The 72,089-nt window shown below is 28.4% G+C and overlaps 4 protein-coding genes across 7 annotated transcripts; 1 reads left to right on the top strand and 3 right to left on the bottom strand.

Moving 5' to 3' along the window:
* Positions 1-20,197: 20,197 nt before the first annotated feature.
* LOC101249633 (probable trehalose-phosphate phosphatase J) lies at positions 20,198-23,782 on the bottom strand. The gene is made up of 9 exons (XM_004237846.5): positions 22,040-23,782; positions 21,809-21,949; positions 21,555-21,719; positions 21,387-21,446; positions 21,197-21,298; positions 21,030-21,107; positions 20,796-20,936; positions 20,594-20,686; positions 20,198-20,481 (listed from the first exon to the last, which is right to left on the bottom strand). The coding sequence occupies exons 1-9, from the start codon at positions 22,283-22,285 to the stop codon at positions 20,410-20,412; spliced, it is 1,098 nt and encodes a 365-aa protein (XP_004237894.1). The 5' UTR covers positions 22,286-23,782; the 3' UTR covers positions 20,198-20,409.
* Positions 23,783-23,841: 59 nt separating this feature from the next.
* LOC138348217 (uncharacterized) lies at positions 23,842-24,249 on the bottom strand. The gene has a single exon (XM_069296845.1). It carries the CDS (start codon positions 24,247-24,249, stop codon positions 23,842-23,844), a length of 408 nt encoding a protein of 135 aa, XP_069152946.1.
* An 18,357-nt stretch (positions 24,250-42,606) lies between these two features.
* Positions 42,607-54,395, top strand: LOC101249351 (uncharacterized). 4 transcript variants are annotated; one of them, XR_002027660.3, is made up of 14 exons: positions 42,617-43,188; positions 44,348-44,421; positions 44,668-44,751; positions 46,152-46,232; positions 46,463-46,543; positions 46,746-46,838; positions 49,911-50,090; positions 50,177-50,244; positions 50,355-50,406; positions 52,176-52,229; positions 52,312-52,404; positions 52,668-52,734; positions 53,880-54,060; positions 54,146-54,395. XR_002027660.3 is itself a non-coding variant. In XM_004237845.5 (13 exons), exons 1-13 carry the CDS (start codon positions 43,047-43,049, stop codon positions 53,969-53,971), a joined length of 1,161 nt encoding a protein of 386 aa, XP_004237893.1. In that variant the 5' UTR covers positions 42,607-43,046; the 3' UTR covers positions 53,972-54,395. The 4 variants fall into 4 exon arrangements, 2 of the variants coding, with proteins under 2 accessions (XP_004237893.1, XP_069153432.1); XM_004237845.5 differs by having other exon boundaries at positions 42,607-43,188; positions 53,880-54,395; XR_011220874.1 differs by lacking the exon at positions 44,668-44,751.
* Positions 54,396-61,820: 7,425 nt separating this feature from the next.
* Positions 61,821-63,831, bottom strand: DREB3 (dehydration-responsive element binding protein 3). Its single transcript, NM_001247778.2, is given in 1 exon segment — positions 61,821-63,831. A coding segment is annotated over 1 exon segment (1,101 nt). The 5' UTR covers positions 63,266-63,831; the 3' UTR covers positions 61,821-62,164.
* Between the last annotated feature and the right edge of the window lie 8,258 nt (positions 63,832-72,089).

Raw genomic sequence — 72,089 nt, 5'->3', positions numbered from 1 at the left:
TTTGAAAAATCATAAAATGAAGACTAGTACTGAATTTGATCAAGTCATAAGTTCTTTAGGCTTTACATGGGTGTTGTCGTGTTGATATTCTTATAGCACATTTCGAAATAAGTAAATTTTAGAAATAACAAATACTCATTAAATTTATATTAGCACTTACTAATTATAATTTTATTATTTGTACTTTATAAGCAAACATAATTTGTTATAGGATATTTAATTTGTACAAATTATAGCGATTTGTATAAATTGGACATCTGTGTCCATGATAAATGTGTTTATATATATATATATATATATATATATATCCATTGTATTTTATGATTTGTGTTTGTATAAAATTTGTGAGAGAGAAAGACAAAAAATAACTGGGCAAAAGAAAATTTGTATTAACGTAACTATAACTTTACAAGTGTACAGGACACAAAGATGTGTATTTTTATTTGTATATATTGTCTCTCTCGATTTATACAAACACAAACACAATTTATACATTTGTCTTTGTATAAAAGTGATAGAGATGAGAGGGAGAGAATTAAAAACGGCGAACGAGATTCACGGGAGAGGCGAGAATGTCAATGTATTTACTACGAAATACAATTAAATGAAACTTTAACTATAATATATTTTGCATAAATAGTTTGCTTTAATGTACAATTTTACCGTTTGAAATTAGGTTTTGATGTCATTAATTATGTTCAATATTGTGCTTGCTTAATTATTTTCTCTATCTAGTTTTACTTGTTATTTTTTTATTTATAAAAATTAATTTAACTAATCTTTGGAATTAAATTGAATTAGATTAATTTTATTATTTTAAACTTTAAATTAAGATGAATATTCTGAATTATAATTTTTTTCATGTTAATAAGCTAATTAAAATGTATATATTTATGACAAATTTATATATTTATGACTTTTGATGAGTGAAATGAGATAAATAAAATGAATGGAGAAGACTTAGTAAATTTTGACGGTATACATCTTGACACAATAATTTGTTCTTTCGTAAATAAGATATTTCGTATCAACCCAAAGTTAATATTACGGACATAACGATCCCTAATGTTTTATTTATACCAAAATTATCCACAAGAACATGACATTGTGAATGTCACAAATGAGTACTGAAGCATAATAAGTATTTAATCACGTAGAAATACTCACTCTTATTCGTTTAACTGAAAAACTTAAAAATAAATGTACCAAATTTTAAAAAAAATAAGTAAAATTGAAAGGAGAAAATATTTTTTACTAAGCAAATCCAACATGGAAAAAAGGAATATATATTGCATCAAACCTTTAAATATACTGATCATAACATGCAATGAAATTTAATTTTTGAATTGTTAAATGCTTTTAAATTCTTTAAACATGGGCTTCTTATGATTGGAAATAGCGACAGAAGTAAGAATTTCATCAAGTGAATTAAAATATTTTATCATATTTCAATAATTTATATATTATTTTTTGGAGAATTTTTTTTACTTTTGATGTACATAACTTTATTATGATACTGAGGTAAGTACTTTCAAAAATTTTAGAGTAGTTAAAACCTTTATCAATATTTTTTTATTAAAAAAAATTATAAATATCATACTCATTATTGTCACTAAATATGATATAACGATAACTATATTATTACACGAAAATAATTACCCCAAAATCTCTTATTTATGACAGTCTATAATGAATTGTTTACTCTTTATAGAGATACAAGTCGCTGAAAGAAATTTAACAACCCAAATAAAAAGTATTATTTCTGTAAAAATATATATAAAATAAAGGTGTTCAAAGTACTAGATAGGTTGGAAGTTGTTGTAATTGGAATTTAATGTCAAGAAAATAATGAAATGTGTTTGGTAGATTGTCACAACAATTGTCTTAAGACAAAAATGAAATCATTGAGATTTGAGATTATGGTAAATTACCCAGCGGAGAATTCTTTAATATGTGTTTACAAAATCATAATTCTAATTTTATAATGTAGATAAAAAATAATACGAATTTAGAAAAAAAATAAAAAGATGAATCAATTAAAAATGCATTTCAAATTCATTTCGTAACTACACAAATATGAAATCGAGATCAAATATATGATCTGCGTTCTTCTTTTTTTCTTCTTCTAAAATTTATAAGATCTTCTTTCCCTATAATTTTTTTTTGTATTGAAGCCTTAAAAGTTTTTCAAGAAAATCAATAAATGCAAAATGATACATATATTGTGGAAAAGAATGAAAAATATTAGACTATATGAATACAAAGTGGGTGGAAGTTCCAATAGTTTTGAATTGACAATTTTGTCTTTTAAAATAATTGACATTTTTTTTGTTAGATTTAAAATTTAAAGGCTCTTAAAATTTTATTTATTTGTTTACTTATTATTTTTGAAAAAGAAGCCATCGTGTGACGAATTCAGTTTCTTATAATTGTGCAGTTTTATTGTTTTTTTTTTATTATTAAAAAGCATTTAAAACTGCATATTTCGAAAGTATTTAAAAACTGCAAAATTACATTTCAAGTGTGATTTAGAATATAAATTGCTTAGTAGTTAATAAAATTCTATCTTTATCAACATGAAAAATATGAATAAAATTTGCAGACATGTATTTTTTAAAAAAGTTATATTACTTTTTTAAATAGATTATTTGAAAACCAAACATTTAAGTATAAGTAATAGATGTAGCCTACACAAAATCAATAAAAAAAATTAAGACTGCACAGAGAGTAGAACTTCATAACAAATGAAACTTGTAACCACCACAAATGTCTTAAAAGACAGTTAAATCATTGAGATTATAATATATTCCGATATTAGTTTTAAAGTGTGCATGCATTAAAAATAATTACTAGTGACAATTAATTAATGATAATAGCTTATTTGCCTCTAAATATGTATTTCTAATATCAATAACAGTTTTTGTATATGTCCCTAACATTATATGACACTAATTTTAATGACACTTAACTAATGACGGTAAAAACTTTAACATTTTTTTTAACTATAGTGTATATCCTATCTCTATAAATATATAATTTCAAAAAATAATATAAATATTATTAAATAATATATTTGAGAGATTAATTAAAATTTTAAAAATAAAGTGAGTTTTTTTAGATTGATGGATACTGAAATGATTCTATTTAATTACAAGAAAATCTTAATTACCACAAGTGTGTCATTTGGTGACTTTGTTGTACTTTAATCAATTTAAAGTATTTGTACGTACTATATGGTATTTTCATGATTTTGATATTGTATAATTATTTTTTTGGAAATATAAAAGTATTTTATCAACAAAAGGTTTTCTAAACAGTACTTGCTTATATGTTTTAAAATTATTTCAAGTGAGAAAACTCTTGTTTCAAAATGAATCTAATTGTTCATGGTAAGGTCATAGACAAGGTAACAACAATTAAAGAAATGATGATCAACTAGACTAAAAACTCGTATGCACATGGACCTGAACACTAGAGCAAAAAATGGCTTAAGTTATTGTAATATTGTGGACTAGGCAAAAGAACTTTGAAATGTTGCATCAAAAGCCACATCTAGAATAGTCTAAATTTAGTTATTTGTAACCAACAAGAGTTCAAACATGTGTATCCAAATTGTTGACAAGTCCTACCTCCGGATTCAGCTACCAACTCTAGTCAAAATCCTTCATCAATTGCTTATTGGAACACTTGAAAGGTGACTTTATAACAACCACTCCTCTCTATTATCAAAAATAAAATCTTTTAAGCATATAAAATCTAAAAAATTGAGCAATTTTTTCTTATTCACTACATAAGGGTTTGTAATAGTGGAACAACTGGACCTCCAAGTTTCTTATTCGGTATTCATTTTGTATTTCAATCTCAATTTATAGTGAACAAGTTTGTATTTCTCTTTTGTTTTGTATTCTACCTAATTGTATACCAACAGTTTTGTATTTTATGTGCCTACTTTACCTTACAAGTTTTGTATTCACTACTTTATATTCAATCTCACTTTGTATTTATAACTCTGTATTTTCATCTCACTTTTGTATTCATATATTGTTGTCTTCAACATATAGTTCATGATCGATTAGTTTGTATTTTACCTATTAAAGTCACTTTGTATTTCAAAGGAAAAAAGTATTTCTTTTTGTATTCACAATTTTATATTCAATCTCACTTTGTATTTATAATTTTGTATTTTCATCACACTTTTGTATGCATATATTGTTGTGTTCAATATATAGTTCATGATCAATTAGTTACATTAACTTAATGGGATTCAAATTATTGTATGTATTCAAACACAAAAAAGCTACTAAACTAAAAAACAATTTCATTTGTTATACATCATAATTTGGATATAAAATATCCGAAAAAAGCTATAAGTTCCAATACATACAAAGATTTCACTGATTTAATCAGGGAAAAAAATACTCTTGTATTCGACATACATGAATGTCTCATCCAAACAAATAAAATTAAATAAATACTGGATCATTTTTCAAATATTCACTGAATTTGACAAATTTATAGTCGTCAATTTTGAAAAATTCAATTTCAAATATATGTCGTATTCAACTTGAAGAAGTAATGAAAGTTATTAGATGAATGATTCGGAAGTCAAACTAAATTATTTTAATTATTTTTTTATGTTCTCAAGAAGAACGCAAAAAACACTCGACAATAAGATGACTATTTATACTCTTTTCAAAACATAACTAATTTGTGTTTTAATTTATTATCTTTTTTACTTTTTTTGAATTTTTTGTTCCATAATTGTTATTAATTATCTATATTCTTTCAAAATAATCAAAATAGAATAAGTACACAACTAATTCCTTAACAAACTAAAATAATGACATTTTATAGTATTTTGTTTCAAAATGAATATTATCCTTTTTTTTTATAAAAACTAATTTTTTATAAACATACTATATATTATATCACGATCAACTTAACTAGTTTAATATATATAGAATATATACATATCCCTTTAACTTTTAAAGTTGTGGAACAATTGAACTGCATCAACCATGTGTTGGTACTTCTGTGTGTTGTTAATTTTTTCTTTATCGGTGTTCAATTATACATAGTTTGAAATCAAATAATTCTCCTTCTACGATCTAAAAATTAAAATAATCAAGTAAGCATATACTAAAAAAAAATTTTAAAAAGAAATGAAAACACTATATAAAATATATATATTTCTACCGTATTCGGAATTTGGTTGATGATATTCTTTTTCCATCTAAATAATCTTTTTGGATCTAGATACACAACAATTTATATGACATACTTCAAATAGTCCATGTAAATACTGAAATAACACCTGATATTATATTTATTCTTACCTTTTACTTCATATTTGTAAATAATTGGATTTTTTAAAAATTATACAAGAATATTGTTAGATATACTTACTCACAGGGCTCTGGTCTCGATCGAACTTAGGGATAAAGAATTATTGAATCTCTCAACTAAACTCTTCGTTAGACACATTTTTGTATCAAAAATGATTTAAGAAAAATGAAATGAAATACTAAAAACGTATATATATATATATATATATATATATATATATATATATATATATATATATATATATATATATATATATATATATATATATATATATAAATGAAATTGTCATACAATATTTATATATGGGGAAAATATATATATATATATATATATATATATATATATATATAAATGAAATTGTCATACAATATTTATATATGGGGGAAAAATATTCGATCGATTTGCTCTATTTATAAAAGATAATAGAAATTTTTTGCAAGTAAGATAATTTTGTATTTAAAATAATAAAAAATATATAGATATTCCTTCTAAATAATTTTTTTTACCGTTAACGTATTTAATTTGAGTCTAAAAAGAATTAGTTTCTTTTCCATCTAAAGTAGTCAGTTTGGGCCTAAAAACAGAAAATATAACAAATTTTCTAAAGTAGTCGTTTGGAGTCTAAAATTGTTCAATAACATAAATGTTTGACCATTATTAAATTAAGTGATCATAAAGGCTCGAAATTTTTTTCATCGAGTCAACCCATCAAGGCCGACGTACCATGCAAAATGATTGAAGATTGAAGAAAATTTTGAAGAAGGCGGATTAGAATATCTAATTTAATCATTATGTTGTATTGGGCATAAGCCTTGTCGTTTTATTTATTTCATTTTTGTATTTATTGCTTAGAATAGGACAGGTGAAATGGGTTAAAAACCCAAAAAAGCATGTGGGTCCAAATTTCTGGTCAAGGCTGACAGAACCCGAATTTGGACCCAATCTCCCTCTCTCTCTCCCTCCCTCTTTTATTATATTGTTTAGATGCTTTCGTTTGGTTGTCTTTAGCTTAGAGTTAGGAAAACTCCCATCCCCGTAGAAAGTCATACTATTGTATCAAATCTAAAACTGAACCAAATTTCAAAAACGATAAAATTTTGAGCTCGTAAGCTTCGCCTAATTTAAATTTTAGGAAGTTTAACTTCAAACAAAATTTGTTAATTTTAAAACAACTATTAGCCAAATAGTTAGTTGCCGTAATGCCGTAAAGCCGTATTAAGCGGAACGTCTTAGATGCCTTCAATACCTTCCTAAGACGTTAATAAGAATCCCCGAACCCTTTTGACTGTTTTCAAACGATTTTTCTGTTTAAGTTATTTGAAAACAACTTTTCTTAATTTTCATTAAAAAAATTAAGTGGCGACTCCCTAAAAGGTCGAAAATCTCTTAAAACACAATAACTTTCCAATTTTCGAAAAAACAGCCACAAAATCAAAACCAAAACCAAAATCAAACTGTTTTCAATCCCCAAACACCTCATCACCATTTAAATCAGACACCAATCCTCAGGTTTACCCACATAAATACCGGACCGCCCAAAACGATCCAAGTCACTCTATAGCTCCACCCCTGCCAAAGAGAGCCATCTTCCAAGTTTACGTTCCTGCCGAGCACAATTTGCACGGTTCTGATTTGGATCACTATGAAGAACAAGAAAGAGAATAGAAGGCAAAGAAGGATGCGAAGATCAATATAAAAGAGGAAATCAAAAGGGCCATAAAAGAGTTATAGTGCATCCCAGACATCGCTGGACTCAATTACGAAGAGTTTTGCATCCACCCAGATTTGAACCTTCTCGAAGGGTTCAAAATTCCAAAGTTTGACACATTCGGAGGAGTGGGCAACCCCATGGCTCATCTGAGAGCATATTGTGACTAGCTCGTGGGAGCTGGCAGGGATGAGGCCTTGTTGATGCGATTTTTTAGCCGAAGTCTGTGTGGGGAGACCCTCGAGTGGTTTACTTCACACGAAACCAAGCAGTGGCCCAGTTGGAATGTGTTGGCCAAAGACTTCATCGACCAATTTGTCTACAATGTCGAAATAGTTCCCGATCGGTATTCTCTAGACAATATGAAGCAAAAGTCAACTGAAAGCTGTAGGGAGTTCGCCTATAGGTGGAGGAAGGAAGCAGCAATAGTAAGGCCGCCGATAACCGAGAAAGAGATCGTGGAAGTGTTTGTGCGGGGTGCAGGATCTAGAATACTACGACCGAATCATGTTGCTCGTCGGAGCAAAATTTGCTGAGATAGTCAAAATTGGAGAGACTATCGAAGACGATTTGAAATCGGGAGAGATAGCACGTATATCCGCGTCACTTGGATCTTCAGGATTGATGAGGAAGAAAAGAGAAAAAGTTGTCGTTATCTCGTATAGGGGAAGAAAACCCCTCAGAAACTCGTCACATTCCCAAGGTCATTGTAGGCCTTCCCCAAAGCCCCACCAAGCTTACTACCCGCAATCCAGTCATCCCAATAACCATAATCTACTCCCACCTATCCAAACGCTCAAGTTCCGTTGTACCGAAGTCCACCCCTTAATCTCCAAAATCTTTCTCCCATGTACCCAAATTACCCTCAATCTTACCAGATTCCATCTCCCTATCAGAATATTGCTCCCAACTGTGCCAATGTACAGTCGAACTACCGAGCACCCCCACCCATTTATCAAGTCCACGCTCTATTATACCAAAATCCCCTTCCGAATTATCAAGCTCCATCGCCGAATTATCAAACAAACCCATATCCTAGAAACCAAGCACCTCATCCGAATACCCAAAATTATCAGCAAGTGCCTCCCCTCAGCAAAGCGGTTATGACCCTTCCCGACCCAAATTTGAAAAGAGGCCCTCAAGGAACTTTACTGCACTTGTTGAGAGCCCGACCAAATTAAGGTCCTATTACCCTTCCGAACATATTTTTTTTAATTTTGTACACCTTTTGTCTTACATAGCACACTCTGTGATTCCACGTGATTGAAGCGCATGGGATATATTTGGATGTCACGTTAGCCAAAAAGGTGCACAAAATTACAAAAAAAAATATGTTCAAAGGGGTAATAGGTAGGGGTGGACATTCGGTATTTCGGTTCGATTCGATTTTTTTTAGTTTTTTCGGTTTTCGGTTTTGTAAATTGCGTACCGAATACCGAACCAAAATATTTCGGTTCGGTTTTTGTTAATTCGGTTCGGTTTTTATTAATTCGGTTCGGTTTTTTATTTCAGTTTTTTAATGGGCCTGCTGCTGTCGCGGGCGGCTGGGCGGCTGGCTGCTGCTGCTGCTGTGTTAGGCGGCGGCTGCTGCTGCCTGCTGTGTTAGGCGGCTGCTGTGCTGTGCGGCTGCAATGCTGGGCGGCGGCTGGCGGCGCTGCTGCTGGTGGACGGCGGCTGGAGTAGAAGAGGAAGAGGAGAAAGAAGAGGAAGAGGAGAAAGAAGAGGAAGAAGAGTTGTTGAACAACTTGAACTGGTGAAGAGGAGAGGAGAAAAGAAGAGGAAGAAGAGTTGTTGAACTGCTGAAGAGGAGAAGATGAGGGAGTGAGGAAGAGTCAAAAATCAAAATGATAGGGTATCAGGGACTTAGGGTTTCTTATTTTTTTTAAAAAAATTATTTAATATTAATAATTATTAAATATAATATAATTTATAAATTATAATATAATATTTCGGTTTAAACCGAAATATCGAATTCCAAAGTAATATGTACCGAAAACCGAAATATCGAAACCGAAATTCTGAAAAACTCGGTTCGGTTCGGTGTTTCGGTTTTCCGGTGTTTATGCCCACCCCTAGTAATAGGACCTTAGTTTAGTTAAGATATGTCTCTGAGATACGGTCATAGTTTAGGGGGTTACTTGTCCATTTTCCCTTACTATTTAGTATTTTCTTTGTATTAAATTTATTTCTCTGATATTATTCTTTATTGATTATAAATTTAAAAATTATATAAGTAATACTATAAATAATAATTACAACATAAATATTTAAAAGCTATATAAAAGAAAATTTAATTGACTCTTGACATTTTATTGGTTCCACAAAAAAAAAATGAGTTAGATGATAAACATATATTATTCAAAATTAACGTAAAAATTACTATAAATCACAATAATTAACAATTTAAAAAAATATATACACAAAAATCACTTAATTTCAAAAAATCTATCAATGTCATATAAATTGAGACATTGGAAGTAACATATATTATTTGAAAATTATGTTAAGGTACTATAAATTACAAAAATTAACAATTTAATATGTTTGAAAAACATAAAAAGGTTAATTTTTGGAATCCTATATATGTCACATAAATTGAAACAAAGAGAGTAATAAAACAAGTACTCTTCCGTCCCATTTTATATGTCGTATCTTTCTATAAATAGTTGGACTACAATATTTGTCATTTTATAAAATTTATGCATAAATTACAATGTTTTACCTACTATACCCTTGATATAGTAGTTAATTTATCTTGAAAATATATTCATCATTTATTATAAAATTAACTTAAGAAAATATTAAATAAGAGTAGAAGGATAAAATTACATCATTATTTAACGCAAGTACAAGGTAAAAACGTGACATATAAAAGAATTATATAAAAGTGTCGATAACTTCTCAAGTTTCATTATATCACAAAAAATTAAAACAAGAAAATTAACATATAATGGAACTCGTGCTGACACCGGGTCCTATATCTAAATTTTTTCTAAAGAAAATAGAAGTATTTTATCTAGCTCATTTAGTGTTTAACAGAAACGCAAATTACATTTTTCCTGTGTCTTAGTAATAACAAAAGTAAATTACACTGATCTTAACAATAACCAAACCGCACTAGAAGAGTTTTCAGTGTATCAATACCAGAATCAGTTTTTTTATAAAGCTTCCAATATAAGAAAATCACATACCTAACCTTACTGATATATAGTACCCACAAAATCATTTCTATCCTCAAAATTTAGCCAGAGATAATATATTATAGAATTAAGAGTGAGTTGCTATTGGGAAGACATATAATTCGTATACATATAATATACATAAAATTTGACTTGTGAATATAAATATTTTTTGCTAACTGTTTAAAGTCGGTCCATGGTTAATGGGCAAAGATTAGCCCAGAATCCAACAGGCTTATCTATTTTAGAGCCCATGAATCTGTTCAGTGGGCTTATGTTAACTAAAGTAGGTGGATTCAAGAAAAAAATACCAAACCATCAACCCTTTTGTGTGGTCATATTCACAATTTCCACAAATTCATAATTTTAGAGCCTTAAATGAAGAAACCAGTAAACTCAAGCCACCACCTCAAGTCGAATAAATATATGTACATATGTTTAAGTTAGATAAGTTGGTGTTTTTTAATTATTAGAAATTGAAAAATTTTAAATTATATTCAGACAATATATGTCAAATTCAAAATATCCTTTGTAAAAATTATGACCAAATACTACACTAACTTCAAAAGTTTCAAATAAAGTAATTATTTTTTTATTTTCATAAATAAACGCCTATGTATTTTCACTAAATTTTTAATATTTCTGTACATAGTATAAAATGTGAATTGCATTGTATATATAATACATACACCTTATATATTTTATTGAAGAAAATCTCAAAATAGTTGAACGTAGTATTTTTAAAATAATTTTTTACTTACGTTGTCTAACCATCAAAACCTACTGCATAAATATTTGTTGTTGCAAGTTAGTTTATTTGATAATGCAAAAAACATATAAACTAACAACACCAAAATTTAAACTCTGGGAATGAAAGATCATTTCCTATTTATAATCTTATTTTTTTTAGGTAACTTTGATCTTCTCATTGCGGTCAAAGACATGACCAAATTTAATTTTCTTTTTTATTGGTTATATCAATTTCTTAATAAAAATAGACTGAAAAATGATTTATGTTATTTTTTTGAATAGTAATGATTTATGTTATTTTTTTGAATAGTATAAAGATGTTTTCTGCTCATATAAATAATATAAGGATGTACATTAAATTTGAATCATAGTTAGAAATTGAATCGAATAGCGAGTTGTGGGCTCTTATTCCATTCGGCAAAGTCTAAAGATAGAGTTTTTGGCCAAAAACATCCTTCAACTATACCTCAAACATAAACTACATCCTTAAAGTATCATTTTTAGCAGAAAAAATCATTTAACTATACTCAAAATTAAACTACATCCTTAAAGTATCATTTTTAGCAGAAAACATCTTTAAGTATTTGTAAGTGAACAACTTTCATCCTTTTGTTAGATATTGTCAAAAAATTAAGGAATCTTATGAAAAAATGGGTAGTTAACGTGACTATCAACAAAAATTATTCTGGAAAATTTCATTACTTTCTACAAGTTCTTTAAAAATAAATCTTAGACACTGTTACTCATGGAAACTAAAAATGATTAGAAGGTGTGAGTGCACATGATTTGTCTTTTTCGTAAAGAAAAGAAGTTGGAGATTAGTTATTTTTACCTTTTTCTTAACCAATTAACTGAATAGATTTTTAGGTCAATCTAATATCAAAGTGACCAAAATATTGATTGTCTCGTATTTGAGTTTCATTCTACATTATGAGAAGCGGAAGTCTCCAACATATGTGGCTTTTAGCATATTCAATTGAGAAGAAACATATTTAAAATAATAATATTTTTAATTAAAATTACATGAAAAATGAATGAAAAAAACGATCAAATTAAGATTTTGCATAATTCTTAACTCAATTACGAAAAAGTTTAGGCTCATATTCTTGGCATATTTAAGAATAATAATTAGGAAGGGACGACTTAATTTTTGTGGGATATATCGGTTAGTTTTCTGATAAATTCATGTAGAAGTATGAAAATTGTTTTACTTTAAAATACTTGAAAGATGTTTTCTGCTAAAAATTATACTTTAAGAATGTAGTTTAAGTTTAGAGTATAATTAAAGAATGTTTTCTGCTATAAATGATATTTTAATGATGTAATTTAAATTTGAGATATAATTAAAAAATATTTTTGAACAAAAACTCTAAAAAAACACAAGGGGCTATTTTGGATGTAAAAGTGACTAGTGTTGAATTTAAAAAATAGCACTTTCATTTCGATAATGTGTTGAGGATGTAGCCAAATGTAATCAATGTCTTCAATTAAATTGATTCTTGAAGTAAATGTTAGATCAATTTACTATTTAATCAATTAACTAAGCTTTTAACTTAAAAAAGTAAAATATTTCTTTCCAAATTATATTAATTATGTCGTGAACCATCTTAAATTAAACATTTGAAATGATTGTTTTTTTGTTCCACAAATTGATTTTAAAACTCAACGAAATACACGTAATTAATATGGTTAGATTGAATGTCAACATACCCTTGAGCCAAATACTGATTTTTCATATTTCAATTGCAATCCTGTTATATTATCAAAAACACTCGTCACTAGAGACATTTTCTAATGATTCAAACCTTTGAAATTTGTGAGAGTTAATATCTCACGTGGCTACTCAATTAATATTTAAAAAAAAAATAGAAAATCACTCAACGTTCATTTACAAGCCTCAAATTTACTTAATTATGTATTTTTTTTTATAGAAAGTCATTTAACTAAAAAGAATTTTCCAAAAAGTCACTCAACTTTCTTTTATAACCTCAAAGTCCCGCGATTATAAATATTTAATCTAAAGTCAATTAACTATTGATATTTCATTTAGAAAGTCACAAAATCAATTTATATATTTTTTCAATTAAATTTTGTTGAAATACAATTTTGTTAACATGCGTCATTTGGCCTGCATCTTTTATGATGCAGATACAAGAGTTCAGGGTCATTAATAGGCGCACCGTTGATACCACTTGCAGTTCCAGAGTTGCTTTGGTGAGCCTCCTTGCTTTCGGAGGATTTTCCACATTTAATATCAGTCATGTTCGTGTTAGGAAATCATGGGTCTCGTCCTAATTTCCGTCATAGTTATTAGAGGCTTCATAGATAGACAATAGTAGTTGAAGAGTCTTTTCATTTTTGTTATTAAATGTTTAACACTTTGAGCTGCCTCTTTTGACCAGTCTAATGTTCTTTAAAATATTTTGAGCATTTATTTTGAGACACTGAGTTAAATCATTACTTTTGAGGTTTATTTATTGTTGAATACTTCTTTTATTTAGAGTTGAGTTAGGTCAAAGGTCCGCTTGGAATCAATAATGATTTTCGAATGTTGCTAAACATGTATTTTTAGCGGTAATTGTCACTCTTTGTATATGTTCCTAAAATCTTTAGCGATATTGATTTTAATGGCACTTAACTAATGCCGATAAAAATGTTAATACTCTTTATTAGTGTCAATATTTAATTCCGTTTTGTCATAGTAATATCCTCTATCTAGCCTTGCAGAATTTTTAGGTTCATTCACATCTTCGAATCATATTATTTTGTAGAAAATTTCCTGCTATATCTGCCTTATAGCTAGTTCCCATTTTACAAAATCTTAAAGAAACCTCTGAAATTAAAGATTATGTAATTTTAAAATATGCTTTCAATTAGCTTTACAAACTAATTAAGTTCATTTAGTTGTTCCTTTATATTTTACTTGTATCTGTTTTTATGCTATTAGCTAATATGCTGATTCTTCTCTAAACAGGAACAAGCTGATGAAAAATAGGAAGATCACCTATTGATAAATTGACCTGTCTATTAATCTAAATCGACACATTTAAGATATGAGTTCGTATGAATTCAACCTGTTGCGTCAATTCAATAGTCGTATCATGACCCAACCCATACCTAACAGATGGATTCAGACTAAATTAAAGATAATTTATGTGTATTTTTTACATTTATCCTAATATATGTTTTCTCACATACATGTTAAATCTTATCATTGAATCAAAATAATAACTTGTTTTAAATTTGTTAAAAGTCCTGCCCCATGTAAATCCCCCGTATATCAAGATATATTTAACTTTATATATCTAAGCTAGTGATGATACAATTATATGAAGAAAAAATGAAGCTAGGGCTAGCTATCTAAGTAGCTAATTTCCATTATTATCATCTAATAAGCCTTCTTTTCTTATGCTGGAATATTACCGGCATATCTTCAATCATTCAAAATGATTTGGATACATCATATACGTCTTTCTAGAACAACTACGTAGAAAATTTAAAAAAATCATCTTTAAGAGCCCAATAATTATTTCATGTGAACAATTTAATAATAATAATAATAATCCACCCATATTGACTGGATAGCTAGTCCTATATATTTTGATAATATGAAATATTATATAGTATATATTATGTCCATAATGTTAGATTAGGTTAAAAGAATATTCATGTTCATATAACTTGTAAGAATCTTTATTTGTAGGTAGCGCCGAAAGATAGGACTAAAAACAAAAATTTTAAATAACACTCTATTATTCCCAACATCTGGATCGTCTGTTTCCTCCAGCAAAGGCATGGGAATCAAATTGTACTATACAATTATTCATCCATTTTCAGTACAAATTTTCATAATTTTTTCTATAATTAAACCAATAAAGCTCGACCATCGATGAGGGGACCAATTCATCTTTTCGACAGGTGTACATTTATGAAAAATAAAAATTATTATTATATATTTAATGGATGTGATTATTTGTTAATATTATATTTAAAAGAAAAAGGAAAGGCTGGTTAGCTAGTTAGGTGTTGCCTTATGAAAATTCTTTATTTTTTAATTATACAAATTTGAGATCTTTGGGGTTTTTTCTTTTGTTGTATTGGAGGAGATATTGTGAGAAATAAAATATGCCTAAGTTGAATCGAGAACCCACTTTAATTCATAGAGGAGATCTTAATAAATAAAATATCAGATTAATTGAGGCGGATGGAGTGTATAGTTGTTGGGTTCAACTAAATCACATTTGGTTGAAAAATAGAGATAAAAATAATTAAGTCATTTAGTGTCGTCGATATATTTTATCAGTTTAAGTTTTTAAATAAGAAGATAATTATATGCTTAATATGACACTCTTGCTTATCAATCTTACTTGTCTACTATACTAGGGGAAACATATTAATTTTTTATGTTTTACGGTGAACATGAATTACTTATTGCTCAAATCATTTTCTACTATTTATAATTATACATTAATTAATATTTGGTATTACAATAAAATACTCATAATTATCAAAAAATTTTACAAAAATATGCCGAATTCAAAGTAGACAAGTAAACTTAAAAAAGAGAAATTATCTAAGCAAACAGGAATCAGCCTCACTGCTGCTCAAGAAACAAAAGAACCTTTACACATTTGGTGACCCATAAAAAGAAAGAATCAGACCCATACTTAAAAAGATGCGTTAATAAGACAATATAATAAAGCAATTCAAAATGCATTTTCTTCAATATCGTAAATATTTAGCTAAGCCGATCATACACTTCAACATGAGATCTTAACAGATAGAAATCATGAGTAAAACGATCATACACTTCAACATGAGACCTTAACAGATAGAAATAATGAGTCCAACCCTCACGTTATCCAACAAGCAAAAAAAATAATTTTAAAGAATTTCATATATTTGATCTACAAAAATAGAATCAATCCCACGGCAAAAAGGCATGCCGAGATACAAATTATGTCTTTTGTAATACGATTTTAAACTTTTAAATAAGATGATCTCACGTTTTAAATACGGTATAAGCAATAAGTGTGTTAAAGTTTTAGAAGTTATAAGTGGTTATACCAAAGAATATGTCCCCACGCCTCTTGGTGTCCTATCAATAATTGGTGCTTATATGACTTAGTTTATTTAGAAGCACCAATGATGGGTTTGAATCTAGTGGGAAGACCATTCTTTACACGTCTAAAAAGAGAAAACAGTTTTTAGTCATGGCCTTGGAACCATATTGGATGTCCCATTTAATATCCCAGTGTCTTCTTCACATCAAGCACTTTAAGTGGATTCCAACTCTTCCTCAACAAACTACTTCTATGTTTTTTGTTTTTCTCTTTTCCATGTTATTTGAAGTGGGCTTCCTTTTCATCACCTAACACCTTAGAAAAAATAGTAGTTGCCACTAAAGTTATATTATAATGCTATTTATTTAATTATTTTTCTTATAACAAATTGGCACATATAATAAACTTAAGGGTTTCTTGAAAGAGTTTTAAGATTAACGTCGTAGTAACTGTCGATATTAAAGAATCTTTTACACTATCAGGTTATAATAAAAGATAATTTTAAAACAAGTTTCCTTTAAAAGTATGAAATCTATAATCTTGAATTTTAGATAGATAACCTAATACAAAATGTAAATAGTGTAAGAAATTCTTTATATGCTTCGACTGTTTATATATATCTTATGTTTCATAATAAGCAATGTTTTTATCCTATTTTCATATTTTTTAAAAATAAATAAATAGTGGTTACATGATTAAGAAAATGTCGATTTTCTTTTTCCAACTTAAGTCTTATTAGTAGAAATATATATATTTAAACCGAAAACATCATTTATTATGAAACAGAGGAATCTAACGTTCAAAGTTAAACCCATTAAGAAACAAAGTATGAGATTCCTCGAGTCTTTTCAAGTGGGCTCACACAAATCTATGTGCCCAATAGTGCACAGATGTTGTTATGTTTATTATGAATGGCCTCGTTCCACCCATTAAGGGTCCAATTATATTTTATACTCTATAGTCTATATATAATTGAATTAACTAAGCTAGCAGCCTCTGCAAGATCTTGTCCTAATTCTATTTTTTTTTTTAAAACACTTCCTAGGATCATTCATTTACCTTCCAATTAAATTTAGTCTTAGCTTGCTTCTTGATTTTTGTCAGTATGAAACTGTTCCTTTACCCAATAATGTGAAATCTACATACATACTTTAATAAAAGAGAAAAATAAAAGGGGAAAAAAGACAAATCTTTTTTCTCTGTCTGACACAAGTATATATGTTGAAAAATATAAAGTAATAGGAGCATGTGACAGATGTTAAAAGGAACAACAAGTATTGTCTTATAGAGAGAGTGTATATATATTAAAACTTTGTGCTATAAAGTTTATAAACTTTTTCTATGAGAAAACTACATCCTCATCTTAATTTCTGATCAATTCCCATCAATAATTGATCCATTAGTAGGTACTCTATATATAGGTTTGTAATAATTTGACAATTTTTATCTTTGATTATTGGTTATACCTAGGTCTATAACTGCCCTATAATTCAAGAAACTTCTGATCATTTAATTCTTTTTATAATTCACAACTAACACTATGGCAGATTATATAAGATTTATTTTACCCAAGGAGCTTCTTTTTTTTTTTCTGCTCTATTGCTAACTCGAACCACAATTTTTGAGTTAAAAGCTGAAAATATATTTATCACACGAACAATTTGTCTAGTCTTGACTTATTATAGTAAGAACCCGACATATGTTCTTATTATGTCTAAAATTCAAGAATGACATGCTCCGATTGCATTTACCTTGTCACTCTATATATCATAAAAGAACGTCTTATCTATATATCTTGCAGAACATATCAAGATAATCGTATTATCTTAATATAACATATACAATAGATCGATTGATATTAAAATGCATGGGCATGCCAATTGTCAAATTGTCAAAGTGTAACATTATTTGACAAGATGTGTATGTGTTACAATTCAGAGAAAAATATGCCTATTATGTAAAATATGGGACATGCCCAATATTATTATAATTAGTTTATTATATTTTACATCTCATCTGTATTTTTATATCACATGGAAGAGTTGTTATCGAACTTTGATTTGGTGTGTTGAATAGTAAAATTTAACCAGTATTTGGATAAACATCTGAAAGATATGGTATTGCTTATGAATCTCAAGTTGTTATTTTTCTAATACCTTAAAGTACTGTTGTTTCTGACACTCTTTTTAAGTTGTCTTTACAACTAATGTATACACAGATGTCTGGCTGTTATGCAATTGGTCTTCCATTATTGAATGTATTTTTTTAAGCATGTATAGTGGAAGTAAGTATGGATCAAAAATTAAAAACAATATTGGGATCAGTATATATATATATTGGAATCAAATTAATATTAAGTTCAATTTGACTGTTTAAAATACTAAAGTTTTGTGTTGGTATTAAATGTGTGTGCATGTGCGTGTCAGTTGTGGTTTATTAATCCTCCATCTAATTTGGAACTCAAAATATCCATGCAGTTACCAAAGTTGATTACTATGTGCCTCTCAATACCACTCCATTTCTCACTTTCGACCAAAAGATATGGTGAAGTGGATGAAATTATTCTTTCTTTAATCAGAATTAGGTTTACAGTTCGAGTTCTTAATATGAAAAGATTCTAGGTGAGGATTTGTTCTCCTCAAATGGAGCCTTTCATAAGCACGAATTCAAATTAGTCAGATTTCAATATGGACAACAACTAGAACTAGTAGTTTAGAGGGCTTTATTGAAACATGACTATTTTATCAAAAAAATTAAATTACCATAGAGAGTCCATATTTATTTACTTAATTATGACGTTACCATGTTTCTCACATGGTGTTTGATTCTTTTCATGGTCAAGCATGTGATAATTCTCTTTTACAATGGTGGTAGCGGAGGCTCTGTTTTCTGTTTGTTCTGATATCATATTGAAATATATATAAATAACTATCTCATCTAAAAATTTAACATTTTCGAAGCATAGAACTTTTGTTTACTTATTTATCTCATATATTTCTTTAGCAGTATTCTATTAATGCAACAAAGGGTTCTTTACTTCTTTATATGGTCAATAGAAGAATTTCCATACAGTTAACATGCAATTCATTTACATTGCCCTCCTGGATGGAGGAAGTGACATATTGATGTACTTAATACTTTATTAGACTAAGAAGTTAAATTTTGAATTATTGACGTACGTGAAATCTAATATTTGTATTTTATTTAGTAAATTTTAATATAAGAAAGAACTAGCATTATTAACATTTACAATTGATGCTACCTTATATTTGCTAGATAATTCTCGTATGATTTCTAATATATTTAATTGAACTAATTAATATATATGGAACTAGGTATATCAAAATATATATGCCCATCATAATTTCAGTGAACTTTACCCAGAAAAATGTTGGTATTAGTGTAGTGTTTCATTTACGAGACAGATCCATAATGTAAGATATGTGTATTTAGATTGAAAAGTTGGGAATGTCAGTGTGTATTATACATATACATATTCAATAAGCTTTTTCACAAATATATACTAACTCTACAGTTTAAACCAAAAAAATTAGACGAAGTCAAAATTTAAATTTTATAGTTACATGATTTTAAATCTTTTAATTTACTAGGTTTTAAAAGTGAGTAATTTACGCCAAAATTTGTATATATTTAAGTTTCTGATTTCAGAATTTTAATTCAAGATTTCTATTTGTATTTTTAATAAAGTTTTTAAGAAGATTAGAAGTTACTCAACTCAATAGAACTCGCATTAAATTTGAACTAAATTTTTTAATCATAAATTTGAATAAGAAGCTAATGAGTTTTATAGAAATCGTGACTAACCTCATGACTCTACCACCGTGAACTTGCATGCTCTATGCTAATTTTTTATTTCGAAATTATTAACTTTTTCATAATAGCTCTGCCCCGACTTAAAACGTTCCAACTACAACAAGAAACATTTGCACAAAGAAAGGCAAAGTCTCCACGTGAAAGGGTGTTGTTGTTGTCCTATTTTTGCACCATAAATACATTTGATAAGTCCATATACAAATGCATGCGCTTTTCCAAATTCACATGCACAAATTGAATTCCACGCCAACACGTGTTAACCCAGATATACATACATTATATTATACAAAAATAAATTAGAGAGAGAGAGAGAGAAGTGCACAATAATACTTTCTTATTGAACATTTTTATACTCAGAAAATTACAAAATTTTTCCATTTTCTTTTTCCAATTACAGTTGAGTCTTCCAAGAAGAAAAAGATACAAATTAAGTTCTTTTAATTAAACCCCATCCCTAATAAAACTTCCAGGGTTAAAAGGGTCAATTCCTTGTGTTAATTTAGCTAAAGTCTTCTGAGATTTAGTACTTTTATTTCTTCTGATATTTTTGTTGTAACGACGATTGTTTCCACTCCACCAAACGATTCAAAAAGTACATAACCTGCCATATTAAGAAAAACACCAACAATTAATATTACCAATAAATGAATAAATTTTAATCCTTTTTTAAAAAAATTAATAATTATTTAGTACTAAAAATATTTTATTTGTACCTCTAATGGTTCTTGCAAAGAATAAGTAGCATTAGTTTCTTTAGGTGATTTGGACACTAATATTCCAAAGCCTTGTCCTCTATCACGCAAAACCTGATAATTATTCCATAGTAAAACATTAATACAATTATTAATATTATTTTCAAAAAAATTACAAAAATATAATTCGTTAGTTGAAAAAAAATTATGACAAAAAAAATACCTTGAAAGCATCTTCATCAGTTCGATCATCGCCAATATAAATAGGCAAAACATCATTTGAGTTTGCATAGCCTAATGATTCCAACAAAAATTCGAGTGCATTTCCCTTGTCCCATTTAATACTAGGACGAATCTCCAGAACCTGTTATAAAACAAACAAAAAATGGATTTAATATGCATATTTTTTTTCCTTTTTCTTTATTAAATTACGAAGTAATTTTTCGAAAAAAAATACCTTTCTTCCTTGAGTTAATCGAAGCGTTGGGTATTCCTTAGTCACTGATTTCACTTGCTCAGCTAGTTCAGTCCATCTCTGAAATTACAAAATGAAATCGAAAATTTAATTATGACTAATTTTTTTTTAAAAAAAAAATTATAATTAAAGAGAAAAAAAATTTGTACCTTTTCTTCAACACGACGGAAATGTACGGATAAACAAAATTTGTTGTTTTCCACTTTAGCTCCTGGTATAGATTTTGTTTTCTCCACTAAAGATTTATATACCTGAAAATGTTAAGTAAACGTTTAAATTATTTTTTTCTTTTTATAATATGACAAAAACACTAGAGGTAAAAAAAAAAAAAAAACTAACCTCACTTATCATGGGTAAAAATTCTCTTGCAGGTTGGCAGAGTACAGTTTGATTATTTCCCTGAATAAGTAAAAAAAGTACCAAATTATTATAAAAGAACAAAAAATTACATGAGATTAATGTAGTAAACTAGTTGAGTTAGAAAGTAATTATTTATAATTTGCTTACTTTTCTATAATTACGCCCTTTAACAGGCGCCTTAATGTCCATTCCATGACTTCCAGCATAATATAATTCTGACAATTTCACAAAATTAAACACTTTTGCTCTGCATCTTCCACTCACTATTGCTGTTGGAAAATACTTTGATGTGTTTCTTACTGCTTCCCTCATCTAAAATTTATCATTAAAAAAAAGTAATTTAATTTTAATCGTATCGAATTATATTAACAGTAATTTTAATAGATTTTAAGTAGACCAACCTCACAAGTCATGAAGGCTTTATCAGGATCATCAACAATAGGAGACAATGTACCATCATAATCCAAAAACACTACAATTTGTTTTCCTTTCGAAGAATTTATAATTTCATCGAACATATTCAGAGCTGATGGATGATGAACCTGTTCAAAATAACTCGATATAGTTAATACTCCAATTAAAAAAAATTTAAAATAATTTTGATGAATCGAGATTGAATAAATTGAACTCACAATCCAGGAGTTGAGATTTTCAGTTTCTGAGGATCTTCGAGTTGGAGAAGAAGCTCTCATGGAATCAAGTAAAGCAGTGATTCTAGCTGCATCAGTAGAATCAATATTTTTGAATGATCTCTTCGCTGGAACAGCGATGAATCTTCCCGGCTGCGGTAGTGGACCGGGAACGGCAGGGGACAATGATAAGAGTGAAGAGTCGAATCCTGATCTCGGGTCAGAAATTATCACATTCTGATTAGTCATTTTTGCTATACAACTGATTGTTGAAAAACAGAGCAAATTCGAAGAATTTGATTGAGTGGGAAAAAGGAAGGGAAATTGAGAGAAAATGAAGAGAGTGAGAGAGAAGTGAGACAGGGGAAGAAGAAAGGGGGAAGGAGTGAATTTATAGGTTAGAGAGAGGGCATTAAAGAGACGAAGGCACCACACTTTTTCCGCCTCTTACCTTTTGGCGACTCAGCTATGCGTCGGACTTATGTTCCGCTCGATATTTATTTTAATATGATAAATATATAATATCTATATATTATATAGTGTATTATTTTTAATTTTAATTGTATGATTTGATATAACATTTAAAAAGAAAAAATATTTTCAAAATTTGTGGTATAAAATTTTCTTAAATAATTTTATTGAGCGTAAAATGATAATTTTGTAGTTAAATATTTTTTTTCAATTATAAAAAAAAGCAAATGAAATAAAAAAAAACGTGTCATTTATGAACAAATTGAGATAGTTAGACTTGTGGGATAATATTATGGGCTACTTATCATTTTCTTATTATCACTAATTATTTAAGCTATTCAACATTAGAAAATTTTACAAAAAGTATTATAACTTGTAACTCATTTCAAGTTAATAAATATAATAAAAAATATAAATTAAAGTATTTATGAAAATTTATATATTTTGAATCCTCATGAACAAAGAATGTCTTATAAGTTAAAACGAAATAGTATAATTTAGAGAATTTAATTGGTAATTTTAAGTCATATAGTACAAACCCCTACCTTTAAAAGAAACTCTTCACTACTCTTCACTTTTTTGGTAGTGGTGGGTGGTGGGGGGATGGATTAGAGGTGTAATTATTTTGGTAAGTGATTAATTAGAGTATTTAGGTAATCTTGGTTTGGATTTAATGTACTATCCTGCTAATGTGAACTGTTAATTATAGGTTAAGAGGAACTAATGATACTAATTAGTTCTTATAATTCAATTTAATTTTGGAAGAATGCATCTAGCCGACTAAACGGTCTTAGTTACCTTTTCAACTAATGATATTCTTCTTTTTTTTCCTAATCTTTTTGGCACCTTTTCAATTGTCAAGACTCAAGAGCCAATTGACCAAATTTAAAAAAATGAACCAAATCGAGTAATTCATTTTTTAATCTAAATTTAGCTAGCGTTTGGTCATAGATATTGAAATATTTTTGGCAAATATTATTTGGATGAAAATTTGAGTGAAATTTTATCATGTGTTTGGCCATAGAATTTGAGAAACATATTTCATTTTTTTAAGAAATATGATTTATACCCATAAGTTTTTAAAACTATCAAACTAACCATAAATTTGTATGACATAGCATAATAGAAATCTCATGTACCAATATTTATGACTTCCGCAACAAATTAACAAGAATCATTACAGTAAATATTCGTATAGTGAAAAGGTCTTGGTACTAATCATGATAATGAAAATACAACTAATATAAATTCGGGAAAAAAAAGAGAAGAAAACAAAAAGAAATAAATATTGCAATCACTGAAGAACCTATGCTTTCTCTCTGAAAGAGCTCAACCTATTCTTTAATATAATCTTCCCACATTTTATGAACAATCTCTTCTCGATGAGCTTGCATTTCCGAATCAGATGATCGAGAAGATGAAGCGATGTTGTTTCCCTGAGCCAATAGTTCGTCACTTTCATCAACAACCATATCATCATTTTCATATTCATTGAATATTCCATCACTACTTTGGTGTTCACGTAAAAAATTATGCAATACAGCGCAAGCAATTACTATTTTCACTTGCATGTCACATTCATAGTTGTTCATGCCTTGTCTTAGTATTCTGAATCTACTTTTCCACGCACCAAAAGTTCTTTCAATTACATTGCGCAAAGAAGCATGTCTATAGTTAAATAGCTCTTTTCCATTCTTAGGCTCTCTTTCACTTCCTCGGTAGTCCTGCAAATGATAGCGCATTTCTTTGAATGGAGCTAAAAGTCCTCTTGTGTTCCGTAGACCAGCATCAACAACGTAATATTTATCTATCAAAATAAAATATTGAGTAAATTTTCTTATATTAAATAAAAATAGAATTACTAATTTATATACCATGTGATGGGAGATAAATGAATTAGTTGGTATTAATAAATATCATTATTTTTGTAAAATAAAAAGTTAAGGGTAAAAATTGAATTTTTAAAACTTTCCAAATAATGGAATTTGTCCCAAATACTAGTTTTTTCTAGTATTTGGGAATTTGGAAAATTTGCCAAATAATAGAAATGTGTATGGACAAACAAAATTTGCCAAGTTTTTTCCCAAGTTTGATGTGCAAAATCTATGGCCAAACGGGCCCTTAGTATTTTGAAAATATACAAATAGTATTAGTATGATGTAATTCTTATGCAATTAAAAAGATAAATCCAAAAATTTGAATTTCTAAAAACTAAGTGCTGAATATTTTGAAATAAGGGTAAAGTAATTTATTTATTTATAAACTTATGATATTTTTTGCATATCGATTAATTTCATAAGTTAGATATTTTTAATTATCAATAAGTTTTAAATAACTTTGTCGGTCAAATTTTTAATTATGAATTTCATCTGATAATATTTTTAAATTTATTAAAATTTAAATTTGAAACCTCATGATTCTCAAATTACTTTATTGACGAGCCGTAAACTAGCTAACTCATTGCCTTAAGAAATTTATACTTAAATAACTCTGCCAAACGAAATACAAAGAACAGTAGTTGTGTAACATTTTGCATGTAAAAGACCCTTTATTTCCATTTAAGTTCTTGGTATATTACCTAATTGAAGACTTTGCACACGTAGCCATTTTAAATTTCTCTTGTAGACCTTAGGCTATGGTACCCGAAATTAAATGACAGCTAATTGTGTCTCAAAATACTCATTTTTTTAAAATTTTACGAGCAAAAAGAAAATAGAGTATAATTTTAGGGAATATCATATGATCAACGTGAATTTAGTAGGAACTAGAAAAAAAAAAACTCTAAATTTTAGCAATTATTCAAGAACTTTGCTTTGTTTAAACATAATATATAATATATTTTCCCTATTTTGGACTATATGTTATTTGCAATTATTAATTTGTTACATCATTAGCTAATTTCAATTATTAATCATTTCAATTCATAATTAATTCATGACATGAAAACAATTTTGGTAGACTTAATTAAGAAAAGATGGACAAAAAAGTTTTTTGTCCAGCTAGCCTCACTTACTTTTTTAATATAGTTCAAATTATTACTACATGTCAACGTTAAGACCTTTGTTTTATTACAGTTAAATCATATTTTAGATGCTTCACAATAATGTCATCATGTAACCTTCAAGTTCACACTCACACGCACAAAAAAAATAATTCCTTCAATAAAAAATGTGATAGAAACGAGGAAAAAACGAGTAAAATGTATATTAATTCTAATCATTGTAATTGAAATGCTTAACTTGTGCTCATAATAAAATTTTCTAGTGTTTACATAATTGTATAAAGAGAGAAGTCGTGTTCCTTCACCCTTTAGTTTAAAACAAATTATTTAAGAGGGTTGTTTGTATTTAGCCAGGGATCATATCAATAATAACAATAATAAATTCATTGTAATTTTACGTACGAAATTCAGGATGGTGTATGCATAATCTTATCCTCCACGTAGTGAATACAATGGTTATTTTCGACGAACCTTCCGTTCAATTAAAAAATGTATCAAAATTATGAAAAGAAACAAAATACAGTAATAAATAAATCATGCTAAAAAACAGGAGAAAAACAATAGCAAAATGATAAACAAGATGGAGTTAGAATATCAACTCCTAAGCAAATAAACGGAATTCTAAACCAAAAGGGTAAAAGAAATTATCAAAAATTTCAAAAGGATATATCAATTTTTTTAACCAAATAGGCAAAATCGTTCCTTACGAGCGATTTTCTTCTGATAAAATTGACGTGTTAATTTTAAAAAAAAACACAAAAATCGCTACTGTAACAGCGATTTCATCCAAAAAAAATTCTTTTCCTTAAATCGCTGTCACAGCAGCGGCTTGTCAAAAAAAAATTAACAAATGTTGCAGGGCAGATCAAATGTTGGACCAAAATGTTGCCTGCCTCTATTAACTTTTTTAATGAAAAAGAAATCGCTGCTATAGTAGCGATTTCAATTTCAATTTTTTTTTTGAAAAATGCTGCACTCGTAGTGATATTTAAAAAAATTATTTGGTTTTAAAAAATTGATATATTCTTTTAAAATTTTTGACAATTTTTTTGCCCTTTTAAATCCGGACTCCAAATAAACGTATAGCAAAATTTGCATAAGTAGAATATTGCAAGCCAATTCACATGCTAATGAAATCAATAATGTAGAGAAGTTCAATTAATTTACTTCTAATTAGTTTGCAAATCTAACACAATTTTTTTTTTAGTGTCGTCATTTTAACTACAAGTAGAATAAGTTTTAATGTTATCAAATTCACTTTCATTATTAGCTAGCTACTAACTTTAGCTTCCCAATTATAAGGCTCCAAAGAAATATATGAGAAATTTGTTTACGCAAGTTGTTAGAAATCTGTGGGATTTCTAAAATAAGTGGAATCTTTACCAATCAAAAAATCAACCTTACTGACATTTGAAAAAAAATACTTTCTCTAAATAAATACATTCCTTTTTATAAGGTAAAAAGTGCAACCATTTCATTTTTGGAAATATACTTGGGTTTTACTCACTTTTAGCATTACTATTTATGTTTTCGTTTTACAATTATATTAGAATGTGGCATATTATATATGGATGAAAAATATCAATATATTTATCTAAAATAAATACCTAAATGAGATGGGAAATTAAAGAAGGAAAGTAGAAAAAAAAAATAACGTCTGTTATAGCGTTATAATTATATCCGACTAGCTAAAACAATTATAAAGCATAAATTTTATACTATCCTCAATTCAAAATGAATAATCTTATAGGAGATGACACACCTCTTGAAAAAGTTGGTTGATGGACATATATTTACCTTTTCTTCAAAGATAGTTGAAAAATTCATTAAATGAAGATTTATTTAAAATTAATTGAAAAAATATTTATTTAATTTGAACCATAGAAAAAAGTGATAAAATTCATTTACTTTGAATTGATGAGAGTACAATTCTAGAAGCAAATTCTTACTTCAAGTGAATGCTTAACCCCATCAATTTCACACATATTAAGATTTCTATTTTGAGTATATTTATGATTCTTAAACAATGTCATTATCAAATATCATATATTAAAATGGTGCGGCTACTCCAAAAATCGACTAAATCGACTATTCTTAAAATAAAAAGAGTTTTTGTTTTTATACATTAAATAAAAATAATAATGTCTATATTATCACGCCATACCAAGCCAAATAACAACCATCCATAATAAGAGACAATAATAATACGAAAGGTAATACATACAACTAACAGAAATATACATTTAAAATTAAGACATACTAGTATTATTTTTGGATTTAGGACTATTAATTAGTAGTTAGCTACGTGAATTAAATTATTTTGAGATGATAGTTTTGAATTATAATTCTTGAACTAATTTACTGCACTTAGGAGATGGAATGAAATGATCTTAAGTTGGAAGTAAACTTATTTCATCTACCAAAACTCAGTTATATTCACGATCTCATTCTGAAATATCTCACCTTATCTTACGTATCAAACAACCGTACAGATCCCCGAATGCCTTCCAATTTTGAGACCTAAGGTCCTTAATTAGCAAACAAGAAACCAACAACCACATTTTAAATTAATTGAAAGTTCATTAGTTGCCTTATTCATAAACTTCGACCTTATTAATTTTCATTCAAAACATTGCACCGTCAACCTTTTCCATTTTTCTTGTATGTCAAGCTTCAACCACTAAGACTTGTCCTCAAAATAAAATGTAGACCATTAAAAGTACACTTTTTCTATTAATTATTTCTTCCAAATTAAAAGTTCTTTAATTAATAAAACATTAAAGCATCTAGATACCGCCTTTAATTAATTAATTAATCAATTAACAAACATATAAACAACCTAACCTAATAACCACCAAATATAAACTCAAACCTTAAAAACCCCTACGTACATAACGCCCCTTGAAATTAAAATTAGAACTAAAACTAACAGCCCCTTAAAACCTAACCAACTGCATGAGAAAAAAACCAGCAGCTTCTTATCAAGTACATGTCTCTATGAACTCATATTTCCATTATTTTATTTCCTTTCTATTGTCATTGGGCCACAAAACAAATTTTATTACTTTTTTCTTATTACAAAAAAAGAAAAAGATCAATAGTGTTTTTTCGTGGAAATTGTATTAATAGAATTTAAGGTGAGAATCAAAACTTTCTTTTAGCATGGCCTAGAGTGAGTGTGTGTGTGGAATATAATTAAAAAAATTATTTTCTTTTTAACTTTTAGTTGATTGAGTAACTTTTGTATAATGATTGGGAAAATTTAAAAAGCCATGAAATCAACCGACCATACCAATTTGTTAAGAGGAAATATTCAAGGAACATAATAAGTAAAATTTAAAAAATTAGATAAAGTCCAATTTATTAAGATTTGATGATGATGAATAGTTGTCAATTACTTTTATTCTCCTTAATTCTTACTATTGTGATTTTGAGAAACTTTGCTAGAGATTCTCTTTTGGACTCTTTTCTTAAAATAGTCACATTTTAAAATTTTATAAAGACTTACGTTTACTTTTACTTGTTCATTAATTTAAAAATATTTTTTTATTTTTACTTGTCATTTTAGATTTTAGTATATTAAGAAAATAAAATTATTTTTTCTCCTTAACATTATTTATTCCCTCGGCTTAGGATTTAATTTCCCAAAAGCTACTAAAATCAATTAATATGGATAGTATGGTAAAATAGTCATGCGATCATATTCTTTTCGTGAATATATCAAGTTTAAATGTGAAAAATACAACGGAATGGAGGAAGTGCTTCCCTTGAGTTTTATGTAAAAAAATAAACAATAGTTAGATAAATTCGATAATTAAATAGTAAAAATAATTGCTATTTTTATTTAACGATGAATTAGTCATAAAATCTTACTAATTATAAATGAATTATTGAACAGATTAACGATAAAGTTCATAGCTATAGTCGTAACTATTTTTGTGCAGTATTCTACATTTGTTGTAAATGCAATGCATGACTCCAATTCTGCTTTTTTTTAATCCCAAAGCAAGCCCTTCAACCAATGAATAGACGCAAACGGAGACCATAAAGATTCTTAATTTGACATTCTCTAATGATACTTTTCCATATGGTATATTAATTAGTATGATATAGAAAAAGTAATTTAAAAAGAGAGAATATATAATTTTTATTTCATTATTGATATAAACGACAATTGTCAAAAGAGAAAGTTAGGCAAACTAAATGTTACTACGATGTAATTGTGTATGCTAGGTTCAAAGAAATGAATCTTTGATTTCATACCTTTTGAAAATAAAATGGGAATAATAACTTTTAGGTTTAGAAACCTTCCTTCCTGGTTAATTCCTCCTTTTGAGAATCCCAATATGAAGAGAAACCTAACTCGAATTTTGACTTCAATTGTCTTTATACTTCTTTGTGAACAAATTAATTACTACACCAACCATGGTTATGGTGCAATGTGGTCGGAACTGTTCCATTATTAATAATTAATTCGAGATTTTAGTTTTGAATTTTGATTATGGAGAAAAATTTATTGGGAGGATCACCCTCAAATGGACCTAACAGTGCATGGTTCGGATTCAATAGGACTCCAATATAGACTCTGAAAATCGAGCGAAAAATCAAAATAAAATTACTACTATAGTCAAGGTTAACGGCCAATAAACATGTGACTAGATACCTTTTTTGTGTCAATTATATGGGGTTGTAAAATCCTTTTTAATTGATTCTAGCAATAAGTCATAATATACATGTATAGTGAAGATTGAAGAAAGTCTCAAAGAATTAAAGAATCACCTCAAATAAAAAAAAATGGCAAGGAATCTTGGAAAATTTATTTGACAATGTTAAATATATATATTAGTATGAGACCTAGGATGAGAATATTTACCGGCCAAGAATTTCTTAGGCATTGCCATTATTGATATTTAATTTTTTGTACCAAAGAAAATAAAATGATACTAATTTCTATATCTTGTATTCAAACGGATGATTAGAATTTAGATATATTTAACATTCAACAATATCACTCTCTCCATTCATATTTATTCATCATATACTACAAATAGTTATTCGCCTTACTAAATGAAAAAAAGCATTAGTAAAATTATTTTTATATTATCCTTGCAATTATTATTTTATTCTTTTTGAATGTGTTAACATTTATTTTAAATTTTCAAAGAATTTTTAAGAGGTGAACTAGTAAAACTGTCTTCTTCTTATTATTTTTTAATTATCATGCAGAATGAAAAGTGATCAACTAATATGAGACGGAAAGAATATATTAAAGACTAAATTCTATCATTAGGAGTGGCTGAATTGGTTGACGGGATATCTAACTTTAATTTTTCTGCATGATTGATAATCGATCTAATTAATTTCAAAATTATATAAATATACATCCTATAAATTATTTGATAATATAAAAAAAATTACTTACAAGTAACGCCAATGCATATAACCTAAACCTCTTTTTTTTTTAATTACCATATTCATCAATGACATAGAGTAAAGTGTTAACACGACTTCATGGTAAAAGACGTGACTATTATGGTAACGTGCAATTAATTCTGGAAACTTTTCTTTGAAAAATATATTAGGACTTTTCACATTAATTTGTTAAATTAATTATTTTTTATAGTAACCAAATAAAATCATGAGCATTATTTTTTACGAGAATAATTGATTTTTATTTTATTTTTCATTCAGGGAAGTCACCAGACAAATGAAGCACGTGTTTTCTACGTTGTGGCTTCTTCGACAAGCTAGGAATGTCATATTGTCAAACGTAGGAAATTTTTTTCTCTCGTTTAACTAATTAAATAACATAAAACCATCAAATTAAATAATTAAATAACAAATTTATATATATATATATATATATGAGATTTAACGTCTTGAGAATAAATTATACTACAACCTACATGTAATTAACTTATTAATTAAAAAAATATTTATGCTAATAATGTATATTACTTAAACTAATTCATCATCAAAGTAGTGAAAAATTAAAGTAAGTCTCTTTCACTTAAAGATCAAAGCCAACTGTTTTAGTGAAAAGACATGCAGAATAATGCTTAACGAGTTGAAATAATTTTTTGATGTAACATCATATTTGTTACGTGTTAAGCCCGTGTGCAGAAAAACGACACAATGGCCATATACTATTCATAAATTTGCATTATTTTTCTTTTTGAGAAAAAATAGCGTTATTTGTCAAACTCTTATTAAAATTATAATTAGGTATGTGTCCTTATCATCCACTCATTTTAGATAATACTATTTAACGTTTTTAACACTTTTTTCAATTTAACGTATTCGTTTGTAATTGTCGAGAAGCTATGTTTTTTTTTTTATTATTAATTAACGTCTTTAAGATTGATTTGGATTATCAATATCAAAGCATGATAAATCTTAATAGTTTAAGAGATCTAGAATTGAATATTAATCAATCTGAAGATATGATAGGATTACAACTAATATTCTAATAAATTTTGTTGCAAAAGTTTGGTGTTACGTAGATTACATGATATAAGATATAGTTAATAAATACTTTTTCCATTTTATTTTGTTTGTCGTGTTACTCTAAAATGAGACTTGAGTTATCTATAAATTATGGAGTTTTTATATTTGTGATTTTATGACTTCAGATTTTCAGATATGTTTTATGAGAGATCGAAGAGACAGATTTGATCCCATTGAACGTGACAATTTGTTTACAACAAATTTTAATGAATGGAAAATAAACTCCCACCACAAGCAGAATATGAAGAAATAAAAATTTTATTTAATAAATAATGTAATTACATTTATATTTCTCTCTGAATGTTCTTTGTGAATCTTCTTGAAGTATTTTAATAAGTAACCAACATTTTTTAATTTTGTGATTTAAAATTAAAAATATATCACATGTATCAAATTATCCTTTAATTTTGTGATCAAACATGTTATATAAGAAATTAAACCTAAAGATTAAAAAAAGAACTTTTCAAAACGAACAAATAAATTGAAATGACAGAAGTACCACTATACAAACAACACTACTTAATGTATTTATTGACATTTGCTGAACTTTCGGCCATAATTGTATAAATATTCCTCACCTATACACCGACCACCAGCATTCCTAATTTGAAACTATATATTAGAGCACTTCGTTGGCAAATTATTTGTGGAACAGTAACGATCGACGAATTGCTAAGTTTTTCATTTAATTTTAGGTAGGGTAAACTCGTGAATATGATGTATATGAAGAAATAATATCATCGAAATTTTATATTTAAATGATATATATTAACTAATTACTGGACCATATTACATCTCAATTTTTCAAATATCAATGTGGAGCTACCTTAAATGTTAAGAAAAAGGTTCATAAAAATCGTACGTGAATAAATTGCTCACTTCTCTATCACATTAAAGAAGTCTCTCTTTTTCCTATTGGGTAATTAAAGTCGATTCTGCCCTTTTTCAAAAATAAAAAAAAAATAAATTGCTTTTTATGGATATTACAAGAATACCCATTACTAAAATGGTTAGAATTATTTCTACCCATCTAATTTGGAGGAATTAATTATTAGAATCTAGGTAGAATCTAACTTGATACTCATGAGTATAAAATCTGATCTTGATCTCAATATAGGATTTATTCTTAATATTATTTTATTAAAATAAATAAATAAATTATTATCTTCAAAATTCCATAATTAATGGGGAAGAATAATTTGGTTACTTGGCATGTAATGGGTACAGTAGAGAGAGTTCATGAGTCTCTTTAACTGAAAAAACTGCCACATTATAACTAAATTAAAAAAAATTGATTTTTTCAGTTAAATGCTAAATTGGGCCCACAACTAGTAGCTGAATTGGGCCCACCGGTAGTTTTAAGAAGCAAAAAACGGAGACGCTACTGGCCCAATTTCACTTTTTGAGTAGTTTGCCTGGCGATGATTCACCTGGGCCCACTAATCATGGCCCTTCGGCCCAAAATGCTCCATCCACTTGTGCCACCTCCCCCACTCACTCTCCCTTTTAAGAACCTCTCCCCCCTCCACCCCCACCCCCACTCACAAATTTAATCTCAAAACACTTTTTTTTTTCTTCGTTTCGAGTTGATCTTAGTTGTGTGATAATATTTTAGAGAAAGTAGCAATTTCACGTAATATGATATGATTTCAATATTTTTATGAGATAGCGATGTGTTTTATGACTATTACAAGTTTGCAGTGGATAGTTATGTGATAATATTACATAAAAAGTAGCAATTTGAAATAATAGGATATGATTTCAGTAATTCTATTATGAGATAGTAATGAATTTTATGATCGCGCGAATTTATATTTAATTACTCCTCAACTATTATACTTTAGGTATTATTAAATTATATATAAATACTAACTAAAAAAGAACTAAATCCTCTTTTCATTTTTTATTCTATCTTAATTTATTTGTTTCTTTTTCTTTTAGTTCATTTTAAAATAGATGTCTTTTTTTGTCTTAACTTTTTAATTTTAATGTTTGACATATCATTTTTAAATTTATAAAATCAAAAAGACATTTTAATATTTATAATTTAAAATCACCAAATTTGAAAACCTTTCTAATTTAAAATTTTATATATATAGTAAAAAGTGGGGTAGCTAATGTTGTTATGTTTCCATTTTCCTTAGGGGGCATCTTTGTGTTAGTGTGTGAACCCGAAGTGGTAGGTGGGTCAGCTACACGTGGTGTGTGGCTGTAGTTCCATCTATACAACATTTTGGTACAAACTAATTGCCATTACTTGTCGAGCCCTCTTTCTATTTTGGTAAAAGAACAATAAACAATTTGCAACCTAAAGGTATAAATTATCACTATTTATTCTTTCATTTGATTGAGATGTTTAATGATTAAGTTATATGAATTTACTCGTATCAAATATTTACATGTAACTAATGAATATAATATATGTACTTTTAATTTATTAACTGAATATAAAAACATGATACAAATAATTATTTTTCTATTTGTATACCTGGTATTAGGTACTATTAAAATTGCAAAAGGAAAATTATAAAAAGAAAAAGAAAAAGTAATAAGTTGGGAAGAGTCTAAAAAAGTATAGATTACATTTGTTTGTTTGTGCTTAGGCAACTTTTAGCTTTATCTTTAATTAAGGTATTTTATAGCGACTTATGTGGATATTTCTTTATTGCAAAACCATGTTCATCAAAGTGCAATTACCCAAGTTCATAGAACATAATTATTGGAGATATATATTGTAAACTGAGATATCATACCTATTTTTTATTTTTATTTTTACTCCACTAATAATTATCAATGATGCTAATGTCTCTTTCAAATTTTCCCTTAATGCTTAGTGCACCTTTGGCTTTTGGGAGGCTTCATTATGCTCTGCGCAACAAATTTTACATGACCTTTTTAAGTACATTAAAAATATCTTAAAAACCTGTACAATAATATGTTTTTTTTTATTTTTATAATTGATATTGTTTATGAATTAATAACTAACACCCCATGTTACTTGTAAGTTGATCCTTTTTAAAAATGCGTACACTCGTAGCCTTATTTATATTATATGTTAGTATTTTTTATTTTAATTTCTAATAAAGTACTATACAAATTATTATTTTGTTGTCAAATTTGTAAACGAAGATGAATGTATAAACATGTATACAACTTCATACACATATCTCTTCGAAGATAATAAGGTAAAGATTATCCATAACTAAAAAGAGATATATTAATATACATACTTTATGATAAATTAAAGGAAAGTCATAAATATAAAGAAGATTTTTGAAATATAAGAAAACGCAATTAATAATAAATTTACACACCGCAATGTTTGGGAGAAAGTTTATCAATGTATCAAAAAATAATATCTTTGTGTTTTCAAAAGATAAATATATACCTTTTAATCAAAACATAATAATTTAATCTCTAATTCATAACGTTAAAGTTAGAAATGAATGATTTTTATTATTTGAGTAGTCCCTACCAAATTAGCTTTTTTATCCCCCACTTTTTTTTTTTGTTCATTTTCTCTCTCTCTCCCATACACACACATTTACAGCCATAATTTTAGGGTGAAGGCTCATGAAATGCCAAGTCTTATAGTAACTTAATTAACAGAATTTCCAAATCTAATATAGATATGAGATACGTACACCTAAGAATAATATGTGCTATTTATTATAGTTCCTTTACAATTTCTATTTCTTACGTTTATTTTTATTTTTTTTATAATGATTTTTTTGTATTTTTTCAAAGAATATAATAAACAAAATATTTAAGTATTTAATATTAAGAGTCGTCCTTCTTCACCATTACTTTTTAACTTTTCTTTAGTTGCTATTTTTTTTGAATCCATGCTCAATCAGAATAGTCAATGTGTTTGCTTCATCTTCTTTACCGAAATCAATGTTGTCGGAGTCTAGGAGAGATTGGGAAGGAGCGACTTTGCTAAAAATGATTTTTATGTGTACGAGGAAGGTTTTCTTTTTTCCTTTCTCCTTTATCCTTTCGTAGCTTGATTAAGTTTGCTTTGTAAGGAAAGAAAAACATCCATGTAGGTGAAAATAGCGCGAGATAAAAAATATTATTTTGATCTCTTTAATATATTAAAATGGATTTAGGAAAACTGAACGAGAAAGGTAAACGAAGAGGACATACAATCATTATCATTTTGTTAGGAAATTAAAGTTATTATTACTACTTGTAACAATTTGACTCAAACTTAGGATTTATATTGTACTCTTGAAGCACCTACACTTTTTGTACTAATTTCTAGTTTTTAATATTAATATTTCACATGTTAAAGAAAAAAAAAAGAATTATCATGTTCTTGATTTTAACTAAATCAAATTAAATATGTATAATTAGTTCGAATCTTGATATATAACACTAAGATGATTCCAAAATATAGTTAGACTAAAGGTATCTAGTTCCTAATTAAATGATTAAAATAACACATGCATTATGGCCAAATTGACCAATTATATATTCTCTAATCATATACATAAAAGAATTTTTATTACATTTGATTCATTCCCTATACTCCACTACTCTCATTAATTCCCTTATTCACAAAGATAATATTAAAAATTTCCATCAATCCCCCACCCTTCTTATTTTCTTTAATTATTTGTGAATATATATTTTTTTTCATTAGATTTTTTTCAAGATAAACTGACAGCACTGATATTTTTAGCTTTTAGCCATCATAATAGCATGCTTCCATTTTTCAAACTACCAACAGATTTTCTTTAATTATTATTATAATAATTACTATTGTTAATCATAAGTAGCCTTTAGAATCAACGAAATTCCACTGATGCCTTTGAGTGGCTTTTCGAGCCTAATTAAATTATGATGCCAAAGAACCTAACTATGGGACTTCATTTACCAATTTAACACATACAATCACTCGATTATACATTGTAACACTTCTAATTTAAATCACTACTAAGAATTATATATTTTTATTTATTTATTAATTTCTTTTTTTAAAAAAACGACAGAACGGGTGGGGTTTTCCTTGGATTTTTTGGATCAACACTATCCGTCGGTTTTTACAATATTTTTAGTACTGATTTCATCAAATTAAAAGAAAAAAAATGGATCAACCCTTTTCATCGGTTTATACAATATTTTTAGTAATAATTTCACCTAATTAAAAGGAAAAAAAAATATTGGATCAACCCTATCCATCAATTTTACATTGTTTTTAGTAATGATTTTTGCCTAATTAAAGGAAAAAAACACCTACAAATTAAAGTACTTCTTGAACGAGTGAATTAGGTTACAACTCAAAAAATCTACTAAACTAACTTTGACCAATTGAGGAATTGAAAATAACTTCAAACATGAACGGCATTGGTTCTTTAGATTGATCTTTCGAACTAACTTATATGATTATTTCCAATTAGTTTTGCTCTCAAAATTCTCTCAATGCATGTGTCATCTACAAGAAAATAACTAATGTAATGTATAAACCAGCGTTAGTAGCAACAATTAGGGGATAAAGAGGTTGGAAATAGAGGTATGCCGAAAAAATTTGGATCGAAAAGATCATATGATTAGACTAGACATACTACACTTGCAACTTAATTTCCAAGGATGTAGCCATGGAAAGATATGGAGGCTGATGATTATGACAGAAGGTTAGTAGGTAGCCGAGTAATATCCAGTATCTTTTATCAGAATTGCATCACCCACACAATACATTAACATTCTCTGGTTTTATTATTACTTGTACCTGATTTTGTTATACTTTAATTGAGCTGAACATCTATCGAAAACAACGCTTCTATCCTCACAAGATAGAAATAAGACTTCATACACATCACCCTCTCTATATATCTCAATTGTGAAATTTTATTGATTATATTCATTATTATTAAAAGTTACTCTTAATTCAAATGAGCTTATGTGACAAATCTATCGAAGAGCTTATAGAGCATGACTGTGTTATTCACCAATAGCCAGCTCACCACAATGTCATCACATCGTTTGTTGATCATCAAACTGAAACTCAACAAAATATAATGATACTTTACAAAACTTTTTTGAAAATAAATTAAAATTTAAATACGTGTGAACCCCACTGAAATAAAAAAAGGCTGGACTTAGATTAGTAGCAAGTGATAAAAAGTGTAATATTATTATTAGAAAAAGATAATCCAAAATCATAGGTTAGTCACTCTTCCACCAACACGAAGCAAGCTGTCGGAAAGTACATTTTTTGACTGAGATATCATACCAATGAAAAGTTAATTATGAAAAAATAGAAAAAAAATACTAATAACAACAAAAAAGTATGAGCTGGAAAATTAATATTCATGTCAAAACCTAGTTGGCAATCATAGTCCAATTGAACAGTTACATTATTATTATTTTCTTTACAAGAATCCGTAATCGCTATTCTTTGCTCCATTATAATAATATACAAATTACATAAAAAATTATAAATCATACTAAATAACTTAGTGAGACAAGTTCGATCGAATACAAATAATATAAAATTTATTAATACCTCATATAAAAAATCATCTGTTTAATTGACTCGATAAACTTTTATGGAAATAGAAGTTACATGAATATTCTATTGACCAATAATTAGAGAAGTCCTTGTTTTGGAACATGATAATAATAAAAGGATTTGATTTTATCATAATTTTGTGAAGCGTGCACGTCCCTAGATTTGTTTAAATCCCTATTGCTTCTATCACAAGATCTCACAAACCAATCAAAGTTGAAATGTGATTTGATTTGCATACAATTTGCAAATATATATCAAAAAAGTTTCACGTGCTTATATATCATAAAGATACTATATGTATAATTATTCTTATCACTTATCAGCCGTCATATAATAAATAATTAATACAGTACCATATTTCTTTAATTTAATTTATCTCCTTTATCTTAATTTGTCTTATAACATTAATTAGTTTCTAAAATTACTCGTGTTAGTAATTAAGTGTCTTCCTCTACATTATACATAATTATAATTCAAATTCTCATTAAAAAATTGATCACTAAAGAAGATTATTCTTGAGAATAACGCAGCGTCACTCGGTATAATAACACTAATTATAATTACTAATATGTTATTTAAAACAAATCAATTTTAATACTCCAAAGGCCATTTGGTCCCGTACCCAAATCTATCTTAAAAGAATATAATTCCCTTCTCATTATATGAAATTTTAAAAAAATGTCTTTTTCATCCCAAATAAAAAATTTTAAAAAATAATATTTTATTCCCTAAATATACCATTTTGAAAGGAACAAAAATATCTTGAAGAAAGAATTTGGTTCTTGAGAATCTATTGATTTTGTTCATTTTCCTTTTTTTTTCTTCTATTTTTTAAAAAAATTTAATCTTTAGTGAGAGAGAGAGAGAGAAAAAAGTTGACTAATCTAATTTTATGTGCATCTTTTGTCGGTTATTAAAGATCAAATCAACTTGTAATTTTTTAAAATAAATAAATTAGCAAGTTGCATGTAATGTGTTCCTTAGAAATTCAAAGATCCGGTTTTTTTTATTGCTCTTTTTTTTCTTCATGAATTTGAAGTATAATCCGACGCAAAAAATATAATTATATTATAAAGAAAATCTAATAGATAACCCACAGAATCCTACTTAAGGGATCAATCTAATTGTATGTATATAGGTTTTTTTTTTTTCTTTCTGTTTTTTTAATGGGAAAAATGAAGAAGAGGAAAACGTATAATTAGATGAAGGATAAAAATGAGTCTTTTGGGCCTGAACTGAGGGAGAAACTGGATCGACATCGTAAATGGGCCTGGCCTTGTTTCTGAGAATTGCAAGTTTGGGTTGTAGTGTTGGAAAATGTGGTTCGGGACAAGGTGGAAGACAAGATGTAGAAAGTAAGACTAGGATAGTTGAAGTATGAGAAAGAAAAATGAAACAATTCGGTATTGATGAACTTCGAAGATCAAATTTTGAAATTTGACATGTCACAAATTTGAATCGTTTCAAGTGAATAACATATTAAAATAATTAAAATAATGAGAGAAACTCGTAACTAAAATTTGGAACTGTTTAAAAGAGATTTGAATTGGTTAGGATCGGGAGAAAACAACAACTTTATGAGAATGTATAAATATTGGATAAATAATGTATATGGAGGTATATACGTCTCTATTACATATCTATATACACCATACGTACATGATTATATATTATTTATACAATATTGATATATCACATATACATAACTGCCATTTTCGTTGAAATATTTTGTTGTCATCTTTACAATTACGTACCTAAATAATACTGGATATGCATTTTAACAATTGATGTTTGAAAAATTGTTGAAAGGTAGCCCTTTTTTTAAAAAAATATAGAAGCACCATGATTTTAGCATGAATTTCAAATTAAACAAGTAAAAAATTTCAGAATATTCCATTGATTCTGGAAATTTGTAAACTTTGTCACAATGTCATGAATTTCGTATGATACTATGATGAAAATAAATTTTTAATATCTGAAATCTTTAAATAAAGGCGACTGAATGAATCTCGTGACCTAAGACAAAATCATATTAAAAACCCTTAAATGTATTTTATAAAATTTATACACACACACAAAAAAAGGAAAGAACGTGAGATAAAAATTATATTTTATACCATATATTATTGAAAAAAATATTAGATAAATATATCCCATAAAACTAGTTATCTTCGTAATAAAATCATTCCTAAATCAAACTTTCATGTTAATCAATTCTATCTCTCGCCAGCCTCCATCTCCATCACCATGCTCTTTCTTTATTTCTTCTCTCCACCTCAAATTTCATCATTAGACCTTTACAATTAAACTCAAAACAACAACATAATAGTTTGAAATTTGTGTCTACTTAATCATTTTCAAAGTTATGTATTAGTGATAAATTTCAATTTGTTTGGTCTTCTAATTTTTAAAAGTTAAGCTAATTTTTTTTTTATTATTGGAATGTGATTGCTTTTTAAAATCACTTTTGGTCATAAGCTTTTTATTAGTTATTCCTGGTAAACGCTTCAGGAGATATATATTTTTTTAAACAAGGTCCTCGATAACGACATGTCTGGTTTTTTAATCATAAGAGGCTCCCACACGAGTTTTTTACAAATCAAAATATGACATGGAATGCTTGTTATTCAACAATATATACTCGTGTCAACTAAGATGTATGTGGATCTATTCAAATTTTAATGAGTTTGATTGAAAAAATATAAATTTCTTCACAGAAAATATAATTTTGATATGATATTGAGTTGCCCGAATTCGAAGCCCAAACTAGTCGGATGGAGTAGATAAGTTCCTTATCAAATAATATAAATGTTAATCTTAAATTAAATAAATAACATAAATATTAATCTTAAATTAAATAATCAAGTAAAGATTCATGATCTAGAGTTCTCTTTCATGATAGTGATTCTTCAAATGAGAAGAATGTTTATTTCTCGTTGTTCGAAAAATGATATAAAAATTACCATTGAAATATTCGATAACTTTCAGCCGCTTAAATTTGATAATCCAACATTCAACAATTTTGATGATATTATATAATTTGTTGCGAATGGAAAGAGGGTATGCATTAATTGTTATTTTCTTAACGAGGAAGAAGATGAAAAATGGACCTTTTTTATCGAATTAAAATTATCAATGTATTTAACACATTATTGATGTATCCAACATATTATTGAGTTAATTTTCTATGTATCTATTATCAATATATCTAACTAAGTGTATATGTATCTAAATGAGTATACACATGTATTGGAGATTTGTGCATGTATTATTAATGTATCAGACATAAGATTAAGTTAATATTATTCGTATATGTATCTGACAAAATATACATATGTATGTGAATAATAGTTCGTGTATCTGAGTTTAGAAGTCCAAGTTTATTAAATCGCTAAAAACAAAGAGAATAATTTTGATTATATTCTTAGGAATCATGATATATGTCGTTTAAAGTTGTTGCAAACGTAATTATTTCCCTAATTAATGACTTTCAAACATATTTCTTAACTAGACACATCCTTCAATTAATGACTTTCGATTATATAATTTATTTAGACAAACTAATTGATTTGAGATGCATCCATTGGAAAGAGACAAATACATGTATTCGATGTCCAAAATATGGTAAGAAATGTAATACTGTAAATTAGTTTATATCTAAGTAATTAGATCCTAATATATTCGAGACTCAAAATATGGTAAGAAATGTAATACTGCAAATTAATTTATATCTAAATAATTAGATGCTAATGTATTCGAGACCTAAAATATGATAAAAAATGTAATATTGCAAACTAGTTTATATCTAAGTAGTTGGATTCTAAAATAGCGTGATTATGTAAATTACTCTAAAAATAAATAGTTCCATAATAAAAAGATATTCCACAGATAAATTTTTAATTGTCATATTCTTGATAACTTATTCCACGATTATATTATAATAGTGATGTAATTTATAACATATATACAATAAAATAAACTATCCAAAATAATAAATTCTCAAATAACTTATTTTTAACCAAATAAGCCGTTGATTTTGAGTCAAATTGTTATTAGCTCGAGAAATGTCTTCATATAGACAACTACTGTTAGCCGCCTAATGCGACCTTATTGAAGAACCCAGACAACTTTATTGGGCCTATCTTGTTGTTGCCTCTATTAGAAGGGCCTAAATAGTGAGCCCAAATAAAGGAGAGACGTAAAAACGGTAGATCAAGCTAGACGAAAAAACGATGACACAGTTCTCCGGCGAATGTTCTCTGTCCTTTTCCTCGCAATAAAATCTCTCAGATTCACAAAAACAAAGGAGGACTAGGACGAGAACGGAGAAGAGAACTCGCTAATTCTACCGCCGGAATTACAATTCTCTTAAGTGTTTGGTTTGTATAGTTAGCTATTTGGCGATCCATCGTTCATCGACGACGGCATAAATCTCAAATCTACTACTATTTTGTTGAGTTTCCGTATATATTTTCATAATTTGTAGAGCATTTCCAGTTAAGGGATCGGAAAATATGGATAGTTTTGTCAGTAAAATACGAAGTTTGGATGCATATCCGAAGATCAACGAGGATTTCTACAGCAGAACACTTTCTGGAGGTGTTATTACCTTAGCTTCCTCCATCATCATGACGTTGCTTTTCATCTCCGAGCTCCGTATGTCTCTTCTTTTGTTCTCAGTATATATTGTATGAACTTATTTAATCATAGAATTGTTTGGTAGGATATTAATATATTTTCCCATTCCGAAATGGATGTATGAGTTTGTTGTTCTATTTTTTAATTATTCTATGTGATATATTGATGTTGTCAGTTTCATTTAGTCAATATGAAATCTGCACATAGTGAAAGAATGATTGTTTTGGTGCTTCCAGAATGTAATCTGTAGCAAATAGCAATAGGATCGTTAGTGATGGTCTCCATTTCACCCAATTTGGAGGATGACTCTTGCCTTATTGTTTGTGTCACCAGATTAGCTTCCACACATCCTTAGTTCTTATAAGAAGTAAGAAAAGGAAAACAAAAGAAAAAGAGTTGGCCCCTGACATCCCTGACTAGTTATGCTATCATTCCAATTGTTCTGCTAAATTTGGCATCCTGAACTTCCGGTATATGGTCATCCTGCTACAATTACCTTGCGTGGTTTCACAAAGTCTTCAATGGTCTCAATGCATTTTTTTTCCAATTTCATTTGCCAATATTGGTAGTAAATTACGTAAGAACCAAATTGCTTTTCTCTCCAGCCTTTTGATATGAATTGTCAGAAGCTTGGCAGAAGACGTTCATACTAGCACAAGTAGCAGTCTGTAGTTCCTTCTGTATCAACAACTTTGTCTACATTCGAATTAGTTTTATGAGTGATGAGATCTGATCGAAACAAAGCGATGATATGAGAACATATATCTCTTTAAGCTATTGTGTATGTTTTCCAGTCAGGCAATTTTCAGAAGCCTCTGTATATCCTTATCTGTGATTAATGTTCTTTATGAATGCATTTTTGTGTTCCTCTGCTTTGGGATTATCAGACTGCGGCAATTGGTCATTTCTTTAAAGCTGAATAGAAATCAACTTTTATCCGATTGCATAAGAGACTACAAATAGTTTGGCTGCTGAAGTGCATTGTGTTCGACCTCCCTATTTTTGTGTTACCTTTAGTGATATATACCGAATATATGGGTGGTATGGCACTAGATAATAGACATTTTCTATTTCTTTTGTGGGGAGGACGGAGTTATTTTTTAGCTCAACATGATGTTGTGATGTATTGTTATCATGCTCCATATCTGTCTTTATTTTTCTCCTGGCTGTGCTGTAGGATTATATCTTCATGCTGCCACCGAGACAAAGCTTGTTGTGGATACTTCAAGAGGAGAAACACTGCGCATCAATGTAATGTTACTCCCACCTTGAGGCTGAGTGATGTAATTATTTGAGTTTTTTGAGGTTTTGAATGTCTAAATGCTCCATCGTTTATTTTTTCTCCCTCCTAGAACTTCAGTCTCTTCCACTATAGTATTGTATTGCATGGCTTAGAAAACTTGGCTTATTTTGGAGGATTGGAAGAAGCTGATCTGGATTTCTGAGGCGGTTATCGCAAAAGACAGATTGTAACATTGTTTTGATCTGAAATTGCAGTTTGATATCACCTTTCCAGCAATTCCATGTTCAATTCTCAGTGTTGATGCCATGGATATCAGTGGAGAGCAACATCTTGACATTGTATGTGCAACAAACAGGTTATATTGTCCAGTTACTAAGTTCCTAGTTTTCCCCAATCCACATGACTTCATTCTTTTGAATGCTAGTTCCGCGTATAGAGTTAGATGACTTAGTTTTCCTTTAGGATTATGGTTCTCATTGAGTTGTCAAGTTTAATGAGACTTGACCAGATAATCTCTATGAAGTATTGTGTGCCACTCCACATGACTGAATATCTGCTCCCTGTGCGTACCTGAGTATATGCAATGCTAGCAAAATTAGCAACTTTGCTCATTATGCTTTCCTTACTAATTAATATATATTTATTTTATATAATGTTACCATTATCAACAAATATATCCTTTTTTATGACCAAGAAATCTGTCAGGGAGTCGACCTTTCGGGCCAACCATAGCTTTCGAACTCTGGGAGGATAGGCCTTCCCCTCTACCCTTATCCACTTAAATACTAGACTTAGTTTGCTTGGCGTAGGACTTGAACTTGTAACCTTATACAGAAGTCCCACAACCTTTGCCACTTGAGCTGACTCCAGAGCTAATCAATATCTTCTTTTCCCAATCATGTCTGTTCTTCAGTACCACAATATTCAAAGATAGAACTTGTAGGCAATGAGGAACACACCTTAGTGTGTAGCCTAATTGAGGTGAAGCACGACCTTCTCTGAGCTTAATGGCTCATGTATGCCTAAAATGAGCACTCAAACTCAGTGAGGGCTGTGTATAGGATCCAAACAGGGTCTGTTGTTTTTTCTCCTATTCCTCAATCACTCAGCCAAAAAAAGAAAAGAAAAGAAAAGGAAAAGTATTCTTTTATCCACATGTTTTTTCGTGCTCTTACATCCTACCTTGTTTGACATAACAATAACATGAAAGAATTATAATCTTCTAATTGTATATGCTTTTCTAAGCCGATGGAGTTTCTTTGAAATGATCTTTAACTGCTATCTAGTAAGTTTCTGCCACTACTGAGCTGCTCTTAAGATATTCTGAGGGTAAATGTGAGTTTTTCTTTGTTTATATTTTGTGTTGTTTTTCAGTATTTGATGCTTCACTGATGTGCTGGGAGGCTCTGAGTCTTTCTAAGTGTGTAATCTTCTCTTTCCTTGGAACTGACTAAGTTCTTCCTAACGCTAATTTCTTAATTATCAAGAAACAAAAGCTTAATTGCGTAAGACAAACAGCATTGTAAACTAGGCTGCAAGAGGGCTTGTATGCAATGAAGCTAAGCTAGGTATGGGACATGCTATTATCACAGTAGAAGCTAAGGTCATTTTGAAAACAATAACCAAAGTTGTGAAAGTAAAGATAATTGCAAGCTACTTGCACTATTTATTGGAATCCTAATGCCGATGGGTATGCTCTTTGGGTTTTTATGTGATGTGATTATATTTTTACTTGCAGAGACATGACATCATCAAGAAAAGAATTGATGTTCTCGGAAATGTTATTGAGACAAGGAAGGAGGGCATTGGTTCTCCTACGGTGAGATACAAGTTACTCTTTATTTTATGAGAAGTAGCTGATGTAAAAATTTATTAATCTTTACTTCAAATTTTATAGCTGACAAATATCTGGATTTAAAGAAATAGTTTTGGCCGCTATTTGCATTCTGGATTTTCATGGATCAAGTAAAAATTATGACTTTTGATTTAAGAAGCATGCTCTATTTATTCCTTTCAAGCACTGAGTCTATGACTTCTTTCCAACAACAGATTGATAGGCCTCTGCAAAGGCATGGAGGAAGACTTGAGCACAACGAAACATATTGTGGTTCCTGCTATGGTGCTGAAGGGGTATGTTCCTACTTCTTGATGCTAGAAATCTCTCTTAGATTATGATTTTAAGCTGTAGTTTCCTCTCTGTAAATTTAATCTCATAGTTTTGTTTACTTTCATGCATCCAATCTTTTTGTTTGTCCTTGATTATACCACAATTACATATCTTATTAAACTGTTTCTTATACATACCAACTGTGAATTCCTGTCAACTTTGCAGTCAGATGATCATTGTTGTAACACCTGCGAAGATGTTCGTGAAGCCTATAGAAAGAAAGGTTGGGCATTGACAAACCCAGATGAAATTGACCAGGTACGTTGAAAATTGATCATTGAAGGAGTTACATATTTTGTATGTTTTCTTCTTCTCCAAATTATTCCCTGAAACTGAAGTCATTTTCCTCCATGAAGTTCGACTACCATGGCTTCTTTCTCATGTGAAAATGATAGATTAAGAAATCAACAGTAGTGAAATTCCATTTCACATCTCGTATCGTAGTTATGCAACATAACATGGATGTGATAGAAGTGCTGTGAGCTCTATGGTTTCACAATCTCTAAGAAACAAATGTGACATGATAATTTTTGTACGTGTATGTTGAATGGAATGAATGTGATTGATCTAATTTTTTTCTTAACTATATGCAAAGGTCAATCGTGACCATTCGACACTGTACATTTTATACATTACCGGTTAGGATAGCATTTATTTGACATTTGAAATAAGATTATATTCATTCGATTTTGTTTAGTAGAATTATTTTACTGGTAATGATATAAACCTTGTGTGGTTTTTATTCTAATTACCGAGATATCTCATGTAATTTTCATATTAGCAGATCTTCTGCAATTAGTTTTATGTAAGACAGCTAGCTTGGTTAGGGCATATCCAACCTTACCCTCTATTTTTTACTCTCCAAATCCTAACTCCAATCTAATTCTCTTCTCTCTCCTCAATATTGTATTATTATTTTTATTATAAATCCTTTCTTTCTTTTTTCCAAATCATCCCCTATATGATTTTCATGGGATATAAAATTGTATTATTTTTTCAAATTCTTTATATAATATAAATTTATATTTTATTCTAAATTTCTAAAGAACTATGAATAATTGAAAAAGTTTTTACAAAAACAACCGTAATCATAACCACAACTTGTCTGGATCATACATTAATTTTTTCAAATATTGTTCAATTTGGAAACGACCTACTAGATTATTAAATTATTATTGGGATTTTAAAAATTATTATGTGATGTATTGTGTTGTATTGTTATCTTGTATTTAAATTATCATGTTATGTATTGTATTTTAATTGATTTTCATTTTATCATTAAATTTGTGCATTCTTCAGCGAAAATTAATAATAATATCAAAAATATATTCACTTAAAATGACGAAAATTTTAAAATTTGTACATTTTCAGTGAAAATTAAAAATGTTATATTACATTTCAAAATAATTATGAATATTAGAGATTTAATTAATATCATTATATGAAAAGTAATATGTTAGTTACAAAATAATAATATAATTTTAAAAAAGTGAAATAGAGAGTATGAATAATAGTTCTCCAAATTTGAAGAGCTACTATTTAGCTCTCTATAATTGGAGAGTAGAGGATAAAATAGAGAATGCTTGGAGAGGGCATTCTCTATTTTACCCTCCAAATATAGAGAATGGAGAGTAAAATAGAGCATGGTTGGGGATTGTCTTAATGGGATGAAGTGCCTATAGGTGACATTATCTTTTAAAAATGGCTGTTTTTTTATCAGTAAAATATTACTGATCTAATGATGTAGCATATGTACATCGCTGTACAACTAATACTTAGGCATTCACAAAGTAGTCAAAAATTTACTTGGGATACATTTCAGAAGATTCTAGTTTGATGACACTATGGGAAATATGATTACCATACATCATTTCTGAAAACGTGTTTACGGAGTTGCTGATTTTGTAAGACGCATTTTTTCGAGCAACTTTGAAATAAAAAGCTTCCAAATTTAACTTGTATTTTAAACTCTAGAATGGGTAATTTCTTCCATTTCAAGAATTATTCTTTTTCAATAAACTTCATAGTTTCTATGCATAATGCACAGAACTTAAATCACGACGGAAAAGAGTTCAAAATAAGAACTTGAAATTTAGCTTTTATTGTTTTTCTTTTTTTTTATTTGGTAGAGATGCAAAGTAATAACGTAAGAACCATTTCAATAAATGTGAATGGGAAAATGTCAAACTCTGGAAAATTTAGATGCCGATTGCGAAAAGAGCAAGGAATAAAATGGTAGGGCAAAACCATCACTTCTGAGGATGAAGTGGTAAGGTTAATTCCGTTAGTATTCAAGTAGGTGAGAGGTAAGCATTTCTTTTAGGGATTTTCTTTAATCTGATCAAACCTTAGAATAGATTTATGTAATTAGTAGTACCTTTTGTTAATCAAAAGTTATCCATGTTACGGAGGTCAAGGATTCGAGCTGTGGAAACAGTCTCTTGTGTAGATGCAAGATAAGGCTGCGTACAATAGATCCTTGTGGTCTGGCCTTTCCCGGACCTCGCTCATAGCAGGAGCTTAGTGCACCAGAAAGAAGTTATTAACTTATAGAATGGTAAGAAATTGAGTGTAAGCTGAATCTTTTAAGTAAGTATTTATTTTGATAGATCAATTCTTTAGACCATTTTGTTTGAGAAACGTATCAAATGGGTTTTTGCTCTTGATGAATAGCCTGCAACTTCTGCAGGATTTGGTTTGTGGGAAATATTAGCCAAACTAGAAATGGCGTCACAAGATTTAAAAAAAGAGAGACCCTTCTTGGATTTATGCACAGAAATTTAGTGATACCAACAAGACCTATATTAAATGTCTCTGTTGTAACAAGATACAAAATGGTAATCCAAATCTTACAGCTTGTCCAAGTTGCCCAGCTCATGCGAAGGAAGAACTGCAAAAGTTTATCAGATAGAGATTGAGTTAAAGACTCAAATGTGATAAGATGTTGATATAATTTATGTTTTAGTTTTGATTTACTTTTCCTATGGTGGATTTTGTGTTATCTACTTATTACTCCATTAAATTGAACATATTACTCCATTTAAATTGAACATCTCCTTGTATATTTTTTTTATTTTGGTCTTTTTAGAAAAATGCACTTCGCCCTTGTTCGCTTTTTTCAGCTTCACACTCCCATGAACACTAGCATAGCTTGATGACAAACTTCAAATTATGCTGCTTTTACTTCATATATTTTGACATATTCTGCATACATATTATTCAATTAATATGAAAAGTCGCATGGTTATTGAGATTTAATTATTTTATGATGTACTGATCGAAATCATGGCTGATCTTTCTTCTTTCTCTTTTGAAATTCATATGAGTTAGTGTAAGAGAGAGGGTTTCCTAGAAAAGATCAAAGAGGAAGAAGGTGAAGGATGCAATATGTATGGGTTCTTGGAGGTCAATAAAGTGGCTGGAAATTTCCACTTTGCACCTGGGAAGAGTTTTCAGCAGTCAAATGTTCATGTCCATGATTTGCTCACATTTCAGAAGGATAGTTATAATGTAAGATGTTTTCGCGACTTGGTTCATCTGTTCATGTTTGTTTTTTGGTGCCTTAATGTATCTTTACTAAAAACTACGTTCAACAGATTAGTCACAAGATCAATAGATTAACTTATGGAGAATACTTCCCAGGTGTTGTGAATCCTCTTGATGGGTACATCACTTTTGCTAGTCTTTACACTGTTTGCTGGTGTCTTTATATGATGGATGTACGATAACACGTGTATTTTGACTGTTCCTTTTTGTTTTCATTCCAAATTGCAGTGTGAAATGGACTCAAGAAACACCCCACGGCATGTATCAGTATTTTATCAAGGTTGGCAATTTTTCCTGTGACTGCCCTCTTACTTTTCCTTTCTTCCCTGTTTCTGCTATTTACATGAAGTTCTGTGGGTTTGTAATTTTCACTTGATTTAGTGTTTTCTGGCTTACTTGTCATAGAGTGGTCAAGGATTAATGCCTAGAGCTTTCATTTCCCTTTCTTCTGTCTCCATCCCCTTGTCACTTGTACTTGTATTTTATTTTCTTTAAAGAGAGAGAGAGAGTGTGAGAGGTAGTAGCTCTTTGAGTTACTGAGATTTAGTCCTTTTGTAAGTAGTTGGATTTCTAAGCTTAAGGACCAATTCAACCTCTATGAAACTCCTATGATCAGTATGAAGCTCATTTGCCAAGGCTATGCATTTGCCCAGTCTTGGTGGCAAAAACTTGAGACCTGTTCTTGTGGGCTATAGCAAGTTCCCAGTGGACTAGTTGATGTATCCACAAGCTGGTTCATGCTCCACTTTATCCCTCAAAACTGATAATCGTGCAATCTGTCAAAAGAAGAAGGAAATATAATCATTTCTAAAGATGCAGACTACTTCCTTTTCGCGATTCAATGTTTTCTAGTTCCGCGTAATTCAAAAACAATTACCTTTTCTAGGAAAGGAAGGTTCCTCACACTATCTAAAAGAGTTAGAAGTTAGAACAGACCCTATTTCACACGGAGACTACTTTTATTTCTTCTCCTTGAGCCGAGGGTCTACTTGAAATAACCTCTGTACCTCCCAAGGTACGTAGGGGTAAGGTTTGCGTACACACCACCATCCCTAGAGGGCCACTTGTGGGATTGGACTGGTATGTTGTTGTACTACTTTCCCTATCTCATTTCCTCAAAAACCTAAATATACCTTACGAATCCCAAATGTTTCACCTATTGTCATTGAACACTAAACATTGCAACTATTGTAATGAAAGTTTGATGAATACTGCTTTCCTCTTTTTTTCTGCAAAAGTTAATTAATGGGTTTGTAATTTAATGCATGATTTAAATATTAAACAGTACCTGAAATGGCGCAAAGGTCATGAAAAAATACAAATTGTATTATATGATTAACAAAACTCAATTTAAAGGAGCGTACGTTGATCTGATTGCTTGTTCATATTGTATGCTAAGTTTTGTAGACTCTCACTACTACCTCAACTCTTTTGATTTGTTGGATAGTACAATTTTTACTCTCTTGTGCATTCAAAGTAGAACATATATCATATTAAGGTGTGGAGTTCTCCAAAAGTAGTGTATTTCTAAAGTACCCAACATTGGTACGGCAGTGTTTTTGAAGAGTCCGGGCAACATTGATTATTATTTTCATAGTGGAAAGAATAAGGTCAAAAGTTATATCTATGATCTGTAACATCCTTTTCTGTTTGTGATACAAAAACATAAAAAATATCTGGTTCTACCATTTTGTAATTGTTGATGTCCATATGGTATTTTCTGTTGGATGTTTCAGTATATATACACTCTTGTTGTTGTTATTGTTTTGTGATAATGGAAATAATAATGTCAAACGTGATAACCATAATATGTAACGGTGTAACCGTCTTCTTCATTTGGAAAAAATTGCATAAACCTTCATCTGGCATTCTTTAATTTTGGTATTTGCTATTGCCATGTTGACACAGCACAGTATTTGTTCTTGGAATGTTCATTCTTGTTTCTGTCATATGATAACTATTGTAACATTAGGTTAACCTAATTTTTTGTGAGTTGTCGATGGAAAGTTACTGTTATTGTCGATGGTAATATCTAGTTATTTGCTACAGGTGGTACCTACAGTATATACGGATGTCAGTGGGCATACCATCCAGACAAATCAGGTTTTCTGATTCTTCAAGCTATCTCCTGCATTTGCTGTACTAATAGACCACAAAATCTGATACAACAGCTTATCGTTTGCAGTTCTCGGTAACCGAACATTTCAAAGGCGCAGATTTTGGTCGTTTTCAGTCTATTCCTGGTGTTTTCTTCTTCTATGACCTTTCACCAATCAAGGTTTGGCATTATTCCGTTGCTCAAATTTCTAAGTCGTTAGTTTGCCTCTGAAACCTATATATTTTTTTCATCATAACTTCTGTAAATTGTTATATTAAGGCTTTATCTCTTTAAAAGAAGGGGTTGGTTACACTATAGGAAGGAAGGAAGCATTATCGCCACTATGTTATTGCTCAGTTCTTTAACTTGGATTTTTTTTTCTTTCCTGTTTTTACCCGTTTCTTGTTGTCCTTAATTACATATCTTATCTGGCCCTGTTTCAGGTTACATTCACCGAGCAACACGCGTCATTCTTACACTTCTTGACGAATGTCTGTGCTATAGTTGGAGGTAATTATAGTCTTCATACTTCCCTGTTCATCTCTTATCTAATATTGATTACATCTTATAAAAAGTATTTCTTCTATTCTATTATACGTGACAATGTTTAAGTGGACACAGAGTGTAATATGTTGATTTGACTTATATTTTATTTAGTGATGGTGAAAGAATATTGAAATGACAGTTTTAATGTTAATTTTCTAGAAACATCACATTATTAAAATTTGAATAAATTGATGAATTTGAAATCTTGGAAGTCATATAGCAACGGAGTGGCATTAAACATTTTTCTTATAATGGCGGTGCCCCGGTCAATTTGCACGCACCTTGACTATTACACTGGTAGCTGCTACCTGGGGAACTCTACCACCATGACTTAGGCAGACAGTGTTAAACATTTTCAAATGTCTCAAAATGGAAAGGATGTCATATAATTGGATTGAAGGGAGTACTGACTTGAAGAATTTGTTGAATATAGAACAATAATTCTTATTAGAAGACTATATATTTCCAGTGTTTCTCTATGTTACACTATCACTTGGTGCACCTATATATTCTAATTTCTGTCTATTATTGGTAAATGAACCTTTGGGAGGGGTTGTACAATTATTCCCAGAGATGTAGAACTCGTCATTTTCAACATGGAGTAAAAATTTATATATGAAAGATTACGAAAATTCAAAAAATACTAAATTCTGAACTCATGATTCTAGAAGTCTATGAGTTCAATGAGAACCTTGAAAGTTGAACCCATCAAAGTTAAATCCAGAGACTGCCTCTGTTTGTTCTTATTCTTTCGTTGGCTCCACTAAAGTTAAACCTTTGAATTTTAGTAATGTTGTATATCTGCAATTTGATATGTTTGATCAGCTCACGGATGAAACACCACTTTGTAGCTCTACAAACCCTGATGCAACCTACTAACCATCTAGGACTTACTCCAACAATGAATCACATCATGTAGTTTGGTCATAATTGTAGTCACCTTGTCATATTGCCTATTTACAATGCTCTATACTCGGAAAAATCTCGTTTCATTTCAAGAAATAAAAGGTGTTAGCTCCTGTTTAGATCAACGTAGCGCTTGCATCACACCAGTGATGTTTGATTGTGTACTTCGGGTAGTGTTCTAATTTTCTGGAAATTGTATCCAGGAGTTTTCACTGTGTCAGGGATACTTGATTCATTCATATACCACGGTCAAAAGGCGATCAAGAAAAAGATGGAACTTGGTAAATTTAGCTGATCGGGTGGGAGCTCATACTCTGTGTTGCTTACCATGACGGAATTGGTCCAAGACAAGGGAGACAAAAAGATTGGACCAGCTGTGACAAGGTTGAACTAACTTTTGCATTACAGTAGCTTTTCTTGAGAGAATGTGATCGGATCTGAGTAGCTTTTTTGTATCATGTTATTGTAGACTTGAACAACAGTTTTTCTGGAAATGATACTACAGGAGATCAAATGCAAAGAAGGGGATTATTTATGGGGCAGAATTTTTCACTTTTTCTGATAAATTAAACATTGTACATGAAGGATTCTGAGAAACTTCATTAGACCAGTGGAAACTTTTTCTTTTTTCTATTCTTCCCGATTAGGAGGGGCAAATGAACGAGTTGGATCAAATATGGATCTTTTGAAAGTGGGTTAAATAAAAAACGTGTAAAATATCTGATTCTCTCATTGCATTAACCTATGAAAATAAGTTCATGAACAATCAATGGGTATTTTTCATGCTTGGGATGCTTCATATAATGGGATTCTTTACTGTATCCTCTTTTTATGGGAATACTTTGTTGTAGCTCCATTGGCTCTAAATATTCACTAAAATAACAAAATAGGACCGCTAAATTAATTTTGATTCTCCGCTCGATCCAAAATGATTTGCTATGTCAAAAAAAGAATATATAATATCTATTTCTAAAATCATTAGTACAACTTTAGCTTTACATAAAGATCAAACCAAAATTCACACAAGAACAAAAAGATTCTAAAAAATGCTAAATCCAGAGAATGCATATCCTTTTCCCTTTTGTTTTCTAATTGATGATTAGTTCACACCACTTGGCATGTCCTTTTCTTCAACTTGAATAAAAAACAATTTATTATTTATAGAGTAGAATCCACTTTTTAGTTTCTTGTGTTCACACGTGATTCTATCTTGTGATTGGATAAACCAGAATAAATGTCAAAGGGAAAAAAAAAACTTAAAAAAGAATAATTTTATTTTACGTGATATTATTTGAGTTGACATAAAAAAAAATTAAAACTTCAATTATATGTCCAAACAATTTTCAAAACTTTTATCTCGAAAAGAAGTAAAAACTATCCATGTCCATAAACTTTTAATCAATAGCATCATTTTATTTGAGAATACTATGATACTCCCTACATAAAATTGACTAGCGTGCATGCTGATGGTTTGAAATGTTTCTTTTTTATATACATATAATTTTTTTTTAAAAAACTACTGGTTGCATTTGAAAATGTCACATCGACTTTGAAATATTATTAGAGAGCGATAGTAATAGTTTGTATTAGATTGAATAATTGGAATGAGATATAATCGTAAATGAAGGAAGATTAAATTCCATAATGACTACTATAATCACAGAGCAAGATTTTTTACGATATTTTCTAACCTTAGAACATATACTAATTCAAATTTCCTTTTCGGTCATTTCAATTATGATTTGTAAGTGAACAAAATAACACAAAATCTTGAATTACATGTATTTATTACCCTTAGTATGCTGGTAAAATAGATCAAAAGAAGTGAGGCCATAAAAAAATGTACTTAACTATCTGAATTTATATTAATTTTAAGATAGTCAAAAATTAAAGTAGCATGATTTTTTTTTTCTATGTTATGATTATACGTTCCACTTGTCCTCCTTTTCTATTATATTGTTCTAGGGGATTTTTTTCTTGGCATGGTGTACAGTTTAGAATCATTTTGAGTAGAATATGAGAATATAAATTAAATGGTGGCTGAAGAGTTGAAATTCATTATCTTTAAAAGATTTGATACGTAGAATCTATATTATTGATTATATTGTGGGAATTCCATTTTCAAAAGTAGCAAGTCGGCTAGAAAACTGCACTGCCTTTTCTTTATTTCTCCATTTCCATCATTATTATATCCTTCCTCTTTTTCTTAAAATTGGTATTCTGTACGATCTGATCGTAGATAGAGACTTAACGTAACTAAGTAGATTAAGACAGTAAATTGTGAATCCATCATTCATGGATTCAATTCCACTATTTCAAACTTATATATAAAAGAAATACGAAAAGGTTCGATTTGAATTGCTTAAAACAATTATTTAATTTTGTTGTTTTATTCTTAATAATAAAATGTAATTTTTACCAGACTATCATGTTAAAAGATTATAAATTTTGAAATGCTTGTATTATTTTTGAGTCTATTATTTAATTAATTAATTAGATTGACTTAAAATGAAACTGGATGGAATGAAAAGCATTTCAGAGTTTTCGGCTGCTCATGATTCATGCCTCCACTTCTAGAATCAAGAATAACAAGAAATTGAATAGTTTGTGATTCCGCGTGATGGAATTAAGATTTTTTTACTGATAAAATTCAGAAAATAAAGAAATAGATATTATAAGATAAAAAAGTTTAACATTTATAATATATATAAAAATATAATTTTCACTTAATCCTATATAAATAATATTATTTTTCATTAAAATAATTCAAATAAACTTGGTGACCACACCTAGCTCCGCATGGGTGCTTCCTAATTACACTAGTATTGAAAGATGAGAAACAATGTCATCACTTATACTACTAATTTTTAACTATTAGACCTAATGTATGTCACATTATAAAATTTTTGCTTATTTAAATGAGTGTAGTCCACAAAACTTCAAATGGGATTCTTTGACTTTTCTACTCAAATACCTCATATTTATGTATTGAATTGGATGACTATTTGAACCAGTCAATTGCTGAAAATGACTATTGTTCTCTTTTTCTTTTTTCATTTGTGGAGAGAAATTGACAAATACAACTTTTGATCAAAATCCACTTTTTCTAAAACGTTTCGTGACCAGTCTCTCAAGTTAAAAAAAAATGCATTTAAGTATGAATTTATCAAAAAATTATATTACTATGTTAGATAAGATAAAAAATAATTGTTTTTTCTTTTCTTTTTACCAAGAGTTCTTTTCTTTCTCTTTTAGTGACTTAAATACACGTTAATTTTAAAAGCGAAAATGAAAGATTACTTACCACATAATCAACGTCCCTCTATTATCTATATAAGGTGGGAAATTAAACACTGAGCACCAACAAAATAAAATTATTTATGTAGTCAATCAGTTGCTAAGATTCGTCTCTAAACATTTCTTAATTTTTTTTTTGTGTGTGTGAAATAGCCTATCTCTACCTGCAACATAATAGTTACAAAAACAATCGTGATATTTTAGTGTAGCATAACAAATTGTAAATGCTTTTTCTGCTTCCTTCTCTAAATTAACCACGCGTAATATATAAATATCTAATTTTGATTTTATATTAAACGTGTATAAAATTGAATAAATAGACATATTTATTCTATGTGACATTATACATAGTAATTTTATGTCTTTGTTCAATTTTATATAAATTTAAATATTTAATTGAACACGCTCAAAATTGAACGCCAAACAGTCGTAAATATCAACTAAAATCAAATTAAAAGACATATTTATAGCTTATTCTGATTAACAATCCATCAATTCAAATCTACATTAGATTAAAAATGTTCATTAGAATTTGTCATTAGTAAATGTTTTACATTATTTTTACTTTTTCACCAAGGGTAGGTCATTTGCACATGGAATCTAGGTTAACTAAAAAGTGAGACCATAATTATAACTACGTCTGAAAATTGAGAAATAATTAATGCATCCCAACAACTATGGTTTGTAGTGGATAAACCATGTGTGATTGAGATTGGAATTGATATGATTCCACCAAGTTGCTTCAACAAACTTTTACTGCTACTACTATATTCAAACAAGGAATAAATGAATGGGGAAGAGATATTTAATACACTAGTTTCCCTTCTTCAATTATGAGTGTGACATTTCACAAAAAATTCCATACAAAAATAAAACGAATATAGTATATAGTTGGCCACTATCGATACGATCCAAGATAAATAATATAGCGCAATATTTAAAGAACGATAATTCAAAGCAAAGGAAACGGATGCGTCTCAAACAACAATCGAACAAACAATTCCGGTTTGATTTGATTCAGTTAGTCCATACATAAAAATAAAATAAATAACTTTCATTCTAAACGTGAAAAAGTGACAATAATCTATTCATTCGAAAAAACAGTTAGAATGACTGACATTATAAAACTTTTTATCACTAAATTTATCATGAATAAAACGTCAAAATTCACTATTTTTGTTATTGAAGGAAGAAACAGTGACTTTCGATCTCACAAAGTATTATCATAGACACTCACATACATGAAATCAATAAGATAAATGTTCTCACCTTGGATATTTTTGTTTTCATAAGTAAAATACAAATTTATTTTGATGAAAACATACCTATGATCTTTAATTTATTTTAAAAAAAATAATGTATGGAATTTGTTAGTTTGGTTACATTCATAGGTTTTTCGAACAAAAATATAACCAGATCAAATACTATTGATTTTTTTAAAATTTTAAAATCAAATCAAATTCAATCAAAATAAAATCGATTTGATTCAGTTTAAATATAGTAAACAATAAACCCACTACATTCTATATTATCTATACTATCCAAGATCATATCGACTAGTGCATGGATTATGATGAAATCGATCAAAATATTAGAGCATGCTATAAACTATAATCGTTAAAATCCATAACACAAAACTTATCGTAAAACGTATTTGATTATTGTATTGCAAAAAAGTATTGGTGATAATTTCTTTTTATTATCTAATTTTTGAAGTGTCGTGTTCGTATTAATGGTGAAAACGACTTGTTTTTCCTCTCTATACTTAGCTAGTGGGGTCCATTTGGCTGCTCACAATTCAAAGTAATACCCAATTTAATTAAACGAATCGGACCCATATAATTCAATGAACCATAATGCATACGGAGAACTGCGGACCTAAATCATCCGTACATCTATTTTATGTAACATATTTTGTATTTATGTTTTTTTTTATTTTTAATATTTAATTATTTCTTTAAGAGATCGATTTTTACGTGAAATTAATATGAGGCAAGTAAAATGAATTAAAGAGAGTATGAGTTTAGTTGTATGGTCGACAACTCATCAATTAATATTTTGTTACGTACACTACTATATATTTTCAGACGATTCCAACTCAAAATTGTTACATGAAAAAAGAATGTATTTATATTAGTGAAAATTGAATGATAATGGATTTGTGTGCTAAATTAGCAAAGTAGTTAGGGAGGTGATTTAATTGCTACTTCCAACAATAATAAGGACATCTATCTACTATTTAATGACTAAAAAACACTTGTCCAATCCACAGCTGGTTAAGAGTAGCTAAAATAACGTTTTCTCTATTTTTGGCTGCGTTTTGTTCACGGGATTTAATTAATTTGGCAGTAAGAAAAACACAAAATGGTGATTTTTATACCACACCAAAAGTATGAATTTGGAAACACAAAATTTCATGGAAGGTTTATTTCAATTTATCTTATGAGTACGAGAATCGAATTGGATTACTTTAATTTTCACGGTGACAAAATGGATGAAAATATGTAGACATATTATATGTTCAGTTTGTTTTATATTACTTGATCGTTATTAATTTTGGTATACTTCTTGAAAAAGTACTATAATAAAAATAACTTTTAGCGACATTAAATATTGATACTAATAAAAAGTATTAAAGTCTTTATTATCATAAGTTAAGTGTCATTAGAATCAATATCACTAAAAACTTTAGGAACTTATACAATGAATGACAATTACCGCTAAAAATACATATTTCTTAATTATCACATTGTACAAAAAAAAATTTAGCATATAATAATTTTGATATATATTAAAGTTTTTTTGATAAATATTTTGAGTCCGCTGAATCGTATGCTTAGACGATATGTTCGTTCCGTCGAATCACAAGCCTATAAACAAACATATGATACGAAAGTCAAGTCTGAATTCTTTCATGATATTTAAAATACTAATTCAATTTTTGAATAGATAATTTAAAATGGTTTTGGACTAAAGATCAAGCCATCTTTGGACTAAATCAGGGGCGTAACTAGTAAGGGATCTTGAGTTCATTCAGACTTCTTTTTGTAGAAAATTATATTATTTATATACGATTAAAAAAGAGAGTTCGAAGTCTAAAAGGCAAAATGACCAAAATTCTAAAAGAGTATATCAAAAAAATTCTAACCAAAATGGAAATTCAATACTGACGTAGCGATCATTTTAACGACGTTAAAGCAAAATCGTCGTTCGAGCAGCGATATTGCACAATTTTTATTTTTATTTTGAAATCGTTGCCTTGGCGATTTTTGATATTGTTTTTAAAAGTTTTTTCTTTTAAATAATTGTTGCCAATGCAGCGATTTTGGTCAAGTTTTAATTTTTTATTTGTGTATTTTAAATTGCTGCATTTACAACGATTTTAGTGAAATTTGTTTTTTTTTTAATTATGAATTGAAAATCATTGCATTTGCAGCGACTTTAGTTATTTATTATTATTTTTGTGATTTTAATTATTTATTATTAATTTTTAAGTAAATCACCGCAAAAGCAATGATTTTAAAAAAAATTGTGCTGTATAATCGCTGCAAATGCAGCGATTTTTAGTTAGTTTTTTTTTTTCACAAATTTTTTTAGTTTTTTATTTTATAATTTGAAACTTTTTTTTTTAATTTTATTTTATAAAATTAGTTTTTAGTTTTATTTGATTTTATTTTATAGAATTTTAATTTTATTTAATTGTTTATTTTAAATCGCTGCATTGATTTTAGTGAAACTTGTTTATTTTCATTATGAATTGTAAATATTTATAAAATAAAATAATAAAAAAAGAATTTTCAATTTTTTTAAAAAATCCACTAAAAATTTGTATAAAAGAAAAACTAAAATTCACTGCATTTGCAGATTATACAACACAATTTTTTTAAAAAAATAAAATCGATAAAAAAATTAAAATCCTTGCAAATGCAGCGATTTAAAATACACAAATGAAAAATTAAAATTTCATTAAAAAAAATTGCTGTCTTGGCAGCATTTTGTTAAAAAAAAACTTTAAAAAAAAAACAAACAACAAAAATCGCTGTCAAATTTCAAAATAAAAATAAAGATTGTGCAATATCGCTGCTCGAGCAGTGATTTTTCCTTAACATCATCAAAATAAATTGTTACGTCAGTAGCGATTTTACTGTTTTGATTAGAATTTTTTTTGATATATCCTTATGGAATTTTGTCAATTTTTTTGTCCTTTAATTTTCGAACTCTTAAAAAAGAGATATTATTTCACAATGAGAAGTTAATGAAAAGAAATTATAGTTGGCCAATTTGTGGGAGGACTACCTTTTTAAAAATTTTCTAATGTATAGTTATCGCAGATCGCCTACAAATGAGCGAAAATGTCTGTTTAGGTTGTGTCCAAAAAATATATGTATTGGGACCAAATTTTAGTGTACGTTTATATTTAAATTCTCTTCGAATTTTAAGTGCACTTAATTTATATTTAAATTCTCTTAATGAAAATTTGACTCGGTCCGCCAGCCGACCACTATCTCACTTGACTAATGAACACAATCGTAACTTCCAATTTACGCAATATAGTCTACGTCTCATGACATTTTTATGTTTATCAATTATCCACAATCTACAAATACATGGACAAAATAGTTTACGTAAGATGTCCTTTAGTTGAAAATAAAGTTCAAAAATCAACAACTTTTTCACGTTATAACCGCACTTCTAGTTAATCACTAATGAACAAAGATTTGTTAAAGAAAGAACAATCATTACAATTACCAATTAATCATGTTTGATTTAATTGTTTACAGTATTCCAGATTTGGATAAAGGAAATGTTTTAACTAAAATAATTCATAAACACTGCTTAAGATAGAATTAATACTAATGAAATATTGACACTAAATAAAGATTACAACCATGACATTACATTGCAACAAAAATCCACTGGCCTAGCCAAGACAAAAAACATTAGCTTAACCAATTTGGATTTTTATAAACCTAAAATATGAAGAAGAAAAAAACTACAAAGGAACTTGCCCTGCAATTGCCAAAAACTCCATTGCAGTGACTCAATGTTCCATGGACCTAGTGACCTAGAACCACCATTAACAATTATAAACAATGCAAAAATACAAAAAAAAAAAAATACATAAGACCTCATTAAACCTAGACTTAATTTGATAATTACTACTAATTTTTTTCTTAATTATTTTCTAATTTTATAGAGAGGCCCAATCAATTTCATGAGATGGATACTTCTGCAACAAAAAATTTTCTGACATGTCCCAAGTTGGCTCTTCCTCAGTGAACTCCGGGAATATCAGTTCGGTCACCGGCGATGATCCACCGGAACCGGAATGGGACCCGTCACTTTCGGATCCAACTTCTGCTGTTTTGCTCTCCTCTTCCTCCATCTTCACCACCGCCGCTTTCTCCGCCGACAACCCTTTGGTTTTCTTCTTCTTAGAGTCAATGCTCTTCCCCTGTGCCAAGCTTTGGCATATGTCCTTTAGCTTAGCATCAACTGAGGAATGCAATGGATTGTATTCACCAAAGTCGCCGCCGATTAGGTTGCCGTTGTGGCGGAGTTGAGGGAAGTTCAGTCGAGCAAAGTCGCCACGAAGCATATACGCCGCCTTGTCGTAAGCCAGAGCAGCTTCTTCAGCGGTGTCAAATGTACCAAGCCAAAGGCGGGTTCGGTTCTTAGGCAAACGGATCTCAGCGACCCACTTACCCCAGTGGCGTTGTCTAACACCTCTGTAGAGCTTCGTGGGTTTTGGTGGCGACCCAGATTGCTTCATTGGAACCGGCTTTGGAGCCAAGAAATTCATGGTGGAAGCATGATGGGCAGTCTGTAACATCATCTGCTGCTGCTGCTGTTGTTGTTGGTTTTGAAAGTTGATTTGAGCTTGAATTTGCTGGATCTGAATTGGGGTTAACTGATTCAGCCCAATTGAACCCTGTTGCTCCATTCCATACCCAGAAAACCCAGTTGAAAAGATTTGGGAATTCATCTCTGTGGAAGTGGAACAAACCTCAGAGCTCATAGTAGATGGGTAAAAAGAAGAAGTGTAGGGATATGAAATGGGAGGAGTTGGAGGAGGAAATGAAGGAAAAGATTGAAAATCTGAAGAAGGAAAAGTTGAAGAAGAAGAAGAAGGGAAAACAGGAGGAAAAGTAGAAGGTGGAGGAGAAGGAGAAGAAGAAGCACTTTTCATAAAAGGTTCAAGAGCTTCCATTAATTCACCACCAGAAGTAACAGGTTCTGATGATAATTCAAAATCTACACATGTACTATTCCAAAAATCCATAGCTGCCATATCTAAACAACGAAAAAAAAATAAAAATTCACACAACCTGTTTCTTATCAAATAAAAAGAACACAGGTAAGTGATTTCACTATAAACAGAAGAAAAAAAAACAGAGGTCTTCAAATAACAACCTCTATTTTTCTCCTTTAAAAACAAATCAAACTATAGGGGACAACTAATAAAGCCCTCTAATCTGATTATGCATAAAAAGAAAAAAAAAGGAACTATACTGAGTTATACTTTACTAGATCTCGATTCTGAAAACACCTGAGTTTGTAAAAAAAATCTTTTTCCTCTAATTAAAAGTTTGCATTTTCTCCATTTTTAAGTTCAAAAACATGAAAATCACAAACTCAAAAGTCAGAAAAACTTCTTGAAAAAACACAGATAGTTTACAGAAAGGGATCAAAGAAGCGGGATGATTACAGAAATGGGGAAGAAGAAGAAGAAGAAAAAAAGAAAATCAAAAGAAATATTTTGAAATATTTTTAATTTTTAAGTGTGTGGTGTGTGCAGGTGTGAGAAAAATATTGATGAGTATATCTCTCTCAGCCTCACTCTCTTTTTTTGTTGTGGTGTTTCATTTGTTATCAATGGCCCTCTTTTTATACTACTTTCGCCCATGGTTTTACCTTGTTAATCCTCCTCGTTAATTGTGTTACTCTCATTAATTTGATTCTCTAATTCCACTTGTAATTAATTAAACTAGTTTTTGTTTTACGTTACATTTTTTTTTCACAACCTGGAGCCAGTTGGTCAGTTCCACGTAGGATTTTTATTTTACCAGCAACTTGCGCGTCCTGTTACTTCACATCTGTCAGTTAAACATGTTTTGTGCGTTTGTTGACTGGATCAAGTGTTCACACTGACTTTTTTTTTTAAAAAAAAACACTCAAAATTTTAATTTAAACAACTTTTTGAATTCAAAGTATGAGTTTTTTAATTTACAATTAACATTTTGTTTATAAATAATAGGGAAAAAAAATCAATTTCATATGGATTTTCAATTAAGTCAGTATTTTGGTTATAAGATTTCAAACAAAGAAAGTCTTTTTAAAAATTTTGAGAACTTGACACATAAATTTATTGTTTTACAAAAAAAGAGTTGTTGATTATTGCAAAAGTAATTAGCAAAGTGTATTTTACATTCTGCTTTATCCAAAGAAAACTTTTGAAATTTGGGAAAATAAATTATATTTTAATAATCCTATGTTAAAGTTAAGGCATTGTTTATTATTTTTTTGTGAAAATATCAAAAAGTAAAAAGAAATATTTATGACGTATAAGTATGATAATATAATTGTTGTTGATGTTGATCAACAACCGATTTAAAATAGTAGTGCTATTTTATCTTTTCTTATTCAATGGAAAAATGCAAATTCAATTTGAAGAAATATCATTTGGAATCACATGATATTTTTCTTTACTTGTTAAGAAAATCTAAGCTATATGCGTTATCAATTATTAAATTAATTTGTTTTTTTTTTTAGAATATGGTTTGATTAAGTTTTATTTTTATAAAAATAAATTTATTTATTGTAAGTGTAAGGGAAAAAATAATCGCTATAAGTGAAAAAGAATAAAGATAGTTAAACTAACTTAATGAAATAAAAATTATTTAAATTGTCAACTTGATAAAAATCCAATAAAAACCCGATACATTTATGGATTTTGATATATACTATTTGTATATTGATTAAATTTGTTCAAGATTTTTTTTCAAGCTACCTAACAAGAACGATGTACCGGTTCAGCTGTAAAATATGTATGAATTTGTGAAAAACACATTTAGGCATGGATATTAAGTTTGTCAGTAAATTTTATTTAGATATTCAAATTAAGATTTGTTTCACTTTCGATTGAACGCTTAGACATGTGATAAATTATTCATATTAGATACTTTCAGTTTAAATTTTGAAAAAGACATATTAGGTGTATTTTTAAATGTTCATTATATAGATAAATTAAACATTTAAAATATGTTTTGTCCTTAAATTATATATGTATGTGCCAATAAGCCGTAAAATATCATACCTTTTCAATTGAGAATGATATATATACACAAGGAGATGACAATATTTTATAAAGTTAATTTAATTATTTATTAGACATTTGATAACACACATTGATTTATTTTTATTCAAACACATTGATTTGTTTTTATTTAATCTGAAATTTTTAATACAAACAATTTATTCTAAATTCAAATGTCCAATGATTTTTTATTTTTATTTAAACACATTGATTTGTTTTTATTTAATCTGAAATTTTTAATACGAACTGTTTATTCTAAATTCAAATGTTTTAAAACAAATTATAAATCCAATTAAATTCTTTGTTTTTGTCAATGTATTAATCTTTTTTTATAAAAGAGTTGTGGCCTCGAAGGAATAAGTAGTCAAATTTTTTATTTGATAAAGTCAGAACTTGTTAGTTCTTTTTTTATTTTATTTTCATTTTTTGAACTATATAGACAGGTACAATGTCTCAACTTTGAAAATGTATTATGTGAGTACTGTTACTTTACTACTAAAATAAATGGCATTCAAATAATTTTGTCATATTCTAACTGCACAAAATCATGAGGTAGTCACATGATAATGTTGTATGGACTATATATGGAGTAGTTGAGGGAGTTGTAAGAAATATAAATTCTCCAACTATAACTTTTCATATTATTTTTTAATTATATTGTTTGTCTTTTTCTCTTAGACTTTATTTATGTATTAGTGACATGATTAGGTTAGTAATTTATAATATCCTTGCAACACAAAAATAATATAACAATATGCAAATGAGGTATGATGGGTGGCTCTTAAAGAAAGATCAACAGAAATATGAGATTATATTTATTAGTGAAATGATTAGGGATAAAATCTATTATCTATTATATATGTAAGTGACTTAATTAATTATAATTTTAGTTAGTTAGTCATTGGCTAAGATTGTTAATCAATATTTTTTCCAGTGTTGCCGTAATGTGATAAAGACATCACCTCTAGATGAATCATGACATTTCTATAGCATTTTCCAATTTATACAAATTTAGTTAATTGATGGTCATTATTTGTGCTTATCTTAATTAAGTGTTGATTGTTGATTATTAAATAATTAACAATTCGCTTACTTTGAAATTATTGACTATTTTATTTAATGGTTCGACATGGGTTTGAGATCATAGTTTATCTCTTTCATTTTTAAATGTTGATTATTAAATAATTAACAATTCGCATACTTTGAAATCATTGACTAATTTATAATTTATGGTTCGACATGGGTTTGAGATCATAGTTTATCTCTTACATTTTTAAATGTTAAAAGAAAGAGAGTTGATTTTCAGATGGTCACTTGACAAACCAATTTTTATTTTAAAAAGTAAATAGACCTTATTGTGTACTACAAAAATTGATATATTTTTATAAGTATTTCTTTAAAAATAAATAGCAATTTATTTTAATCAATCATTAAATTTTGACCTCCTTTTTATTTTATCGAAAGAAATACAGGTTGGAAGACATGATGCTTAGGGTTGGCTTCTTTGTGAATACTTTTAAATTGCAATATCGTGAGAAGCACAATCCCAGTTACTACTAAATTAAAAATTGTTGACTTTGATTTTATCTTTAATATTATTAAAGTCAAAATGTTTAAGAACCTACACGAATTATTATTAACGAGATATAATAAAATTATATAGGTTGTTTTTAAAAGCTAAAAAGAATGATCTGAAAATATATATAAAAAAAAAAATTAAACCCATAATCATAATTACAAACTGTTGGATCAAATTTGAAATTCTGTGACCACCTTAGGTGACTAGTACTATTCACTTCTTTGCTCCTATTTAATCTAATAATGTAACAATTCATTAGATTCAAAGGATAAAAAGATTATAAAACCTGCAATAGAAGATGATAAATAACGAGAAAGAGTTGTTCAGATAGTAAACATTCTCTACTTAACTTCAAAAGTAAATTCGAGTCATCAAAAAAAAAAATGTCCTAAAGAATAATATAGCAATGAAATATCAAATTATATTACAATAAAGAGTGAAACTCTATATATTTAGCGATAAAAAATTCCTATCATTAACTAATAACCTATAAGCCAAAAAGAATTGGAGGGGTTGTTCAATTTTCATATTAGTACTCTCTGCTTAATTTTAAAGTTATAGATTTGAATTATTTTTTTTAAAAAAAATTGAAATTCATATGAAGAATAATTCTTTTTTTTTAATTAAAAAAATGAAGCTAGTAATCTGAAGATTCTAATCATATGATGGATAAGTGTAATAACAGTAAAATTCACCTGAATAGATATGGGAAAAAAAAAAAGAAGAACTAATTAGTCTACTTTTTAGGAATAATTACATTAATTAATTTAAATATTTAGTGAGTGTGGTTGGGTTACGGCGAAGGTAGCGCCGTAAAATAAGAGTGTGGTGCTACTTGTCTCACGTGAATACTTAACAAATTAAAATTTCCATTTATTTGCGGCGCCATTCACTAGATACGATTCGCACCCACCCATATCACATGGCTCACTCCTTGCAACAATCACTCTTTTTAACAACCTTTTTTTTTAAACGTGCTCGTTGATATTTATAGTGAAATTTAATTAAATTTAAATTTATATTAAAAAGTTTAATGAATGTTGATTCAAATACAAAAATTTTTAGTTAAAAATAAAAAAATATTTATCATTTCAAAGTAATATTAGAAGGCGGAGTTTTGGTTTTGCAAGAAATGATATTAGGAGGTTGATTTTTATTTTTTTAATGAAAATATAATTTAAAGTGTATAAATAAAAATATATATAGAAAAGGGAATATCATTATGTAATAGTTGTTAAAGAATGACAAAGCACCACATCGGTGATTAATGAGATTGATAGACTCCTTATAAGGCTCGGGCAATTTTCCTTTCTTTGAGCTAGCTTTTGGGGTATGAGTTAGACCTAAGACCTAATTCTACATGGTATCAAAACAGGGCCCGTCTCACCCGATATTCTCAGTGAGGTGGGGTGTTAAAGAATGACAAAATCCCAATCAGATAATTAATGAGATAAGTGGACTCCTTATAAGTCTCGAACAATCCTCTTTGAGCTAGCTTTTTAGGTGTGAGTTAGGCCATTAGCAAAACCCTAAACCCTAAACCCTAAACCTCTTTGAGCTAGCTTTTTAGATGTGAGTTAGGCCATTAGCAAAAGAACCCGTCTAATCTATAAAAAAAATTGTCAATTTTGGTTTAACCAAAAATATATATAAAGCAAAAACAAATAAAAAAAGGTGAGCCGCAAATCTGAGTAGGGTGTGGTTGAGCTAATTTTGAGTCAAATTATTGAATTTTCTTCTTCAATATTTACATTCTTAAAACTCGGGGCATGTCGTGTGGGTCTTCTACATATATTATATAAGTAAATTATTAATTGGTGAAATTCACCATATTTTAATTCTGAGCCGTCATACTTGTGCACGCAGCTTGTTTCCAGTATTTATTTTATTTTGAGATAGAAAAGACTTCATATAATAGAGGAACTATATGAAAAAATATTAAAATTGAAAAATGATCAATTGATTTCACTTTTTATTGATCGAAATGGATATACAAAAATAAAGTTAAAAAAAAAAAGAGAATGTTAAGTGGCAAGAAAATTTGATCAGAATTTAACTTAAAATTTCAAAAGTCTATAATATTGTATTTATTTTAAAATGAATTGATTTTTTTTAATTAAAAAATATTAAAATTAAAAAGATAAAAATACTCAATAAGATAAAGTAGCAGAGTGCAAATATATATTATTTTACCACTCTGGCCAAATTTTCTTACCTAAAGATATTCTCCAAAAAAAATTTGTAAACATTGTTCGTTCATGAAATTTTGTCTGCTTAAAATTTTGCTTTCAAAAAAATTTCAAATTCCAAAAAATATATAGATCAAAATGAAATTTCACTTCGACTCATATAAGACTAGATACTCATGTTGGATATTGGGCTAAGGGATTAAATGAAAAGGAAAAATCCTTTTTGCCATAAATCAGAATGATATTTATTTATATCATTTTCTTTTAAGATATTTTTGTTCTTTTAACTTTAATATCATTTAATTAAAAAATAGAAAACAAATCAATTATTTTAAAATAAAAAAACATTATAAAATTTTTAACCAAATTTCTAAATCATTGAAGTACTAGCAATTTTGGACATCGGGCTAAATGGATACAAAAATAAAAACAGTAGGTGGTATCTTTTTGTGCTTACTGTTTTTCTTATTTAGAATGAAATATATTACTTATTACAATATGTATATATGATGTAAATTTCAAATTAATTTTTTAGGATCAAAAAATGAATATAAAATAAAGTTAAAGAGTTTCGAACGACTTGTATGAATTCGATTACGAAAGAATATTAAAGTTTTAGGGGCACATGAAGAGCCACTCAAATATTATGCTACTTATCTCTTGCTACATTCAATTTTATTTTTTATTTTTTTAAATATGTGACGCATTGATATATGACAACAAACTTTTGAGCAACCGTTGGCTGTTGAGCCTTTCAAATATGCTCTATATCTCTTTAAAAAATTTGATATAATCCACACAAAATCTCAGTAGTTTATTTTGATTCTTTGAAGATAAATAGCTTCAAGAATTTTCTAATCCTTTAGATAGAATTGAAATCTTCAGTCAAAACTTCTAAAATTAAGTTTATTTTGATTCTTTGAAGATAAATAGCTTCAAGAATTTTCTAATCCTTTAGACAGAATTGAAATCTTCAGTCAAAACTTCTAAAATTAATTAATTGTATCAACTTATGTAACACAAATTTATTTTTAATATGTTTTAATAAATGTCATCTTGCTATAATTAAAAATAATTTTATGATAATATTTTTTTAATATTAATAATTTACTGTTACATTGATAATTATATTTCATTTTAGACTATAAATATCAAAAGTCTTCTATTATAAGTTAAAAGAATGACATACAAATTAAAATAGAGATATATTATATCGGAGGGGATTTATATATCTCCTCGTACTCAAAATTAAAGTAATTTTCGCACAACAAATATACGTTATTTTAATTTATTTGTCATTGTTTAACTTGACACACTTATAAAAACTAATTAATGAATAAGTTATTCTTATTAAATAATGTCTTTTAAAAAAAGTTACCAAGTTAAAAGAAAAATCACATCTCGAAAAATAATCTGGAGAATAAATATTTAATGCTGATGGTAAAACATGAAAAATATATATTTTCATTTTAGATTTCACGTGTATTAAGAAACAAAGTAAGTTTACTATTTTAATCTAATTTAATTTTTTTTTAACTCAAATTTTCAATTAATGAATATGAATTAATTTATTTTGATTAATTAATTTAATAATTTACTTACATTTTCTAAGTTGCTCAAATATAGATTTTCCAGCTTAATAACTCATAAGAATAAAAAAGGAACAAAATGATAATTTATGTATTAATTTTATGAAATGACAAGTATTATGAATTAATTATTTATAGAAATGAATAACATATAAAAAGAAAAAAAAAGTAAATTAAGTAAACGATGAAGATTATTAGACTAACAAGTTAAAGTATATATAGATAAATTACGGAAAAATCTTTTGGTTATAATAATATTTTTCTATGTTATTTTACTTTTTTAAATATTTTTATTCTTTTAGCTTTAATATCTTTTAATTAAAAATTTAAAATTTAAACGAAAAAAAATATTTTTTAATTTTCTAGCCAAATTCTAATCAAATTTTGTACTTGATATGCTAATTTTTTTTATTTATTTTTTTGTTGTTATATGCTGATTTATAGTTTAGTATTAATTATTAGGCCCTAATTGTGGGATGCTAGTTGGCATGCATCAATTTCACGCTAGATTTTTCTTGAAATAGTAAGTGATGAACAACTGATATAATTACAAGTAGAGTGATAATTAAGTCTTAATCCTTTAAGAAATGTCTATTACTCTCAATAAAAATATTTGTTTACCTTAATAAAATAATTTAAGAGTAACTATATAAATATTTATAACTTATTTCAACTATCAGTTGTAAAAATCAGTGTTTTCTTAAAACTTAATACTCTCCGTTCGGTATGTTTGTTATGATTTCTGTTTTTAGAGTGAAACTATGTAAACTTTGACCAATATTTTAAGATACATTTTTTTATCATATTAATATAAATTTTTTTATAATTTATAATACTTTTCATATAGTTTTAAAATTTTTAATCTTTTGATTTAAAATATCAAATTAAATAATCTAATTTATCTTTATAAATTAGTAAAATTAATTTTCAATAAATGTAATATGATAAATATTTTTGAACGAAGGTGCTAATTTTAAATGGGAGTAGTTTTTCACAAGAGCCAAAATAAACTTTTTCAAAAATTTATTTTTGCCAACACAAGAGTGTCAGTGAGAGCTTAGGTCAGTTAAATAGTTGTTTTTGTTTTCTTCTTAAAATCAAACTTTTCCTTCAAAATTTCCAATAACGCGTTTTACACGAAATTCAAAACACGGAAAAGAGAATTAAAGGAGTGACCACGTGGCATATACATCAATTTTTGTGCTCAAATTTTGTCACCTGACTCCATTCAATGTCTCTCCTTTATTTTATTTCAACCCCAGGTAATTAATTATAACAAATTTATTTTGAATATGGACATTTTTAAAAATTATATATTTTCCAAATATCAGCTAAATTTTTATTTATTTATTTAGTACGGAGAATAAGAATTTTAATTGAAAAGATTGTGGTCTAAATTAAGTAGTATATGTTGGTGGAAATATTAATTATTTTATTAATGA

The sequence above is a fragment of the Solanum lycopersicum genome, chromosome 4 (assembly GCF_036512215.1).
Source record: "Solanum lycopersicum chromosome 4, SLM_r2.1".
NCBI classification, from domain to species: Eukaryota; Viridiplantae; Streptophyta; class Magnoliopsida; order Solanales; family Solanaceae; genus Solanum; species Solanum lycopersicum.
This window is presented reverse-complemented; position numbering and strand designations above follow the sequence as displayed.

Excerpts from the sequence above, each read along its gene's own strand:
- LOC101249633 (XM_004237846.5), bottom strand. The coding sequence starts at position 22,285 with ATGACTAATCAGAATGTGATAATTTCTGACCCGAGATCAGGATTCGAC. Across the intron at positions 21,720-21,808 it reads AAGCCTTCATGACTTGTGAG|ATGAGGGAAGCAGTAAGAAA; the intron begins GTTGGTCTACTT and ends GATAAATTTTAG. Across the intron at positions 21,108-21,196 it reads TCCGTCGTGTTGAAGAAAAG|AGATGGACTGAACTAGCTGA; the intron begins GTACAAATTTTT and ends TTGTAATTTCAG.
- LOC138348217 (XM_069296845.1), bottom strand. The coding sequence starts at position 24,249 with ATGCGCTATCATTTGCAGGACTACCGAGGAAGTGAAAGAGAGCCTAAG.
- LOC101249351 (XM_004237845.5), top strand. The coding sequence starts at position 43,047 with ATGGATAGTTTTGTCAGTAAAATACGAAGTTTGGATGCATATCCGAAG. Across the intron at positions 44,752-46,151 it reads GAGAGCAACATCTTGACATT|AGACATGACATCATCAAGAA; the intron begins GTATGTGCAACA and ends TTTTACTTGCAG. Across the intron at positions 50,245-50,354 it reads GTTGTGAATCCTCTTGATGG|TGTGAAATGGACTCAAGAAA; the intron begins GTACATCACTTT and ends TCCAAATTGCAG.